Here is a 72,089-nt window from a genome sequence, read left to right on the forward strand (position 1 = left end):
GGCCGAACTTTCCATATACCCATTCATCCCTCTATCCATATTATTTTGAAGCATATTCTAGAAAGAAGATAAATCCATCCATATTATAGTATATCGTTATTACAATTTTAATTTAAAATTACATTATGTGCCTAAGTCAGTCAGAATACTGTATTATCTGTGCATAGAGTTTCTAAAAGTCTTAACTTGGCTTCGACTGCAGCATATGTACATCCTTAAAGCCAGTGTGATACTTTATAAAGTGGACATTACACAAACACAATTACACGTGCTTAGAAATACAGTAAATAACTTAGATAGCTCATTCATGGAAGCTCCTATCCATTCTCTAAAGGCTGTTTCTTTTTATCTTAATGTTTACTTCTGAATTTTTCTCAAAGTTGATGTTTTGTTATTCTTCTACGCTTTTATCCCTGATCCAGGTTAAATTTTTCCCCTAACACCTGGCCAGTTTTTCTTTTTCTTTTTTTTTTTTGTCCCTTTATAGTCTCTTTCTCTCTCTCACTCGCTCTCTGTTTCTCTCTCTCTCTTTCTCCTGTTTCCCTCCCACTTTCCTCACTTTCTGCCTCCCTTTCCCTTCCTCCCTAGCTCTTTCTGATCTTCAGTGCACAGTTTGACTTTTTGAGAAATGTAACCAATACCGATCAGTATGCAGACACTGATATCACCAAGAAAATTCCCTGTGCCCTTTCCTGGTAAATCCTTGCTTACCTCCTCGACCCAGAGGTAATGACTGTTTGATATCTGCCGTTATAGATTTGATTGGACTGTTCTAGAATTTTGTGTAAAAGAAATTATACAATATTGTATGCTTTTGCGTCTCTCTTAGCACAGCATCATATCTGTGAGATTCATCAATGTCATTGTGTGTATCAATAGTTGGTTTCTTTTATTTTTCTTTGCTGAGTTTTAATCCGTTGTGTAAATATATCACAATTGGATCAAACATTCCCATGTTGATAGACATTTGAGTTATTTACAGGATTTGACACTTACGAGTAAAACTGCTACGAATATTTTTGTATGAGTATTTTTGAGACTTTCTATTTTTATCTCGGGTAAATACATGATCAGTTTTATCTTTTTGGATCTATATTTTTACCTTTCTTTGGTAAATACTTGGTAAGTCTTATAGAGGTTATTAATTTCATTTACCTATTCAAAAACTCAGCTTTTGGTTTTTCTTGACTGTCTTTTTTATTTTTTTTTTATTATTTTTTTTTTTTTTGAGACGGAGTCTCGCTCTGTCGCCCAGGCTGGAGTGCAGTGGCGCAGTCTCGGCTCACTGCAAGCTCCGCCTCCCGGGTTCACGCCATTCTCCTGCCTCAGCCTCTCCGAGTAGCTGGGACTACAGGCGCCCGCCACCACGCCCGGCTAATTTTTTTGTATTTTTAGTAGAGACGGGGTTTCACCGTGGTCTCGATCTCCTGACCTTGTGATCCGCCCGCCTCGGCCTCCCAAAGTGCTGGGATTACAAGCGTGAGCCACCGCGCCCGGCCCGTTTTTTTTTTTTTATTGGTTTCACTCTTTATGCCTACCTTATGCTTACTTGAGGTTTAATTTACTCTTCTTTTACTTGTTTCTTATGATGGAAATTTAGATAATTGATTTGAGTGCTTTCCTCTTTTCTAATATTAGAGTTTAATGTGATAATTTTCTCTCTAAGCACTGCTTTAGCTGCGTCCCTCATATTTTGATTTGCTGTTTCTCATTTATATTCATTATATTATTTTTCCTGATTTTTCCAGTGACCTTTTTTTTGATCAATTTTATTTATAAATGTGATTTAAATTTCTGTATATTGGGTGGTTGTTTCCAGACATTATTTGCCTATTGATTTCCCTTTCCATTGTGGACAGAGAACCTACTCTGAATGATTTCAATCCTGTTTAATTTATTGAGGACTATTTTATGGATCAGAATATGATCTATTCTAATGAATAATCTGTATTCACTTGAAAAGAAAATATTTTCTTTTGTTACGGAATGAAGTGTATAAATTACATTTAGGGAAAGTTGGTTGGTAATATTTTTAGAGTCTTCTATAATACATCCTCAGTTTTCTATCTACTTATTCTGTCAATTATTGAAAAAGGGGTGTTGGAAACTTTAACCTGTAATGGCTATGGTAGTTATCTATTGCTACCTAGCAGATTACCACAAAATGTAGTGACATAAAGCACCTATTTATTATTTCGGAATTTCTGTGGGTCAAGATTCTGGATGTGCTTAGCTGGGTTCTCTGGCTCTGGATCTCTCACAAGTCTTCAGTCTTCTCAAGGCTTGATGGGAAGGACTCACTTCCTGGTTCACACATGTGCTTCTTGGCAGGACTCAGTTTCTCTTGGGTTGTTGGGCCGAGGCCTCAGGTTTTAAGAGCTGTTGCCCAGTTGGTTCCTTTTCACATGAGCACCTCACAACCTGGCAGTGGTTTAAAAAAAGTGAGGAACTGAAAGAAGAAGTGAGAGTTCCAGGGAGATAGGGAGTTCTAGCAAGACCTTGTATCCTAATCGCAAATGTCACATCCTATCACTTTTACGATATTCCATTGATTAGAAGCAAGTCATGAAGTTCAGCACAAACACAAGGGCATGAACACTAGGAGATGGAATCATTGGGAGCCATGTCAGAAGCTGCCTATTACAATAGTGGATTTGTGGCAGTCTCTTTTTATTTCTATCAGTTTTTACTTAATGCATTTTGAAGCTTTTTGTTTTGTTTTGTTTTGTTTTGAGACAGAATCTCCCTCTTTTGCCCAGGCCGGAGTGCAGTGGTGCTATCTCGGCTCACTGCAAGCTCCGCCTCCCGGGTTCACGCCATTTTCCTGCCTCAGCCTCTCGAGTAGCTGGGACTGCAGGCGCCTGCCACCGCGCCCGGCTAATTTTTTGTATTTTTTTAGTAGAGACGGGGTTTCACCATGTTATCCAGGATGGTCTCGATCTCCTGACCTCGTGATCTGCCCGCCTCGGCCTCCCAAAGTGCTGGGATTACAGGCGTGAGCCACCGCGCCTGGCCCATTTTGAAGCTTTTTATTAGGTGCATAAACATGTAGGGTTCTTACATTCTCTTATAGAATGGACTCCCTTTTCACTATTAAATGGCCTTAATCTTTTCTATGTTCTCTCCTGATTTTCTCTCTCTCTCTCTCTCTGTGTCTTATTTTTCTTGAACAGTCTTGCTTGAGGTTAATCCATTTTGTTGATACTCTCAAAGAAACAACTTTTGGCATATATTTGGGTCTTGCTTTTTAATGTCTTCTGAAAATCACTATATTTTAAATGGGATGTTAACAGTTAATGTAATTCTTAATATGGTTGGATTTAGGTTTCCTATATTGTTATTTAATTTCAACTTGTCTCCTTTGTCCTCCTTTTGTGTCTTTGGTGTGAGTCATAGGATATTTTTAGAATCTTAAATATATTGGCTTTTAGCATAGCTCTTTGAATTATTGTTTAATGGTTGCTATAGGAATTACAACATACATTCTTACCTTTTTACAATCTATTTAGAGTTTCTATTGTACCATTTTGTGTAAAGTATATAAATCTTTCAAACATATAGGTCAATGTATTTCCCCACCTTAACCTTGATGATAAAACTTTTGTGTATATTTTTTCTATTTGGTATAGGCCCCATGCCTTAGTCCAATTTTTGTTGTTATAACGGAATACCTGAGGCTGGGTAATTTATAAAGAAAAGTGGTTTCTTTAGCTCATGATTCTGCAGGCTGGGAAGTTCAAGGACATGGCATTGGCTTCTACTTAGCTTCTGGTGAGGGCTTTTATACTGGGTCAAAATATGGTGGAAGGTCATAGAAAAACAGACTCCTATAAAGAGGGACCAAACATTAGTAGGAACCTTCCTTTATACAAATCCATTCTCAGGGGAACTAATCCATTCCTATGAGAATTAATCCAGTCTCTCAAGAGTGAGAACACACTTGCTACCTGGAGAACAGTACCAAGCAATTCATGAAGAATCCACCCCATGACACAAACGCCTCCCACTAGGCACCACCTCCCAACACTGCCATATTGGGGATCAAATTTCAACATGAGTTTTGGCATGGACAAAGCACATCCAAACAATAACATCCCAGAATGTTGTAATTTTTTTTTAAACAGTAATATGCATTTTAAAAAAATAAAGAGGGATCAATAGTGTTTTATATTTACCCAGATGTTTGCTATTTCTGAATTCAGAGTCCAGAGTGCTCACCATTACACCATGGAACCTCACAATGATGTTTGCTATTTCTAATGCTCTTATCTCTTTTTAAATATCTGAGTTTCTGTCTAGTATCATTTCCTTTTATCCTGATGAAATTCTATAACCTGCAATTGGTAAATATATGTTTTACCAAATTTTGGATATAGTCAACCACTATGTATTAGAATATTGTTTCTGCCCCATTTTCTTACTCTTGTCATAATAAACTTTAATTACATATATATTAAACCATTTGGTATTGTTCCATAGGAACCTGAGGCCCTGTTAATTTTTTCAATCTATTCTCAGATTATTATTATTATTCTTATTTTTTTCCTGAGACAGGGTTTTGCTCTGTTGTAGAGGCTGAAGTGCAGTGACATGATCACAGCTCACTGCAGCCTTGACCTTCTGGGCTTAAGTGCTTCTCCCACCTCAGCTTCCAGAGTATCTGGGAATACAGGCATGCACCACTATGCCCAGTTAATTTTTGTAGTTTTTTTTTTTTTTTTTTTTTAGAAATGGGATTTCACCATTTTTCACAGGCTGGCCGACTCAAGCCATCCTCCTCTCTTGGCCTCCCAAAGCGCTGGGATTATAGGTTTGAGCCACCATGCCAGATGCAGACTGCATTCTTTATAGTTACATATCTTCAAGTTTACTCTCTCATTTTATTGTCATCTCCATTCTGCTTTTGAGCCTGTGCTGTGACTTTATTTCATATATTTTATTTTTAAATACTAGTATTTAATTTTAGTTATTTTTGATATTTTTTAATTCTTTTTTGAGATTTCCATTTTTTACTTTACTCCGAGAATATTTTCTTTTATGTCATTGAGCATTTTTTTTTTTTTTTGAAATGGAGTCTCACTCTGTCGCCAAGGCTGTAGTGCAGTGGTGCAATCTCGGCTCACTGCAACCTCAACCTCCGCCTCCCAGGCTCAAGTGATTCTCCTGCCTCAGCCTCCTGATGTCATTGAGCATAATTACAATAGCTCTTTCAGAATTTTTGTCTGCTCAATGCCAATGCCTTGATTGTCTTGGAGCTGGTTTCTACGTTTTTTTTCTTGAGAATGGGTCACTTTTTTGTTTTTGTTTTTTTGAGTAATTTGGGATTTTATCTGAACACTGTGTATATAATGTTGGAAATAACCTATTTTAAATTCTTCCAAGGAGTGTTGATTTTTTCATTTTATTGTATTAGCAGGTAATAAACTTGGTTGCAGTCAAACTGCAAACAATCTGTTTTGCAGCAGCTCAAATCTCAGTATAGTTATTTCATTCTTAATTAGCTTCTGTGGTCTGCCTCATGCGTGTGTGGTTTAGGGTTCTGCAGAGCTTGTAAAGAAAACTTGGGGTTTCTTTTCTCTGTCTCTCCTTTCTGGGATTATTCCTTTACTTTTCACAAGTTGTGGTATCTTTGAACTCTATCCTTTGTTTCCTTGAGTCAGAAAATCTGCAGATTTTCTATAGGAATTGTATCCACTCTGCATGGAGCCTTTTGCAGCATTCTTTTAGCCTAAGAGCTGTAAAAAAGGTAAAATATTCTCTGTTATTCCATTTTAAAGTGTTGACCACCCCTGATATCCATTTGCTTTTGTTCACTCTATGGTGCTTTCGGATGATTGTTTTGTTATAAAGGCAGTCCTTGCTACACACAGTCCTTGCTATGCACAGTACTGCGTCAATGGAAACCTGTGAATTTTGTAACTGCATCTTCTCTTTGCACATTAGGTGATACTATAGAACTATATAAAGCAATGACATGGTTCTGATATGCACGACTTTTAACATGGTTTTAGGTAACACGCGGACTGCCTATATTTTTGTCCAGAGTCTATAGTTGTCTTCAGAAGGATTATTCTTGCTGGATCTTTCTTGTCCGCATCAGAAGAGGAACTCTTTCTCCTGATCATTTTCTATAGTGGTCTCATGCTTTTTTACTTCATAGCACTTTTCACAATTTATAACTATTTATAGTTATAACTATGTCTGTGTACTTATTTTCAGACTGTTTTGTTAAAATTTTGTGACAAATAGGAAGCAATCAATAGATATGCATGGGATGAAAGGGTGAAACATTGCATGACTAAATGATGTCTTCCATGATGGTAAAACTTAGGTAGCAAAATGGTTTTAATTATAGTCCCAAAAGATACTTCCAGGGACTGCCATCAGGTAAACAATATCATCACAGGGGTCCACATAAGATCTCTATGGTTGTTTAAGAGCTAAAATAGACATTTTATTTGGAAATTATAATAACAAGACCACTTCAGTCCTACTTTTAGATATTTCTGAATAATGCCTAATTGGGGAGATGGGAAAGGCTTGACATGTTACTATTCAATAATAAAGCAAAGTTTTAAACACAGATTTTTGTGTCATCAGATGATTAAGAATCAGTGTTTGTATAGTTTTAACAGATCACAATAATGCCATATTTATATGATTAGAGAGCAGATCTCAAATTTAACAGTTTAGAGACTCTCTTTATATCAGACAGCTACTGTAGCACTTAGCATAGGGTAGATGCTCAAGAAATGTTAGTTTATTTATTTATTGCCTCATCCTTCTGCTATTCATAACGAATCAAACAAGTACCCTTTTCAAACAGCTCAGTTTGCTAGTTTTCAAGTGTAGATGTAACCCTCTATGTTAATAAAGCTTAATGAAGCTTAGGTGGAAATTGTCATTTGTTTGTTACTTAAAGCAATCTGTAGAGCAGATAAGAGTGGAACATTTATTGTAACATGAATAAGAACATATGGCTCTTCTGTTTAGTTTTCTGGATTCGCTTTGCTTTTGCCCTGGTGAATGAAGGTACAAATAATAAAGGACCTCGATTAAGATTTTAAGCTAAATTTCTCCAGGCGCTAATTTCTTGGCTAGAGTAGAGGAGGTCTTCATAAATGGTCTGCATCATTCTTAAGCGAAGTCTAATTCAAGCTATTTCCTTTATGAAGGACCTCTTCAGGTTTACATATTTTCATTTACTAAGTGTGTGACATTAGAGTGGGTGGTATCATAAAATTTAATTAACTGAAGACAAGGCAGATGGGATTGCTACAGATAGATGTATAAATTTCCCTATTTTGGGGGTGTAGATTTAGTGGGATTATATATCACTGTCTCTCAAACTTTTTTTTTTTTTTTTTGAGACGGAGTCTCGCTCTTTTGCCCAGGCCAGAGTGCAGTGGCACTATCTTGGCTCGCTGCAAGCTCCGCCTCCCGGGTTCACGCCATTCTCCTGCCTCAGCCTCCCGAGTAGCTGGGACTACAGGTGCCTGCAACCATGCCAGGCTAATTTTTTGTATTTTTAGTAGAGACGGGGTTTCACCGTGTTAGCCAGGATGGTCTCGATCTCCTGACCTCGTGATCCGCCCGCCTCGGCCTCCCAAAGTGCTGGGATTACAGGTGTGAGCCACCGCGCCTGGCCCACTGTCTCTCAAACTTGAATGTGCATAAGAATCACCTGGAAATCTGGTTAAAATGCAGATTCTGATTCAGCAAGTTTGGAATAGAATCTGGGTCTGCATTTCTAACAAGATCCCAGGTGATGCCTGTACTGCTGATCTGAAGACCACACTTCAGCTTGCTAGATTATACTACAGACTTGCTTGCTGTGTCAACTGAGATGGAGCTTAGGATATTTGCTGTTATTTCCTCCCTTTTAAAAAGGTAGTTAATGCAACCCTGGAAATCTTTACATTTGCTAGGTAGAAAACTTTGTGTATTAGGTTGGTACAAAAGTTTTTGTGGTTTTTACCATTACTTTCAATGGCAAAAACTGCAATTACTTGGGTACCAACTTAGTAAAATAAATTCCAGGTGATATTAGTGAGGACACTCCATGATTTTAGAATTTCTTGGAATTTTTAATTTTGACACATTTTTAGTACACCTGAAATATTCAATAATAAGATCTTTTTGTTTTTTTTTCAATGATGTAGTGTTTATATATAATAAAATGTACTCACTGAAAGGGAACTTAGCTGTCATTCCAATTTCTCATTTCACAAATAAGGAGACTGGAGCTAGTTTAATTATGGAACTTGACCACTTACATGTTCTGAGGCTCTTTAACATGCAAAAAGAAATTATATTGATTTGGAAGAAGATCATACTGTGATGCTACCCCAAATATATTAAATTAACTGCTTTGATTGGGACTTAAGCAATCAGTTCCATAAAACAGAATTATTTTCCCACTGCTTTGAACCAGTTACTTTGGCATTAGCAGGCATAATATATTCAGAGACCTCTTTTGCTAAGAAAACTAGCACTACTCATTTCTGTTCAAGGTATTAACTGGGAACACTTAATTAAATGGTAAAAATTACTCTTTGATAATAAACATTCAGTTTACAGAGCTAAGCTCTGCCAAATCGGAAGATATTGCTTACAATATTCCAGCAAAGCACATGGATAAAAGAGACATGATTAAATTGAGAAGATAACTAATATGACTGAGTATAAATTAAAAACATGGTAAGTAATATAAATGACTAGATCTCTTCAGTTTTTCAATGCGATGTTCAAACTGAAACCTTACTATTTTATCTGTCTGTTTTTTTAAGTGAAGTTTTATTTAAAATTAAAATGGATACAACTCTGACCTCTCACCTAGGCTTGCATTTTTCACTGCAAACAGCATATTTCCTATGTCTATTTATGCTTCAAATTAAAAGCCTCTAAAACTGAACTCATATTTTCTATTTTCTCTAAGAGCTTTCCATGTTGAACAAAGTAAAAATATAATTCTCCCAACATAAAATTGGAATTGTCTTTGACTTTCTTCTCATTAGCTTGAGAAGAAGTTAGCTTGATATGAAGCTTTCTTCATATCAGCCAGTTTCACTGATTCTTTTTTCCAGATTTTGTTAGTCTATGAATTTTTGCTATTCTATGACATCACCTTGCTGAAGCTATAATTAGCTCACACCTATTTTTACAAACATCCCCTCTATTGATTTTTCTTCTTCCAGCCTCACTTTTAATTCATTTGTAATTGTTAACACTAGATCATTCCTTTTAAACCATTATTGTGCTCACTTTAACTTGAACTCCTGAAATAGTCTTCCATTGTCTGTAGAGTGATACACAAAATTTTTAGCCTACTCTTCAAGGCTATTTATAATTCTGCTCCAAACTACCTTTCAAGCTGTACTTTGTACTAATCTCAACATAAGCCCTCTACTGTAATCCAGTTGCTTGATTCTATCTCCCAAACATGTCATGTACTCTCTGTCCCTTATATCTTTTGCCACTTTCTTAGCCTTATAGGCATTCCCTTCTCCTGTGTTCTGGTAGAAGTAAATTTAAGTGGAAAGTGAAAAGTACAAAATTTTTGACTGAGGAGAATCTTTAGAGTTAATTTAGTTCAATTTCTTTCCTCTTGTACCATTTTAACATTGAAGAAACTAAAAATCAGAAAAATTTAGGTTTATATTTACTAATATCTAATGAGAATTATACTAACAATTATAAAACTCAGTTATTTAAAAAATTATGTGATTCATTTCACATCTACCATATTATATAAGTTTACGTCAAGTTAAAATTTTCTAAAGACCAAAAATCTGCTCAATTTGACTATCATAAACTATCTCAAGAAAATCCAAATGAAGCTCAATTTCCTAGATTTTCTATGGACTGACTAGCAACAAGTTCTGAACTGACTTCAGTGACTCTTAAGATTTTCCTGGTTCCAATAAAGAAATGCTCACTTTGTCTTGCTGATATCATGATCAGTTCCAGTAAAAGTTCAGAAGCTGGGCTTTAAGTATCATGTTAAAATCTCTCAAGCCTTATTTGTGTGTGTGGTGTGTGTGTGTGTGTGGTGTGTGTATGTGTGTGTTGAGAGGGTTGCGGACAAATTAGATGACTGTAAAAAGTAGGTCAACTAAAATTTGGTAAAAATAGCCTTTTATAAGAAATGATAGTAATAGAGGAGAATTATTCTCCTTTATACTAAGGATAAATAGAACTTGCCACATACAAGTTAGCATTCTTTTTCATTCTGGGTACCCATTAAACATTTATTATTGAAAAATGTATGTTTTTATAGATACATAATGATTGTACATCTTTATGGGGTACATGTAATATTTTGATACATGCATACAATGTGTAATGATACATCAGGGTAATTGGGTTATTTATCATCTCAAACATTTACCTTTTCTTCGTGTTGGGGACATTACAATTCTTCCAGCTATTTTAAAAAAATAATTATTGCTATCTACAGTTACCCTACTGTGCTATTGAACACTAGAACTTATTCCTTCTAAGTGTATTTTTGTACCCCTTATAGATTAACATTCTTAAAAGTAAGAATTAAAACATATGCTATGTTGACCTTGAAATAACCTACTACAGATGATTGTATTGGTTATAGAATATTTTCTTAGCCAGGTGGCACTACCATAAAGTGAATCAGCTGCAGATATTCCTGATGATTTGATATAACCTAAGGTTAAAAGGGATATGATTTCCAGACAACATTTGTACTGCAGTTTAAGTTTTACACCCAAAATAATTGCAGATATTTGATAATAACTTGTTATAACTTATGAAAATAATATTTTCAGTTAACAAAGTATCGAGATAATAAAATAGTATATAAATTCTCAAAAAAGAGTGAACACCTATGAGATAAAGAGTCCTCTAGAGAATTTTCTTTTAGCAAGTTCCAGACAGGGAAGATCAAGATGTCACCTCTTCTCCAACATAATGGCACTCTCTATACCCCAGAGCTTAGAATCAGGGAAAGAAATCACACGGAGAGGGAAGAGGAAGGGGAAGAGAACAAGTAAGAATATGAAATTTTTATTGGCTGAGTGAAATCCTCAATCAATTGGGCTTACTTAGAAAAGATTAAGCTTGCATATGCTGTCACCAAGTCAATTGGTGGCTCAACAAAAATATTTTTTAGGAAAATAAAGGGAGTTACTTCTATGTGTACCTTAGTACATAGACTGTGCCATAATAATTGATGATTCTCAGAAAGAAGTCTATCAACAGTAAGTTAGATGTTCTATTCAATCTGTTTTCTGCAGAGAATGTCCAGTCCCCCAGTGCCCAGTGAGTTATAAAGCTGGTTATGTTGTGTGTGATTCTTTTGCTGTAAAGATATTTTACTATATACAGGTGCCTTGTTGTGAACTCTGGTTTAGTCAGAGTCTGGAATTATAAAATTAATGATTGCTTATGTCCACCAAAACCCAGTTAAAAGAAAGTTCACAGCAGCTTTATGCATAATGGCCAAAAACTTGAAACAATCCAAAAATCCATCAGCAGGATAATGAATAAAAAAATTGGTATATTTATATAATGGAATGCTACTCAGCAATAAAAAAGAATAAACTTCTTGCTTATTGTTCCTGTTTTAGCACCAACATGTAAAGAGCTTGGAACTCACTGTTCCTATTTATTCTTGCTGAATACATTGAACATTAATGACTCTCTTTGGACCCATCAAAAAACTGAGGTTGGAGCTAAGTGTCCATAAGCAGATGAATGGATAAAGAAAATGTGGCATATAGGCAATAGAATACTATCACTTTTTAAAAGGAAGGAAACTCTGTCATTTGTGACAACATGGACATTATGCTAGGTGAAATAAGCCAGACATAGAAAGATGAATAACATGTGATCTCACTTATATGTGGAATCTAAAAAGTAGAACTCATAGAAGTAAAGAGTAGAATGGTGCTATGGGAGGCAGATGGATAGGGAAAAGGAAGACAATGGTAAAAGGGTACAAAGTTTTAGCTAGACGGGAGGAATAAGCTTTAGTGATTTATCACACAGAATGGTGACCATAGTTAATAATAATGTACTTTAGATTTCAAAACTGCTTAAAGACTAGATTTTAAATATTCCCACAAAAAATTGATAAGCATGTGAAGTGATGAATATGTTAATTAGCTTTACTTAATCATTCCACAATGTAAACATATACCAAAACATCACACTGTACCCATGAATATATACAATTATTATTTGTTAATTAAAAATAAAACAAAATTTGAAAAAACTGAGGTTATGGGAAGATTTAAATGATAATTTTGATGAATTGTTGGAAGCTGAATGTGGACTAGTATGAGGGTAAGAAATTCTTGGGGATGCATTTTGAGGGGCCCCAAACTTTTGTGGGTATTACTTTCAGGAACTCCTCCAAATTTTCATGATTAAGAGCTAAGAAACATCTCCTTATGGCTCTGGAAGGAGGAGGAGTGGGGTAATCATTGTGCAAAAAGTCCAGAGCATTCTCCATAACAAAGTTCTACTCTCCAAGGAAGGCTATATCTTATAACAGAGCATTATCTCAGCTGAGGTAAGCACACTGCTCTTACTTCAGCTCTCTTGAGCCTTGGCATATTACCTAAGGGTGAAAAAATGTTATGACATTAGAGATGCACTTATGAAGGTCACAGCACAGAGACATATACCTAAAACTTTAATAACTAAAATAAAATGGACCAATTCATTGATGGATACAAACTATAAAAACTCATGCAAAGCAAATTAGATAATCTAAATAGGCCTATATTTCCTAAGAAATTAAATCAATAATTAGTAACTTTTCAGAAAAAGAAAGCACCAGGCTCAGATGGTGTTATGGGTGAGTTGTACTGAACATTTAAAAAATAAATAATACCAATTCTTTATAGTATCTTTCAGAATATAGAACTAGAGGGAACACTTCCTAATTTATTCTGTGAAGCTAGCATTACAACAATAATGAAACTAGTTGAAATTTATGTCCATGTAAAAACCGGCATTTGAATGCTTAAAGAAACATAATTACCCCAAACTGGAAAAAGCCAAGATGTCATTCAATAAGCCAATGGATAAACGATGTACATCCATACAATGTAATATTATTTAGTAATAAAAAGAAATGAGCTATGAAGCCATGAAAAGACATGAATAAATCTTAAATGCATATTACTAAGTGAAAAAAGTCAGCATAAAAAGTCTACATAATGTATGATTTTATTATGTGACATTATGAAATAAAGCAAAACAATGGAAACCATACAAAGATCAATATTTGCTAGGATTTTTTTTTGAGGTGGGGAGGGAATGTTGAAAAGGTAAAGCACAGGGAATTTTTCAGGGTGCTGAATCTATTCTGTATAATATTGTAATAATAAGTATATGACACTGTGCATTTGTCAAAATCTATAGGGCCTTACAGCTATAAAGTAATACTTAATGTATGCACATTAAAAAGTAATTTTAAAAGTTAAGGGATGGAATACAGAATGTGACAAAACAATCTCAATCTAATTATAGGGGTTAAGGGCAAAATGTGCTGAGATAAGTAGTTTTGAAAATGTGTGGAGTCTGTAAGACTACTGGCAAAACTGCACTAAGCATTGTATTCTAGTGGATAAAATTGTTCCCACAGGGGTATGGATTAATAATTCTGATACCACCACACATATATATTGGAATTAAACAGTTATGTAAATGGATGGTGGATGTTGGGAGCCACATGTCCCACTTTTGGAATGTGAGATTGTAGATGAGTAAGCAGAGGAGGCTAGAATGAGACAGGGGTAACAGATTAGAGTGTGAGAAATCAGTATGAACTGATGCTTAGCTTAATATAGATACATATGTTATTGTAGGTGTATTCGTTTGCTAGGGCTGCCATAATAAGATGCCACAGACTGAGTGGCTTAAATATTAGAAATTAATTTTCTAATGGTTCTGGAGGCTAGAGTTCAAGATCACAGTTTCCGCCCGTTTGGTGTCTTCTGAGGCCCCATTCCTTGGCTTGCAGATGGCTGCCTTCTTGCTATGTACTCACATGGTCTTTCTCTCTGTGTGCATGACCCTTTGGTATCTCTTCCTCTTATAAGGACAGTAGTCAGATTGTATTAGGGCCCACCCTAATGACCTCATTTAAGGCCCTATCTCCAAATATGGTCAAATGCTGAGGTATCAGGGGTTAGGGTGTAGGCATGTGAATTTTGCAGGGGCATAATTTAGCCCACTGTAGGCTTAATAATGGTATTTCAAAAAAATCCACATCCTAATCCTCATAGACTGTGAATACATTATTTTATGTGAAAAAGGGATTTTGCAAATGTGATTAAGAATTTTGAGTTGAGAACATTATCCTAGATTTTTCAGGCAAACCCAATGTAATCACATGAGTTCTTATAAGAGGGATACAGGAGAGTCAGAGCCACAGAAAGAGGTGTGACAATGGAATCAGAGGTAAGTGCAATGTGGAGCCATGAGCCAAGAACATGTGCCAAGGAACTTACAGCCTCTATAACATAAAATGTCAAGGAAGCAATTCTGCCCTACAGCATATGGAAGGATGACAGCCAAGCTAACTCATTTTAGAATTCAAGCCTCCAGAACTAGAAAGATAATACATTTTTGGCGTTTGGATTTTTGGCAGTGTGTTACAGAAGCAACAAGAAACTAATACAGATGCTTACATATATAAATATTTATAGATATGTATGTACATATGGGTTAGTATACAACCATATATTTCCCTGCTCTGTCAGCTGACAGGGACTAGAATTAATGGCACCCGAGTTACAATGAACATATCTAGCACTCAGATCTTCATTTTTAGTACCATTCTCCAATAACAGGATCCAGGAATCCTTGGAGAAATGGCTGATTCTAGGACTGGAGGTGGAAATATATGAGATGAGTGTGGAACTTCTTATTCAAACTATGTCTCTTCACTGACGATATGATTCTATGTTTACAAAACTCTAAAGACTCTACCAAAAGGCTACTAGAACTGATTAATGATTTTAGCAAATTTTCAGGATACAAAATCAATGTAAACAAATCAGTAACATTTCTATACACCAATAACATCTAGGCTGAGTCAAATCAAGAACACAACCCCATTTAAAATAGCCACAAAGAAAATGAATATTCAGGAATACAGCTAACCAAGGTGGTAAAAGATCTCTAAAAGGAGAACTACAAAATATTGCTGAAAGAAATCAGAGACAACAGAAATAAATGGAAAAAACATTCCATGCTCATGGTTTGGAAGAATCAATATAATTAAAATGGTCACACTACTTAAAGCACTTTACAGATTTAACGCTATACCTTTTAAACTACCAATGTCATTCTTGACAGAATTAGAAAAAAAACTGTTTAAAAATTCGTATGAAACCAAAAAATAGCCTAAATAGCCAAAGCAATCCCAAGCAAAAAGAATAAAGTCAAAGATATCACACTATCCTACTTCAAACTATACTACAGGCTACAGTAACCGAAACAGCATGGTACTGGTACAAAAACAGACACATAGACCAATGGAACAGAATAGAAAATTTAGAAATGAAGCCACACACCTACAACCATTTGATCTTCAACAAGGCCGACAAATACAAGCAACGGGGAAAGGACTGCTTATAAAATAAATGGTTCTGGCATAATGGCTAGCCATATGGAGAATGAAACTGGACCCTTACCTTTCAGCATGTACAAAAATTAACTCAAGATGGATTAAAGATTTAAATGTAAGACCTGAAAGAATAAAAATCCCAGAAAAAAACCTAAGAAATATTCTTCTCAAAATCAGCCTTGCCAAATAATTTTTGGCTAAGTCCCCAAAAGTAATTGCAATGAAAACAAAAATTGACAAGTGTGACCTAATTAAACTAAAGAGGTTCTGCACAGCAAAGACACTATCAATAGAGTAAACAGACAACCTACAGAATGGGATATAATATTTGCAAACTAGGTATCTGAAAATGTTTAATATCCAGAATCTGTAAGGACTTTAAACAAATCAATGAGCAAAAACCAAATAACCAATTAAAAACTGGGCAAAGGACATGAACAGGCACTTCTCAAAATAAAATATAAAAGTGGCCAACAAACATGAAAAGATGCTCATCATCACTAATCATTACAGAAATGCAAATCAAAACCACAATGAGATACCATCTCATACCAGTCAGAATGGCTATTATTAAAAAGTCAAAAAACAACAGATGCTGATTAGGCTGCAGAGAAAAGGTGGGAATGTAAATTAGTTCGGCTACTGTGGAAAGCCGGTTGGAGATTTCTCAAAGAACTTAAAACAGAGCTACAACTTGACCCAGCAATCTCGTTACTGGGTATATACCCAAAGGAAAATAGATAATTATACCAAAAAGACACATGCACTTGTGTGTTCATTGCCATACTATTCAAATAATGAACACATGTGTGTTAGTCAAGGTTCTCTAAAGGGATAGAACTAATAGGATGTATGTATATATGAAGGGGAGTTTATTAGGAAAGAAATCAGAGACAACACAAATTAGGAGAATTAGGAGAATTGACTCACAGTATCGCAAGGTGAAGTCCCACAATAGGCCATCTGCAAGCTGAGGAGCAAGGTAGCCAGTCCAAGTCCCCAAATCTCAAAAGTAGGGAAGCTGACAGTGTAGCCTTCAGTCTGTGGTCGAAGGCCTGAGGGCTCCTGGCAACTCACTGGTGCAAGTTCAAGAGTTCAAAAGCTGAAGAACTTGGAGTCTGATGTTTGAGGGCAGGAAGCATCCAGCAAGGGAGAAAGATGAAGGCTGGAAGACTCAGCAAGTCTTCTCATTCCACTTTCTTCTGCCTGCTTTATTCTAGCCACACTGGCAGCTCATTAGATGATGCCTACTCAGATTGAGGGTGGATCTGCCTCTCCCAGTCCACTAACTCAAATGTTAATCTCCTTTGGCAGCACCCTCAGGGACACATACAGGAATAATACTCTGCATCCTTCAGTCCAATCAAGTTGACACTCAATATTAACCATCACAACATAGAATCAACCTAGGTACCCATCAATGATGGATTGGATAAAGAAAATGTGGTATATGTATACCATGAAATACTACACAGTCACAAACAAATGAAATCGTGTCCTTTGCAGCATAATGGATGGAGCTGGAGGCCAATAATCCTAGGCAAATTAACTCAGGAACAGAAAACCAAATAATAAATGTTCTCACTTATAAGTGGGAGCTAAACATTGAGCATACATGGACAGTAAAATGAGAACAATAGACACTGGGGACACTACTATGGGGGGATGGAGAAAAGGGGACATGGATTGAAAGACTACCTATTGGGCACAATGCTCATTACCTGGGTGCAACGTAACAAACCTGCACATTTACCCCCGTACCTAAAATAAAAGTTGAATTTTTTTTTAAAAAAAGAAATGCTCAAAAAGAAAGAAAAAGCAAAATAAAAATTCATGGGAGAATGTCAAAGTGACATAGGAGTTGAAACAGTTTGAGCAAAAAAAATACTGGATTGAAGTCCAGAGTATAAAGTAAATATACAGACTCTGTGCTGATATAAATGATTAAATAAGTAAATAGATAAATTAGGGGAAACAGCTCCTGCAGAGGAGAATTCCAAGTAATTTATATAGCTAGCCCATCCTCAAGGAGGCAGATCATAACTTCCCATTCTTTTAGTATGGGCATATAGAGTCATTCCCTGACAAAAAGTATAGTATGGAAATGGGGGTAAAGTAACTTTACAATGGAGAAATTTGACAAAGACTATTTCAGCTAGGTGCTCAAGGTTAGTATCAACAGTGACAAATTACGTGATTATATTTACTCTTGATAAGATCAGATGAAAATTGCACCTGACCATTGTGGCTTTCCTTCTGAAACCTCATAATTACTATCTAATTATGAGACAAACATCAGATAAATTTCAGTAGAGAGGCATCCTACAAAATGCCTGACCAGTACTCGTTAAAACTGTTAAGGTCGTTAAAAACAAGGTAAGTTTAGAAAGCTGATACAGCCACAAACAAGCCTAAAGAGGTATAATGAGCATAGTGTGGTGTCCTTGATGGGATCCTAGAACTGAAAAAGGACATTAGGTAAAAATTAAGAAAATCTGAGTAAAGTATGGGCTTTAGGTAATAAAAACAAAGAAGAATAAATGACTGTTACACATGAACAAGTCTTAGGGAACTAATGTTGAGCAAAGGAAGCCATATAAAAGAGGGAAAATATATGTGAAACTTAAAAGGTGGCAAAACTGATCTTGAATTACAGTCAAAATAGGGGTTACCTTTTGAAGGGAGTATATCTGGAAAGGAGGAAAAATGTGTATGCTAGGGTAATGGAACTGATGTTTCTTATCTGGGTGGCAGACACATGAATATTACATTAATAAGGATGTATCAAACTATACACTAATGCAGTTAATTTTTTCCTCAGTAAAAATGTTAAAAATAGAAATAAAAAAATCACAGAATTTAAAAACTTTGCTTGTTCTGAAAAGAAGGGCTATTTTCCATAATTCAGATGATTATATATATATTTTAAAATGGCTCCATTGAAATCTAACTTAAATGCCTTATAATTCACTCATTAAGTATTCAATGATGTGTGATCATTCCCACAGTCAATTTTAGAACATTTTCATAACTTCAAAAAGAAACCTTCTGGCCTTTAACTATTATCCCTCTAATTACCTAATTATCCTGCACTCTCCAGCCCTAAGTAACCACTAAATTAATTTCGGTCTTTGTAGATTTCTCTGTTCTGGACACTTTATATGAATGGAATCATATAATATATCGTCTTTTGCAACTGGCTTCTTTAACATAGCATGATGTTTTCAAGGTCCATCCATGTTGTAGCATGCATAATACTTCTTTCATTTTTATGGCCAAACAATATTATATTTAAAGTCTATGTCACATTTTGTTGGTTGATGGACATTTGGATTGTTTTAACCTTTTGGTTATTAAGAATAATGCTACTATAAACATTGGTGTACAAGTTTTTTGCATGGACATATGTTTTCATTTTTCTAGGGTATAGATCTGGGAGTGGAATTGCTGGATTATATGTTAACTCTATGTTAAATCATCTGAGGAACTACCAGACTGTTTTCCAAAGTGGCTGTACCATTTATATTACCACCAGCAGCGAAAAACGTATTGATTTCTCTACATCCCCGCCACCATTTGTTGTTATGCGACTTTTGGAGTCTAGCCATCCTAGTAGGTATGAGTCATATCTCACTGTGGTTTTGATTTGCATTTTGCTAATGACTAATGATATGAACCATCTTTTCATGTGCTTATGGGCCACTTGTATATCTTTTTTGGAGGAAATGTCTAGTATGTCTTTTGACCATTTTGAAATTGAGTTGTCTTTTTATTACTGAGATATAAGATTTCTTGATAAATTTTGGATATTAGTCCCTTTTCAGATACATGATTTGCAAATATTTTCTCCCATTTTGTGGGCTGTATTCGTACTTTTTAAATTGTGTCCTTTGAAGCACAAAAATTTTTAATTTTGATAAAGTCCAAGTTATTTTTTTCTTTTGTTGCTTTTGGTTTTTGTATTATATACAGAAATCCTTTGCTGAATACATAGTCATCAAGATTTACTACTATGGTTTCTTCTAAGAATTTTACAGTTTAGTTCTTACATCGTTCTTTGATCCATTTTGAGTTAATTTTTTATATAGTTTGAGGTAAGGGTGCCAATTAATTCATTTGTATGTGGCGATCCAGTTGTCCCAGCACCAATTGTTGAAAAGATACCATTGGATGGTCTTAGCATCTTGCCAAAATTCAGTTGACCACAGATGTTTGGGTTTATTTCTGGACTTTCAATTTTATTCCATTGAACTATATGTCTATCCTCATGAAGCTACCACAGTCTTGATTACTGTGGCTTTCTAGTAAGTTTTGAAATTTAAAAAATTGTGAATCTTTCTACTTTTTTTTTTTTCAAAATTCTGTTAGCTATTCTCAGTCCTTTGTAATTCCATATGAGTTTTAGAATTAGTTTGTCAATTTCTACAAAGAAGTCATCTGGTATTATGATGGTGATTACACTGAATCTGTAGATCAGTTTAGGGAGTCTTACCATCTTAAAATAGTCTTCTGATCCATGAATACAGGACATTTTTCCAATTATTCAGATGTTTCTTAATTTCTTTCAAAAATGTTCTGTAGTTTTTTTGAGTATTCATTTTACATTTCCTTTGTTAAATTTATTCCTAAATATTTTATGCTTTTTGATGCTGTTGGAAGTGGTATTATCTTTCAAATTTCATTTTCAGATTGTTCTTTGCAAGGGTATAGAAATACAATTAATATTCATACACTGATCTTACACCCTGCTAACTTGGTGGACTTGCTAATTTGTTCTAATACTTTTTCAGTGGATTTTTTAGGATTTTCTTTATGTGACAGATGTCATATGCAAATAGAATGGTTTTACTTTTTTCTTTCCAATCTGGATGACTTTTTATTTTTTGAGATCTTCTTTCTTAACACAACATAGGCATTTGCAGCTGTAAATTTTCCTCTAAACACTGTGTTAGTGCATTCCATAAATTTTTGTATATTGTATGTCGGTTTTCATTCATTTCAAAGGATTTTCTGATTTTGCTTTTTCATTTCTCCTTTGATGCATTGATTATGGAGGTGTGTGTTGTTTAATTTATACATATTTGTGCGTTCTCAATTTTTTATGCTATTTATTTATAAATTTATTCCATTGTATTTAGAGAAAATACTTTGTATTGTGTTTGTCCTTTGAAATGTATTGAGGTTTCTTTTATGACCTAGCATGTGGTCTATCCTGGAGAATATTTTATGTGCTCTTGAGAGGAATATATATTCTGTTGCTATGAGTGGAGTGTTCTATATTGCCTGTTAGGTCTTGTTGGTTCAACTTCATTAATTCTTCTGCCCAGTTAAATCTACTGTTGGGCCCCACTAGTGAATTTATTATTTCAGTTATTGGACTTTTCAACTCTATAATTTACACTTGACTCTTTTTGATAATTTAAATCTCTTTTTTGATGTTTCTCTTTTTGATGCATCACACAGTGCAGTACATATCAGATAGTCAAAGAAGATTGTTGGGTGAAAAAATGACTATTCATTTAAATGGGTATTGCTTTACCTCCTTTTAATTAGTTTATCTTTTCCAGTTACTTAATTTTTATTTTCACCCTGTTTAGCCTATTTGTCATTATCACTGTTCCTTTTTAGCCCTCTCTCTAAACCATCATCATTTATATGCTTCTCTGCTTACTAGGGTATTCCTAGGATAACTGGAGAAAGTAGGTAAAATATAATGCCAACAGGAAGGGGGAAACAGAAGATTCTCCAGTGTAATTTGCAAATTTAAAAGCCTCATCAATTTTCAAAAAGAAATGTAATGGCAATGTTATAGGACTTTAGAGGATCAATAAATATTTGCTAAATGAAGAAACAAGGGGAAAACACTAAATATTCTTAATAATGAGGATAAATGGGCAGGTACAGAATCCAAAGCGAGTAATGTTCCCCAACAACAGATGAAGCAGGAAGAGAAGGTAACTATTCCCAGAGATTACATAATTATCTGAAGACTTGATTTGCAGATCTGGGTAACTGAGAAAATAAGTAAAATTTAAACAGTCCTCTAGTAGTTAATATTGAAGTTGGGAAACATTTATTTAAATTAAAGTTTTACTTATAAGTTTTAAAATTTATTTACTTTTATCAAAGTTTTATATTTATAGATTACAAACTGCATATTATGTATTATATAACTTGTTACATATTATACAATTGACATGGTTTGGCTTTGTGTCCCCACCCAAATCTCATCTTAAATTGTAATCCTGTGATCTCCATGTGTCCTGGGAGGGACCTGGTAGGAAGTCATTGGGTCATGGGAGCAGTTTCCCCCATGCTGTTCTCGGGATAGTGAGTTCTTATGAGATCTGATGGTTTTATAAGCTTCTTGCATTTCCTCTGCTGGCACTCATTCTCTCTCCTGCCACCCTGTGAAGAGGTGCCTTCTGCCATGATGGTAAGTTTCCTGAGGCCTCCCTGGCCATGCAGAATGGAGTCAATTAAACCTTTTTTTATATAAATTTCCCAGTCTTAGGTATTTCTTCATAGCAGTGTGACAACAAACTAATATAGTAAATTGGTAACAGGAGTGGGGTGCTGCTATAAGGATACCCCAAAATGTGGAAGCAACTTTGGACCTGGGTAACAGGCAGAAATTGGAACATTTTGGAGGTCTCAGAAGACAAGGAAATGTGTGAAAGTTTTGAACTTCCTAGAGACTTGGAGGGCTCAGAAGAAGACAGAAAGATATGGGAAAGTTTGGAACTTCCTAGAGAATTGTTGAGTGGTTTTGACCAAAATTCTGATAGTGATATGGACAATGAAGTCCAGACTGAGATGGTCTTTGATGGATATGAGGAACTTATTGGGAACAAGAATAAAGGTGACTCTTGCTATGCTTTCACGAAGAGACTGGTAGCACTTTGCCCCTGCCCGAGAAATCTGTGGAACTTTGAACTTGAGAGAGATAATTTAAGGTATCTGGTAGAAAAAATTTCTAAGCAGCAAAGTGTTCGAGAGGTGACAGAACACCGAAGTTTGGAAAATTTGTAGCCTGATGATGCAGTAGAAAAGAAAAACTAATTTTGGGGGGGATAAATTCAAGCCCACTGCATAAATTTCCATAAGTAATGAGGAGCCAAATGTTCATTGTCAACACAATGGGGAAAGGGTCTCCAGGGCATGTCAGAGGCCTTCATGGTAGCTCCTCTCACCACAAGCCTGGAGGCCTAGGAGAGAAAAATGCTTTTGTGGGCCAGGTCCAGGGCCCCCCTTCTGTGTGCAGCCTTAGGACTTGGTGCCTTGCATCCCAGCCACTCCAGCCATGGCTAAAAGGAGTGAAGGTACAGCTTAGGCCACTGCTTCAGAGGGTACAAGCCCCGAGCATTGGCAGCTTCCATGTGGTGTTTGTCCTGCAGATATGCAAAAAGCAAGAACTGAGGTTTGGGAATCCCTGCCTAGATTTCAGAGGCTGTACGGAAATGTCTGGATGTCCAGGCAGAGGTTAACTGCAGGGGCAGAGCCCTCATGGAGAACTTCTACTAGGGCAGTGCAGAAGGAAAATGTGGGATCAGAGGCCCACACAATGTCCTCACTAGGGAACTGCCTAATGGAGTTGTGAGAAGAGGGCCACTGTCCTCTGGACCCCAAATGGTAGTTCCATCAACAGCTTGCACCATGCACCTGGAAAAGCCACAGGCACTCAATGCTAGCCCATGAAACCAGCCAGGAGTGGGGCTGTTCCCTGCAAAGCCACAGGAGCAGAGCTGCCCAAGGCTGTGAGAGTCCACCCCTTGCATCAGCATGACCTGGATATGAGACATGGAGTCAAAGGAGATCATTTTGGAACTTTAAGGTATAATGACTACCCTGTTGGATTTTGAACTTGCATGGGGCCTGTAGCCCTTTTGTTTTGGCCAATTTTTCCCATTTGGAAAGGATTTATCTACACAATGCCTGTACCCCCACTGTATCTAGAAGTAGCTAACTTACTTTTGATTTTACAGACTCATGGGCAGAAGGGACTTGCTTTTGTCTCACGTGAGACTTTGGACTGTGGACTTTTGAGTTAATGCTGAAATGAGTTAAGACTTTGGGGGACTGTTGGGAATGCATGATTGTGTTTTGAAATATGAGAACATGAGATTTGAGAAGGGCTGGGGCAGAATGATATGGCTAGGCTTTATGTCCCCACCCAAATCTCATCTTGAATTGTAGCTCCCATAACCCCCACATGTTGAAGGCAGAACAGGTGGAGATAATGGAATCACAGGGGTGGTTTCTCACATGCTATTCTCCTTAAAGTGAGTGAATCTCATGACATCTGATGGGTTTATAAGCATCTGGCATTTCTTTTGTTTGCATTACTCTGTCTTGCCACCCTGTGAAGAGGATGCCTGCTTCTCCTTTACCTTCTGCCATGACTGTAAATTTCCTGAGGCCTCCCCAGCCAGGTGGAACTGTGAGTCAATTAAATCTCTGTTCTTTATTTATTACCCGGTCTCAGGCATTTCTTCACAGCAGTGTAAGAATGGACTAATACAATAATCTAATGGTATAATGCTATTAAAATAATTTTTGTAAATCAATATTTATATGCAAAGAAAATTGCAATATATTGTTAAGTAGTTTATACAAAAAAAGTCTTCTATGTATACTAGAAAAAGTAAATATGTAGATAGCCATATATATAGGAAACTCTCTGGAAAGATTTAGACAAAATGTTAATTGTAAATGCCTGTAGCCAGTGTGGCAAAGTGGATTTTTAACTTCTTTTGGTATCTTTTTAAAGTTGCATATTTGAAAATGAAATAAATCTAAATCAAATTTTAAAAAACAAAATAAAACAGTCTGGCTATTCTCAATAATTTGTTGTGTGCTTTTAATACCGTCTGCTGCTAATATTCAATGATATTAAAAGGTATCTGGGGCTTACACAGGGAGGAAGAATGGCTGGCAAGAGACACAGAAAATGAGAGTGAATTCAGAAAAAAGAACCCTCTCAGAAATATTTAAAAGTTATAATTAGGTTCCAAGGGAAGGCTGCCTTTCCCTCCTTAAAAATTTCTCTTTATTAACATTGCCTGACATATGAGGAATTTGAGAATGTGGGGCCCCTGAGGTTGCAGCAGCAATGAAAAAATGTTATATCCTAGTGGTGAAAGTAGAAGAAAGAAAGATGAGAAGATGATCAATTAGTCTAAAATGGTACTCATTGTCATCTATCCAGTAAAGTACCACATAATCTACTTACCGGGTTTTTAAGTTTTAAAGCAAAGTGAAAATTATTTTGAAATTTGCTTGAATCAGCTCCTTGGAATTTGTTCCATGTCTTTCAACAGATTAAACACATGTAAAAATAGATAAAATATCTATTTTTAATATATTTCACCCCAAATATAACCAGTTGTTGCACAATATGGTGATTATGAACTGCTAAAATTCATTAATTACATTTTGAAAATATTAAATAATGCCACCATATTTTAAAAGTAAAGTCAATTTGAATTTTTTAGTCCTCAATTTAGTACTTTTTAAAACAGGGAAAGATTATCTGGGGGTGGAGTACAACCCAAAGGAGAACTATAATTTTTATGGTATTGATGTTGACAAATGTAAAATGACTATAATGAATTAAAAAAATAAAACATTTAAAATATAGAGTTTAAATTTTTCCTCTACATCATTAATTCTGTAATACAAAGGTGTTACTGTATTATTAAGAATATAGTAAAATTGATGTCAAAGTTAACGAATAATAAATAATATAGTATATAGTTTTCAAATGGTTATATTAATAATAGTCAAGGAGAATGTCAACATCCAAGAGAGTAATTGAACTGACTGAAATTTTGGTGGCAGCTGATTTATGGGTTTATCATTTGGCCTCCTTGATTGTGTATGAGGCAATTTCCTTGCAAACCTTAAGACCCTATTTTGGGTATGTATTAGTCCATTCTCACACTGCTATAAGAAATACTCGAGACTGGGTAATTTGTAAAAGAAAAGAGGTTTAATGGACTCACAGTTCCACATGGCTGGGGAGGTCTCACAATCATGGCAGAAGGCAAAGGAGGAGCAAAGTCATGTCTTACATGGCGGCAGGCAAGAGAGCATGTACAGGGGAAGCGCTCTTTATAAAACCATCAGATCCCATGAGACATTCACCATCATGAGAATAGCATGGGAAAAACCTGCCCTCATGACTCAATTACCTCCCACTGGGTCCCTCCCATGAAATGTGGTGATTATGGGAGCTACAATTCAAGATGAGATTTGGGTGCGGACACAGTCAAACTGTATCAGGGTAGTTGCTCTCAGATGAACCTTAGAAAGTAGCTTGTAGTTGTTAACAAAAAGTGTGCTTTCCTTGAATTAAAAATCCCAAAGGGAAAAAGATGATAAACACACAATTGAGTCATTTCCTGCTTTTAGTGACATAAAATATTTTTATTAAAATAAAGAATAACTGTCCCTGTTTACTTTCTAATGCTTGCATACATATCTTAATCATCATATTATTCAGCAACTTGTAAAGCAAATTCAAACTTCTGACTATAATTGGGTATTTCCCTCACCAAACTTTATCTGCTTCCCATCTTTTTTTTTTTTTTTTTCAGATTTCATCTCACTCACTCTGAACTTTGAATTAGTCAAAATTATTCAGTCTCCATCTCTGATTTTTAATTCCATAGCTCACATTTTAAATCTTATGTATAACTCTTTAGAGAAAAATTATTGTCACTTTTCTAATATTTCGATTATTTATATGAAAATGTGGGGTAACTATAAACTATAAGTGTATACTAGTATTATTGTCTTTTTTTATTTTTTCAAGAAAAAATAATGTTTTAAACTAAAGATGGAAGTAATATGGACTAATGGAAGTGATACAAATCATTGCTACTATTCATACATCTTGATATGACTCACATTTAGTGGGAAATAAATGATTAACATCAAAACTTCAGCAATCCAGCATGTGAAAACAATGTTAAATATGGCTTCAATTTTTATGGCTTGAATGAAGAAACAACCATAGAGAAAAAGCTTTCCTGGTTAGTAAAAATGTTTTTCTGATGTGTAATGATGGCATGCATTGGTTTTGGAGTGAGACGTACCTGAACTATTTTTCAAAACTGTATTAATTTTTAATCACACAAGTGCCTTTTGAATACATTTTCGTGATAAGAATTCAAATACAATAGATGAATTGAAATCTAAATCTTTCCCCACCTCCAATCCAAGTCACTTTACAGAAATAACCATTGTCAAGTTATATATATTACCCCAGAGTTTTTCTAAACTTTTATAGAGATACACCCTATAAATATATTATAGCTGTTAGTATATACAAATAGAGTTCCATGGAAAACATTTTTTTAATTGATATTTTGTTCACTCAACACTGTGTCAGGAATTTTCCCATAGCTAGCAATGAACATGAAAGTTTGTTTTCATTCATATGCTATAAGAATCAGCACAATAATAGCAAAATAAATATCCTTGTGTTAGCTTCCTTGTACAAACATAGTAGTAAAATTGTAATTGTAAACTCTCCGTGTGTTTGCATTTTTTGTGTTTATGGAGCACTTACGTATGTACTTAGCTGTCTTATGAATGTGAGGTAGACTGTTATTTCTCCATTTTACAGACAGGGAAACTGTCTGACATAGGGAGGTTAAGTATTTTTAATAAAAATATGGAAACCGAAGCATGACAGATTAAGGAACCTGCTGAAGATTACACGGAGATTAAGTAGTAGAACAAGGATTTGAACCCAAAGTATGTCTGCATACTTCACCATGTTGCTATGCTGTCTCTATAATAGATACTACCAAACTGAAAAATTACCTGAGCAGATTTGCACCCTTCCAGGTGAGGGAGGCAATCAGCAGGACTTGTTTTCTGAGTATTGGTCACAACTCCACTGATCAAAATAGGATGCATTAAAGAAACCAACCAAAGCCAGCTAAAACCAAGATGGTGATGAAAGCAAGCTCTGGTTGCCCTCACTGCTCATTATATGCCAATTATTATACATTAGCATGCTAAAAGACACTCCCACCAGTGACATGACAGTTTATAAATCCCATGACAATACCCAGAAGTTACCTTACATGGTTTAAAAGGGGAGGAACCCTCAGTTCCAGGAACTCCTCATCCCTTTTCTAGAAAATGTGTGAATAACCCACTCCTTATTTAGCATATTGTTAAGGAGTTGTTATAAATATAGCTAGCCAGCAGCAATCCATGAGTGCTACTCTGCCTATGAGATAGCCCTGCTCTTGGGGCAGCCATTTTCCTGTACTCTGTTGCTCTAATAAACTTGCTTTGCTTTTGCTTCACTCTGTTGGCTCACTCTTGAATTTCTTCATGCCTGAAGCCAAGAACCCTGACTGGCTGAGCCCCAATTTTGAGACTTTCCTGCATTATTAGCACTGTATGTGAGTTCCCACTACCCCACACCTTTACCAATACCAATTGATATTATAAAATGTTTAAATACTTGCCAATTCGATGAACAAAAAGTGTCTTTTTATTTTAATTTGCAATTTCACAGATTTCTGGCAATGTCGAACATTGTTTTATAGTTTATCAGACATTTGCATTTCCTTTTGCTGTGAATTATTTTTGATATCTTAAAATGGAAGAGTAGAGGTAAAGGTGAACTGAATCCATACTCTGGATCTATCTTACACTACACACACACACACACACACACACACACACTAAGGAGTTGACATGTGTTTATGCATAAAGTTAATATATACAAAATACATGAAACATACAGTTAATGTGTGCACACATGTAATACAAACAAATGATTTGAAATGTACAATACAGACTTGGTGCTGATGAACAATGCATTTTATTCTGGTTATTGTCAGCTTGTCCCCTCTGGATCCATTGTCTATCTTTCTGTGTCCTGCCTTGAGAGAACGACCTCTATGGACTGTATCACATTGGCTGCTTTGCCCTTTGGCTTCTAGTTGTCTTTGTCAATGGAAAAAACTGCAGGAGATCAGAGGGCGGTGGGAGAGACAAGCTTGGTATTTATGTCTTTTTTCCACTGTTGTCTCACTGTGGTTCTGGCAGTGGTTACCTACTTCATAGCCACAACTCTTGTAGGAAAGATCTCTCGCAGGGCGACAGCTCTTACTGGATTCAGCTTCCCACTGTCCTACCTCCTGAATGTTTCCTAACCCTGATTGGTCCCATCACTCTGCCCACTCTTCTGCAAGTAGTCTTTTCGTTGAAATCTCCTTAGTTAAATGATTTGGGGTATCTTATCCATTTCCTGCCTCGACACTGCCTGGTCTACCTTCTAATTAGAGTACTAATGACATCTTAATGTAAGAGTAGCTAGGAAAATGCCTTTCCTGATTTTGATCCAAATCCTCTTCTTTAGAAAATCAGATTGTACATAATCTACTTATTTATTCTGCATCAAGCAGATTCATGTCAGTCAGCACTGTACTGAGCACTTGCACATCTCATAGCTGTGATTCTTTCTAGTGAGAGTAAAATTTGAAGTTCAAGCTGATGTTTAGATGATTTCACCAATTGTTTTGTGTAGTTTAAGCTGATGTCCCAAATATTATATTTATTTTTTATTTTGGAAAATTTTGAACATATACAAAAGTACATAGAAAAATATAATGAACCCACATATACCTATAAGTCAGTTTTAATAATTATCAACACATGGCCAATCTCATTTTATATACACCTCCATCCACTTGTGCCTTCCATATTGTTTTGAAGAAATCTTATATATTTTGTCAGGATTTCTAAAAAGGTCAGGAATCTTTTAAAATATCTAGCATTCACCATTGTTACAAATCAAAATAGTAATGATTCCTTAATGTCATCAAAATGTATAGCGCTCAAAATTTCAATTGTCTTATATTTTTAATAGTTTGAACCAAGATTTTAATAAGGTTGTCATATTTCAATTGATTATCATGTCTTAATTCTGTTTTCACTCATAGTTTTCTCATTCATTTCTCTTTTTTCTCTTGCAACTTATTTGTTTGAAAAATTTCTCACCATTTGAAATTTGCTGTTTGCATCTCCATAGTGTTAGGCAATATGTCTCTCTAAACTGTATTTCTTGTTAAACTGGTAGTTAGAAGGTGGTAGGACTTTGTCAGATTCAGGCTAGTTTTTGCTTGTTTTTTTAACGACCATTTCACAGGTGGTGGTGATTTATTTATATATATATGTATTTATTTATTATACTTTAAGTTTCAGGGTGCATGTGCACAATGTGCAGGTTTGTTACATATGTATACATGTGCCATGTTGGTGTGCTGCACCCATTAACTCATCATTTACATTAGGTATATCTCCTAATGCTATCCCTCCCCCCTCCCCTCACCCCACAACAAGCCCTGGTGTGCGATGTTCCCCTTCTCATGTCCAAGTGTTGTCATTGTTCAATTCCCACCTATGAGTGAGAACATGCAGTGTTTTTTGTTTTTTTTTTGTCCTTGCGATAGTTTGCTGAGAATGATGGTTTCCAGCTTCATCCATGTCCCTACAAAGGACATGAACTCATCCTTTTTTATGGCTGCATAGTATTCCATGATGTATATGTGCCACATTTTCTTAATCCAGTCTATCATTGATGGACATTTGGGTTGGGTCCAAGTCTTTGCTATTATGAGTAGTGACACAATAAACATACATGTGCATGTGTCTTTATAGCAGCATGATTTATAGTCCTTTGGGTATATACCCAGTAATGGGATGGCTGGGTCAAATGGTATTTCTAGTTCTAGATCCCTGAGGAATCACCATACTGTCTTCCACAATGGTTGAACTAGTTTACAGTTCCACCAACAGTGTAAAAGTGTTCCTGTTTCCCCACATCCTCTCCAGCACTTGTTGTTTCCTGACTTTTTAATGATCCTCATTCTAACTGGTGTGAGATGATATCTCATTGTGGTTTTGATTTGCATTTCTCTGATGGCCAGTGATGATGAGCATTTTTTCATGCATCTGTTGGCTGCATAAATGTCTTCTTTTGAGAAGTGTCTGTTCTAATGTTAGACCTAAAACCATAAAAACTCTAGAAGAAAACCTAGGCAATACCATTCAGGACATAGGCATGGGCAAGGACTTCATGTCTGAAACACCAAAAGCAATGGCAACAAAAGCCAATATTGACAAATGGGATCTAATTAAACTAAAGAGCTTCTGCACAGCAAAAGAAACTACCATCAGAGTGAACAGGCAACCTACAGAATGGGAGAAAATTTTTGCAATCTACTCATCTGACAAAAGGCTAATACCCAGAATCTACAAAGAACTAAAACAAATTTACAAGGTAGTGGTGGTTTATTCTTTCTTCAGGAAACACCTAATCTCTAGTTCCCTCTCTTTAAGTGGTGTTAGTAGCCTTTGATTCTCAAAGTGTGGTTTCATATGTTGTTGCAAAATGGTAAGAGCTATGTTCTATTATTTCTACTTCATTTATTGGCTGGAATACTTCTGTTAAAAAATGAAAACAAACCCAGAAGCAAAACTTTTCATCTACTATTTGGTTGTCCAGGGATACAGTACATGTTGGAAAGGCAAGAAAAAAGCTCAAGTTTTTAATTACTTTTTTTTTTTTTTTTTGAGACGGAGTCTCATTCTGTCACCAGGCTGGAGTGCAGTGGCATTATCTCGGCTCACTGCAACCTCCACCTCCTGGGTTCAAGTGATCCTCCTGCCTCGGCCTCCCATGTAGCTGGGACTACAGGCACATGCCACCATGCCCAGCTAGTTTTTGTATTTTTAGTAGCGATGGAGTTTCACCATGTTGGCCAGGATGGTCTCGATCTCTTGACCTTGTGATCCACCTGCCTCGAACTCCCAAAGTGCTGGGATTACAAGCGCGAGCCACCATGCCTGGCCCCAATTACTATTTTCAAAATATTAAGTTGGCTTACTATATCCTCCAGTAGTGACTAATGAATGTATTTTAATATCATTATGAATTCATGTATTTAAACATATTGATGTTCTTCAGTTATTCTTATTGACAGTTAAATTGCTTTAACTTTGGCTAGTGGGAGTTTCTTCAAGTTGGTTACATGTCTGATTGACATAATTCTAATAGCCTTTGACAACTTTCTCACTGTCGGATGTTCTAAACTCATCTTATACATTCCTGGCCCGGATTGGAAATCACTTCCTTCTCCAAGGATCCCTATTTTTTTTATTTATTTATTTATTTATTTATTTATTTATTTATTTATTTATCTAACTGAAAAATGGTTTTTCAGGATCAGAATCTGGACATTAGGGGTATTAACATTGTTTTGCTCAGTGTTTCTAGGCCTTTCAATTAGTAGAATTCAGGAGAAAAATAAGATATAAAATACATCATAAGTTTTTGTTTATACCTTCAATGCAAATGCAAACTCAAAGTCAACCTTTGATTTACTTTTCTCCTGAACTGAATGCAAGTCTCAAGTTAACTGGGAATAGGAATTAGAGCATCATGTAATTTTATGTTTTATAGTCCAAAAATATGTATAGACATACAACATTATATTATACTTTGCTTTATTGTGCTTCACTGATACTGTTTTTTACAAATTGAAGGTTCATGGCAACCCTGTGTCTAGCAAGTTTTTCAGGGCCATTTTCCCAACATCATGTGCACATTTTGTGTCTCTGTGCCCATTTTGATAATTCTCACTATAATTCAAACTTTTCATTATTATTTTATAGATCATGGTGATCTGTGATCAGTGATCTTTGATGTTACTACTGTGATTGTTTTGAGATGCAAAGAACTGCACTCATATAATATGGAAAAATTCTTTTTAACTTTATTTTAGTTTCAGTGAAACAAGTGGAGGTTTGTTCTATAAATAAATTGCATGTTGCAGGGGTTTGGTGTACACATTGTTTCATCACCCAGGTAAAAACTGTAGTACCCTATAGGTAGTTTTTCAATCCTCAACCTCCTCCCACTCTCCACTCTCAAGTAGGCCCCAGTGTCTATTGTGCCTTCCTTGTGTCCATGTGTACTCAATGTTTATCTCCCACTTATAAATGAGGACATGCAATAGTTGGTTTTCTGTTCCTGCCTTACTTCGCTTAGGATAATCCCCTGTAGCTCAATCCATGAGGTCAGAAAACCAAAAGCAAGCACATGATCTCATTCGATTTTATAGCTGCACAGTATTCCATGATGTATATGTATCACATTTACTTTATCCAGTTTACCATTATGGAGCATCTAAGTTGATTCCATGTCTTTGCTGTTATGAATAGTGCTGCAATGAACATATGCATTCATATGTCTTTATGGTAGAACAATTTATATTTCTTTGGGTATATTCCCAATAATGGGATTGCTGGGCCAAATGGTAGTTCTGTTTTAAGTTCTTGGAGAAATTTCCAAACTGTTCTCCAAAGTAGCTGAACTAATTTACATTCCCACCAGCAGTGTGTAAGTTTTCCTTTTTCTCTACAGCCTCGCCATCATCTGTTATTTTTTGTCTTTTTAATTACAGACATTCTGCCATTTCCCCATCTCTCTCCCTCTCTTCAGGCCTCTCTATTCACTAGGACACAATAATATTGAAATTAGGCCAAGTAATAACCCTACAATGAGTTCTAAGTCTTCAAGTGAAAGAAAGAGTTGCACATCTCTCACTTCAAATCAAAAGCTGGAAACGGTTAAGCTTAGGGGGAAGGTATGTCAAAAGCCAAGATAATCCAAAAGGTAGGTCTCTTGCACCAGTTAGCCAAGTTGTTAATGCAAGAAAAATTTGTCAAAGGAGATTAAAAGTGCTACTCCAGTGAACACACATATGATAAGAAAGTAAAACAGCCTCATTGCTGATGTGAAGAAAGTTTTAGTGTTCTGGATAGATCAAACCAGCCACAACATTCTCTTAATCCAAAGCTTAATCCAGACCAAGACCCTAACTTTCTCCAATCTATGAAGGCCAAGGGAGTTGAGGAAGTTGCAGAAGCAAAGTCTGAAGCTACTGGAGGTTAGTTCATGAGGTTTAAAGAAAGAAGCTGTCTCCCTAATATGAACATGAAAGGTGAAGTAGCAAGTGCTGATGTACAAGCTGCAGCAAGTTATCCAGATGATCTAGCTAAGATAATGAGAAAGATGGCTTCACTAAATAACAGATTTTCGATATAGACAAAACAGTCTGCTATTAAACAAGATGCCATGTAGGACCATCTTAGAGAGGAGAAGTCAGCTCCTGGCTTGAAAGTTTCAAAAGACTGGTTGACTCTCTTGTTAGGAGATAATGCATCAGGTGACACTAAGTTGAAGCCAATATTCATTTACCATTCTGAAAGTCCTAGGGCTCTTAAGAATTATGCCAAATTGACTCTGTCTGTGCTCTGTAAATGAAACAACAAAGCCTGGATGACAGCACATTTATTTATAGAATGGCTTATTGAATATTTTAAGCCCACTGTTGAGATCTCCTGCTCAGAATACAAAAGATTTCTTTCAAAATATTACTGTTCATTGACAACGCAGTTAGTCACCAAAGAGCTCTGATGGAGATGTACAAAGAGATTAATGTTGTTTTCATGTCTGACAACATGATATCTATACTGTAGTCCTTGGATCAAATAGTAATTTTGACTTTAAAATATTATTATTTAAGAAATACATCTTGTAAGTATCTAGCTGTCATATATAAGGATTTATTTGAGAAATCTGGGCTAATTAAATTGATGTACTTCCTCAGAGGAGGAAGTAACTGCAGATGTAGTACACATAGCAAAAGAAGTAGAATTGGATGTGGAGCCTGATGATATGACTGAATTACTGAAATTTCATGATAAAACTTTAATTGATGAGAAGTTAATTCATGCTATTGCTTCTTGTGGATGAACGAAGAAAGTGGTTGCTTGAGATGGTATCTACTCCTGGTGAAACTGCTGTGAATATTATTGAAATGACAGCAAAGGATTAAGATTATTAAATAAATTTAGTTGATGAAGCAGTGACAAGGTTTTAGAGGACTGAATTTTGAAAGAAGTTCTACTGTAAGTAAAATGCTATCAAACAGCATCACATGCTACAGAGAAATCTTTTGTGAGAAGGAAACTCAATTGATGTGGCTGACTTCATTGTTGTCTTATTTTAAGAAATTGCCACACAGCCAGGTGTGGTGGCTCATGCCTGTACTTAAAAGTGCTGCTCCAGTGAACACACATATGCCAAGGCATGAGGATTGCTTGAGGCCAGGAGTTTGAGACTGGCCTGGGCAACACAATGAGACTTGGTCTCTACAAAAAAATAATATAAAAAATTAGCTAGTCATCATGGCACATGCCTGTAGTCCTAGCTACCTGGGAGGCTGAGGCAGGAGGATCACCTGAGCCCAGGAGTTCAAGGCTGCAGTGAGCTATGATCCTGTCACTGTGCTCCAGCCTGAGAGACAGAGCAAGACCATGTCTAAAAAAACAAAGAAATTGCCACAGCCACCTAACCTTCAGCAACCACCACTTTGATCAGTAAGCAACTATCAACATGGAGGCAAGACTCCAAAGCAGCAAAAAGATTATCACTTGCTGAATGCTGAAATAATTGTCAGTATCTTTTTAGCAATGAAGTCTTTTAAAATTAAGGTATGTACATTTTTAAGACATAATGTTATAACACACAATATAATATTATATAATTCTAACTTTTGTATGCTCTGGGAAATCAAAACATTTGCATGACTTGCTTTATTGCAATATCTGCTTTATTGCAGTGCTGGAGTAAACCACACAATATTGCTGAGGTATACCTGTATATAACAATTTAAGAATACCAGTAGTAGGCTGGGTGCGGTGGCTCATGCCTATAATCCCAGTACTTTGGGAGGTCGAGACAAGCGAATCACTTGAGATCAGGAGTTTGAGACGAGTTTGGTCAACATGGTGAAACACTGTCTCTACTAAAAATGAAAAAAATGAGCCTGGCGTGGCAACTCATGCCTGTAATCCCAGCTGCCTGGGAGGCTGAGACAGGAGAATCGCTTGAACCTAGGAGGTGGAGGTTGTGGTGAGCCAAGATTGTGCCACTGCACTCCAGTCTGGGTGATGGAGAGAGACTCCATCAAAAAAAAAAAAAAAAAAAAAAATACCTGTAGTAGCACTACCACCAGCAATGTTTACTCAAAATAGCTGAATTATGAGTATTATTATTGCACTTCTTTTTGTATTAGGCTATATCTGAGTCAAATTATTATGCTTTGAAGCCACTGGGAATTGTGCCTGTCTGTGTGATTGTGCCATAAATCGTATTTTCATTTGTGTTCAGTTGTTTTCATATTCTTCAGAAGCCTTCTCTAACATTGCCCATGTCCAAAATCCTCTTTTTTTCCCCTCAACTCTCACAGTTTTTACACAATGCCACTTACCTTGATAATGTACTTGATTATGTAGCAAATTAATATATATTGAACACAATTCAGTTATTGACATTCACAGAGTGAGCTAAATCAGAAACCTGGAAGTAATTCTGGAATCTTCAATCCCTCCACATAATTTTTTCCAATTTTTCCCCACCTCTCTACTGAATCCATCAGTTTCTCCCTATTTGCACTATTTCTACCAAAGCAGTCTACATTTCTCTTGTTGTTAGCTGGACTTCCCTTCTAACTAGACCTCCTTTCCCAAGTCTTGACTCATATACATCTATACCCCATATAACAACCTAAGCAATCTTTCTGAAAGTCAAATTCCCCCATTTAAATCCATCAATGGCTTTCTATTGCTCTTAGGGCAAAATCCAAACTCATTAATGTGGCTTACAAGACCTGTACATTCTGTTCCCAGGCTTATTTTAAGATTTCCCCACTCTCTTCATCCCATGTCCCTTGTACTTCATGCTTCAGTCACCCTGATCTCCTTGAAGCTCTTCTTGTGAGCGTGCTCTATCCCTCCTCAGGATCTTTGAGTCTGTTAGTCTTCTCTCTGCCAGGAAATGTGTTCTCCCTTCTGGCTCCCTTGTCTTGGATAACACTCTTTTCTCAGGTCTCAGCCTAGACATCACTCACTCACAGACACCTTCCCAAAGTCACCAACTCTGAGCTAGCCATTCTTCCTTTGCTTTTCTATATCATAGTGTATTTTCTTTGTCATGCAACATATGATTATATGACATACAACCATACTGCTCTTGATTGCCTGTTTACTGTCTCCAGAGAGTTAACTCGAGAGCAATGGCTATGTCCATCTCATTATATTTCTATTGTCTAGCACAATTCCAGGCACAAAATGACATATAATAAGCACTTATTGAAAAAAGGATGGAAGAAAGGAAAGAAGGGAGGAAAGAAAACAGGGTGGAAGAAGGGAAAGGTAGGTAGGAAAGAAGAGATTACCCGTTTCATTTAAACTGTGAACCCTTTACAACAGACAGGATCGATGCCTCATATGAACTTCATCGAAGTAACTCATAGACTCTGTTAATTGATTTATAACACCCCTGGCATACTCCAGCCTTAAGGCCTTTGTAGATGTTCTCAATGCTGGAAAGTTCTCCTTTCAGATATCCACAAGGCTATATATCCAAGGATATCCTTCACCTTTTTCTAGATTTCACTCAAATTTTGCCTACTTTTAGACTTGAATTGCTACCCATTCCACTCCCATTCCTAGCATGCCCTGTCATCTTTCTTCTCTTTCTTACATAGCACTGATTAGCCCCTAAAATACTGTATTCATTTTCTATTGCTGCATAGCAATTTGTCACACATTTAGCAAGTTAAAATAATACCCATTTATTAGCATACGTTCTGAAGCTCTGAAGTTCAGCATAGTGTGGCTGAATGTTTTGCTTAGTGTCTCATAGAGCTAAAATCAGGGGATTGGCAGGGCTAAATTTTCGACTAGAGGCTCTAGGGAAAACCTGTTTTGGGGCTTATTTGAGTTGTTGGCAAATTCAGTTTCTTGCAGTTGCGCAAGTGATATCCCCATTTTCATTCTGGCTGCCAACCTGGGGCTGTTTTTTGCTCCTAGAGGATCCTTCAGGTTCTTGCCATGTGGTCCTTCTCTACCTTCAGAGTCAGAGAATATCCCTCACTTGAATTTTTGTCACGCTTTGAATCCCTGATTCTCTGTTTCTGACTATAAGATCCAGATTCAAAGGGTTCATGTGATTAGGTCAGGTCCACCCAGATAATCTCCCTGTCTTAAGTTCAACTCATTTAGCACCTTAATTACATTAAAAAATATTTTCCCGGATATGGTAAAATAATCACAGGAGTGATATATTTCATCACATTCACAGGTTCTATCCCAACTCAAGGGCAGAGGATCACACAAGGGCAAGGGTCCAGGTGACATCTTAAAATTCTTTCTAACACAAATACCATACAATTCCCTTGTTTATTTTTGTTTGGTGTCAGTCTCCCTTCATTAGAATAAAAGCTTAATGAGACCTGAGATTTTTATATGTTTTGTTCACTGATGTGTTTCAGCGGTGCTTAGAATAGTGTCTGAACTATCATAGATGCTTAATAAATATTCCTTGAATGAGTGAATGTCTCAGATGGCTAAATACAAATTTTTGCCATAAAATTTGAAGGTATTTTGGAAAATCTTTGAAATGAAGAAATGAAGTTCTAATATCTAAGGGGATATGAGTTAAATTCATCTATTTTTGTAATTTACTATATCTTAATCAATTCTTTGTGTGGTAGTGGTTTCTATTTATGCTCCCCCTTTGTCACCTTGAGCATGAAGCAGAGATAACCCTAGCTGACAAGGAAACAATTCACAGTAGCTTTCATAAAATATCGGTGTCATGTTTTATCTTCTTTGATCATTCTTCTAGACCTTGAAAATCCAAGAGAAGTTGGCATGCTTTCTGTCTCTCTCTTTCTCTTTCTCTCTCTCTCTCTCTGCCTACCACCAGGACACTAGTAAGAAGTGATTTACCATGGCAGTTATTCAGCTCAGTCAGTTAGACTTGAACTCTAGTTGGCCTAATGAAGGAATTAGTTATGCATGGAGGGTGAAAGATCAAATTTATATATACTGTTCTAGGATAAAATAAAAACTGAACTTATAGTACAAGGTACTATTAGAATGAAAGGAATATATTAAGACATGCTGTTCTGGTAAAATAATACATTCTGCAAAAGGAATGGAATATAATAAGAAGCACATACCTAAATATAAAGCAGTTACATACAATTATAGAAACAAGACTTTCAAGAATGTGAATCAATTTCTCTATCACATGCTTGAGTCTTTTTTTACTCACAATTATTTTGAATTGTGATTTTGAATAGCACAAATGGAGTGACTTTCTAGTCATCTTGAAAATCAGTGATCCTAGGTGCATTTAAACCTATGCATGTATATTTTTGAAACATGGGTTATGACTATATGATGATAAACAATTAGTGGCTATATCACCATATTTAAATTGATTTGGTTTTAATTAAACTAACCACAAAAAGAGCAACAAAAGTGCTTTAAAAATTCTAGAAACCCATTGTTCCATTCAGATGAAGTATTATGACAATATATTTGGAAGAGGTGTGAGGGTAGCAATATTCATTAAAAATATAAATTTACATAGTCTTTGATACAGCACAACTAAAACATTCTCTTATACAAATTCAGGTGTATGTGACTAAAGGTAAATAGTAAGCCAAGAATGTACACTGTACCATAATATGTAATAGAGAAAAAAATGAAAAATATCAAAATGCAATTCATTAAAGAATTAGATACGTAAATTGAGGGAAAGATAAAACAAAATATGACTCAACCATCTAAAATTTGACAGTAGAGCTATATATACTGAAATAGAATTTTATCCATATTTCTTATTAAGAAAAATAAACAAATTTCAAAAGAAAACCAGGTATAGTCCCATTTTTATAAAAACAAAAGGTAACTGTACACATAAAGTTGTTTTTGCGTAGGAACAAATTTTCAACTAATATATTCTAAATATGCACCTAAGCACAAATAAGGAGGATGAATATTTCTACTTTTTATTTTGTGCATTTCTGTGTTACTGAATACATTTGAGTAGGCATAATCTATGCTTCCAGCCACAAAGAGTTAATGGGTATAGGATTTGCTCTCCCAGAAACAAGAGAAATAGGTGGAATCCTGACACAATGTTTTTTAAACATTGGAAAATAAAAAGCAAATGACTGATTATTTAACAAAGGGAAACAAATGAGGTTATGCCTGTCACTTGGCCCTGGCTTACTGGTAGAGTTTTGACATCACAGTTTAAAAATGGGGAACCTGAATTGAGTTCAGCAGACTTACTGAACTGAGGAAACAAAGATAGGTGTTTAGGGAGGCAAACGTTGCTGTGCCAGAACACCCCAAGATGAAGCTGCACAGAGAGACAGACCAGGATAATTGTAAGTAATAAACTGGAGAGAACCACACTACAATCATGATATATAGTAATCAAATTGCTGGGAACCAGTGATAGAGAACAATTGTAAACATTTTAAAAAGTAGCCAAAGGTAAATCATATTACCTTTCAAGCATAGTTTAAAGACTAGATCAATAACTACACAAGCACAACAAAAAGTCATAACTCATAAGACATTAACGGAGATAAATGGAATTTAAAAATTCTCAATGCAAAAAACATAGGAAAAAGGAAAAAAACCAAATAGAAAACACATAAGATATTAGACTTTAATTGCATAAGTATATTACATTACATGTAAAGGTATAAAAATTCTAATTAAAAGGCAGAGAGGATGGGGTTGAAAAAAAAGCAAGTCCCAACTCTAAACTGTATATAAGAGCACCATTTTAAATATAAAGATTCATAGGTTAATAGTAAAAAGATAGAAAATATTTACCACAACAATATTGATCAAAGGAAAGCTGAAATATTTATATTGATATTAGACAAACTAGACTTTGGAGAAAGGAATCAAAATGAGGGATAAAAAGAGACATTATATAAAGACCTCAATTTACCAATAAGACACAAAAAGCTTAACTGTGTATGCTCCCACTAACAGATCTTCAAAATTCATACAGAAAAATCTTGTACGTTGAATTGAGCAAGCAATAGAAAATTCCACAGTAATAAGTAAAGACTTCAGCATTCCTTTGTAAGTTATAGCTTAAATAAACAGGAAATCCCTACAATTATTAAACGACTCAAACAGCTGGACCAAATTGATATTTACGGAACACTTTACTCAATAGCAGCAGAATACACATTCATTTCAAATGCATATGGAATACCATATGGTCTACATGATAGACCATAGTTTGGGTCATAAAAGAAATCTGAACAAATTTAAAAGGATTTAAAACAAAATATGTTCTTTGATGACAATGAGATTAGACAAAAAAACGAACAACATAAAGGCTGTCCATCAAATCCTCCAATATTGGGAAATTAAACAACATACTTCGGAATCAATAAATCAAAGAAGAAATCACAGGGGAAAGGATATTTTGAAGTGATTGAAATTGAAAGTGTTACTGTGGTAGCCATGGGAATGTGCCTCTTGGAACAGCTTTTAAGAGAACACTATTGAGAACTGCGAAGAATCTGACTGTTTACCTCGCTTTCAACTTAGCAAGTTAGTTAAATAAGTTGTTAATTAACAAGTTGCGTTAAATTTAAGAAACCTAACACAGTTTCTTAAATGCTAGATTAGAGACAGAGTACTTTATTACCCATGGCTTAGCAAACAGCGTGAGAATCAGCGTATTTACATCAGTTCCCCTTGTTCCCAAATCCCATGAGTGTATCAATAATTGCTGAACATAGACTGGATCATTCTTACCCAATATGAAACTCTTCTAATTACTTTGATGAGTAATATTTACTCTGGGACTCCCTATCAGCTTTGCTATGATAGTCTCAGAATTTTCATTCAGTCTGAGGCTTTTTCCATCCAATCCTTTTTTCCCTCACTCTTTTCACTTTTCTCCATCATATTCTGAAGGTTCTCCACACCTGTTCCTGTTCCCTCTCCTTTTTATCGCTTACAGGTGTTTTTCCCAAGAAAGTTCTTGGGTACCGAATTCTGTATTGACATCTGCTTCTTAGGGAATCTAAACTGACAGCAAATACTGGTAAAGGTCTGAGAAAATATGCAATAAGATTGAGTTTTGCGATTGGATCACCTACTCTCTAGCTGCAATGTGGTGCACAAATAATCTCCAACAAGAGGTGATACCTTCGTTCTTAAGAATTTAGTGGTGGTGACCATGGAAAATGTCCTCAGCCAGCATCACTAACTGGGAGCTTGTAGGAATGCCTGATCCATAGGTAAGGAATCCTACATATCGTAACATGTAAATAGATGACTCATTTCATAGTGAAGGAGGTGTAAGATTCAGATTAATTTTAAAAATGTAACATGCAACACCATCCAGAATAAGTTTGTCCAATGGAGCATTAAAATGGTCTGTGGAGTCATGAATGAGGCACAAGCTCCAAGGCAATACTCTGCAATGATGCGATGCCATCCTTTACTTCACAATACATGCACTACATCAGAGACTCCTATGGCTCTGTGTTTCCAATAGGAAGAATTTATGGGTCTAGAAACCAAGGGATTGAAGCAAGATTAGCTTTACTTATCACTTCCAATGACCCATTTGGAAAGCTTTGTGTCTTACTTAGACACAACTCTAGGATCTGCTTGGTCCTGGTCTGCAAAGAGGATGTCCTCTTTATAGGGGACATAGCATGGATATGTCTGAACTATAAGCCACAGATACTGCCTTGCCACTTTTGTCTCCTTGTTTCCAGAAACCAAATGTCAAGAAGTCAGCATACTGACAGGGGTAATTGACCCTGATTGGCAGGAGGAGTAAAGCTGCTTTTACAGTGGGGAAAAAGGGCAAACACATGTGGAACCAAGGTGATCCATTTAGGTCCCTTTTGGTAATCTTTGCCCAGTTGTAAATGTGAGTAAACACATACAGTGACTCCATCCTAAGAAGCTGATTATTATCTTGTAAATTAGACCCCTCAGGAGTGAGGGTTAGGGTAAGCTACTGTTAGGTAGATGGAGTGCCCTGGTAAGTAAGCTATAAAGATCTGTAGAAGTTGGGGTGGATAAACTAAGATCTTCAGAAGTGATAGCTAAGGGTGAGGGAATTTTGAATGAATAGATAGTGGAGAAAGACAGCAAACCTCTTGTGATCTGGAGACCCGATGGAGTGATGGGGACTGCAATTTGTCTCACTTTCCCTTTCTTAAGTTTCCTCTCAGAGGGAAAGAGCCATAGAAATTGTGGAGAAGTTGTTTGCTGAAAATAAATGAAGAAATGGATCATTGTGGCAGAAAAGATGGACTGTGGAGGCCATGGGAGTTTGCTGGTTAGATTCTCCCACAAGAGAAAACTTGCTGAGGAATGTGATTAGGTAACATCTTTGGAATCTCTGGCAGCACTAATTTTGAAGGCTTTGCTTTTGTGCTGTTTCTTGGCTATTACTGAACATGGTGTGGATATAAAGTTAGGTCATCTTGCTGAATGAAAGCTCCTCTAATAGGCAATATTTTCACCGAGGCTCTTCAGTGGCCTTGCTGAGATTGCTACAGAGCTCTACTGCAGTTTTATGTTCTTTCTAACCAATTTATCTTCCTTCCTTCTCTCCTTTCACAGATGCCCCACATGCATTTTAGTCTGAAGTTTTGCTAGGTCTTATGTTTCCTCCGAAACATATCTGCCCCTCAATAAATTTCTTGAACATGTAACCTTATTTTTAAAACTGCTTTTGGAGAACCTGAGATAACACAACTTATCAAAATTTGTGGTATGCAGATAAAGCCATTCTTAGAGGAAAACTCACAGCATTATACACCTATGTCATAAAAAATGGTCTAAAATCAATTATTTAAACTTCTACCTTAAGAAACTAGAAAAAAGCAGACTTACCAAAGTAAGAAGAAGGAAAGAAATAATAAAAACTCCAAAAATTAATAAAATGGGAAATATACAAAGCAATATAAGAAAATCAGTGAAAACAAAAGCTTTGAAAAAAAATCAATAGAATTGACAAGCTGCTAGTCAGGAAAAAAAAAGGACACAATTACCAACATATGGAATGAAAGAAGAAATATCAGTGCAGATCCTACAAAACACTTAAATATAACAAGGAAATAATCTTAGCAACACATGGTAATAAAATCAACAAATTAGATGTGATGGAACAATTACTGAAATACGCAAACTACTAAAGCTCACTCATAAAAAAAATTTAATCTGAATAACTGCATATTTAGTAAAGAAACTTACTTATTCAAAATTTTCCTACAAAAACCCTTATGGCCCAGATGCCTTTGCTTGTGAATTTTACCAAACATTTAGGAAAAAATAATACAAATTGATACAGATTTCCTCAGGAAATAAAATACTTGGGAACTGTTTTTACTTAATTTTATGAGGACAGCATTGCCCTGATACAAAATTAGTAAAAAGACATTGTAGAAGGAGAAAACTGCATACCATTATCCTTCATGAGAATAGAGGCAAAATTCCTTAACACAAGTGTATCTAGCTAATTGAATCCAGCAATATAGAACAAGGATAATACATTATGACAAAGTGAGATTTTCCCTAGGAATGTAAGATTGGTTTAATATTCAAAAATCAACCATAATTCACGATATCAACAGACCACATGATCATCTCAATAGGTAAATAAAACATATTTGACAAAATTCAACATCTGTTCCTGATGAACACTCTTGGAAAACTAGGAATATAAGGGAACTTACTCAACCTGATAAAGGGTATCTATGGAAAATCTATACCTAATAACATTCTTAATGGTGAAAGACTGAATGGTCTCTTTTAAAGATTAAGAACAAAGTATGGCTGTCTATTCTCATCACTTATTTTCACCATTGTACTGAGGTTCTAGCCAGTGTAATAAAGCAAGAAAAATACATGAGGGAAATAATTGCAAAGGAAGAAGTAAAAACTGCCTTTGTTTTCAGTGATGTTCTAATTTTTATCACCTAAAATGCCAATAAAATTTGGGGGTGGTGGGCGAAATTGAGCTATGCCAAATTTTTGCTGCCTCTGTCTTGTTTTCTGTCAACGGGTAGTTTGAAATGGCTATTTTTAAAGACAAACTGCAGTGCAGATACAACTAATTTCACTGAAGGTAATAATACAAATGTGAATTCTTTTCAAACCAGACAACATCAAGCTATCTGCACATATAAAACATATTACCCTTTGTGCAGGAGGTGAGTTTTATGGAAAATAAAAACACATATTATCCAGCAAAGTCAAACAGTCATGAAAATACTACAATTAATTTGAAAAATAGCCTGATCACTAAGCATGGAGGAAATTACATATAAAAATATGAAATAAACCAGTGTAGTACTATTTTCTTCCCTCAGAGTTATCTACATAATTTAATCATTAGTTTTGGTAGATAAGTTTTTTTTTCTTTTTAATCTCGGAAATAGAATGTAACTGCCATATTTCTTAAATTTTATTTTTGTAAATAAAAAAAGAGAGGCAATATAAACCTAGCCATGACTGTTTGGTTCATAATTCAGCTTTTAAATGTAGATTGTGTAAAACTACAATGAAATACTGGGCAAATATAGATAATGACTTTTAAATCACAGAGGTAATTTCTGGTTTTTGAAGCTTCAATTCTCAGATTGGCTTTATAATAACTGGTTTATAAGTTCTGTTCTACAAAATCATAATAGAAATAAGGCAGCTGTTATAATCCTGAATGCAAAATTATGTATTTTGACACCAAGTATTTTCTGTCTGGGAACTTTATTATGAAAGGTCCAGAAAAATGTTGTCTTAACAAAGTGGTAAGTAAAATTTCTGTGAAAATATTTTATATCCTAAGCATTGTAAAGAAATTTTGTCCTAATCCTTACCTTACAACTAGCAAATAGCCTGCAGTTTTTTACTATAATTTTCCTCTCTCTCTCTTTTTTTTTTTTTTCTTTGATGGAGTCCAGCTCTCTGTCACCCCAGGCTGGAGTGCAGTGGCATGATCTCGGCTCACTGCAACCCCCGCCTCCTGGGTTCAAGCGATTCTCACGCCTCAGCCTCCCTAGTAGCTGAGATTACAGGCACATGCCACCATGCCCAGCTAATTCTTGTATTTTTAGTAGAGACAGGGTTTTACCATGTTGGCCAGGCTGGTCTCAAACTCCTGACCTCAAGTGATCCACCCACCTCGGCCTCCCAAAGTGCTGGGATTACAGGTGTGAACCACTGCACCCGGCCTACTATAATTTTTCATATTCAGACTTTCACTGCCCATGTTCGAGAGAGTGAGTTAACTACAACTACACAGTTCTTTCCTACTATTTTGAAGAAGGACATTTAACTAAAGTTCTCTTTTTCTCACCATTTTAGTTGGGACAACCACTGCCTGGGTACCTATCCATGTTTATCCAATAATCTCCATTATTATGCATAATATTGTGAAATAAACAAGACAGGAAAATTAGGATATTTTCTAGTTTGATCTCTGTCATTAACTCACTTTGTGTCTATGAATATTTCAGTCTGCAGGGGGCCTCAGTTATCAGTAGACTGTAAATAATGATAGTTACCCCATATAGCTCAGGTGTTAAAGATGTGAAAATTATGTAATTTATTTAAACATATCATTAAATGGGCAATTTGTCATTTAAACTTGATTGACAACACCTGTAGTTTGACAACATCTGTAGCTTCTATATCCTATGTCAAGAAATTTATCTTAACAATACAGATAGAGTAGTAGAAACAGCACAGTTCTAAGAACTGTGAAATCTTACTAGCTGTGAAATCTCAAGCAGGTTACTCAAACTTGTCAAGTAAATCTACAAAATAAAATCAATGTCCTTTTGTGGAGTTTTGGGTATTAGACTTAATATATAACGTACTTAGTGCATATGCTTAATGTAGGTGCCATTATTATTAGATCATATGTACTGTAGGAGGGCATTTCAGAGCTGGAAATGGAATAATAAATATCTACATCATCACTTCATACCACTCTGAACTCTGCCTCATAGAGGCAGCATGTGTGGGAATTTTACCTCTGCATGGTAATATCTGAATAACTTGTACAAGTCAACTCCTCTATTTCTGTGTCTGTAAAAGCATATAATAATATCATCTTCCAAGGGGTTTGAAGGGAAGATAGTCAGATATACCTATTGATATCCATAGAACTATGTTATCTAGCACTATTTGGTACATACTAAATGATTGATAAATATGTAATTGTTTTTCTTAGTAATTATTGGCAGTATAATTTTTCTTTTATTTTGCCACTTGCCTATTACACTAACCCACATACATTCATTTTTTATCTTTCCTACACAAGATCTCTGACATGCCCCATAGTTTTTCTTATCATTTTTACTCACAAGAACAAATCTCATCTCAGCAATTTAAATGTGTGTTCCAGTATAATAAGCAAAATATTAAAGTCACTCAACTTGAAGTTTCACCTCTTTCCCTGCTCAGGCCTTGGGGCCTGTAGTGATGGCAGGGAACAGGAGTTTCTTCTTGTTTCCTTTTTTTCCCTCTTTGATCGTAGTTTCACAGATGTCCTCTGTCTACTAGGCAGCATTTTTGATCCCACTAGGATTGAGCTCAAGGAAAGAAGCATTAGGGGAGAAAGCACCATACTGCATGGCCCTTGGCTGTTTCTTTGGGGTCTGATGCACAGTTGCTGACTCTTTTTTCTTATGAGGGCATTTTTTAAAACTTTTTATTTTTTAGAGATCTTTCAATGTGTCCCTGGTCCAGGGGAATGTTTCTCTTATAATGGCCATTTTTTGCTCTCCCTACACCTGCCGTTGTTGTGGCTTTCCAGTCCACACAGATGATCCTTATTGGGATTCTTTTGTTCTCCAGAAAAGTAACACTATTGAGCAGAATTCCTTTTACTTTACAGCGGACTCAGGTTTGTGTTTTCCCAAAGATTATCTTGGCCCAAGAGAAAATTCATGCTTTCTTGCCCCATTTTTTGTTAAGGTACTGTTTCCTTCTACTTTTTTGTTTTCCTTGTGGACTTCAGGTCAAAATTCCATGGGACACTCAACAGGCTCTCAGAGTGATCTCCGAGAAGCCCCTCTGGCAGTTTATGTTTATGATACCCCTGTAGGGAATGACTGATGGTGGAAGATACATGCAGCCCACCAACAACTATCCCCAAACTCACTTTCTCTTGGACTCCTTATTTTCCAGGCTCTTCTTACTTTAGCTTGTAGTGAGAGGAAAGATTTTAGCATTTCAGGGACTTTCTCCAAAGGTGGTCTCTTCTTTCCTCTTAAACAAAGAGTGAGTGATCTAAAGTTGGCAGAGCCAGTTTCACAATTGAGTAGCATGTTTTGCATGTAATCTCTCACTCTAAGATCTAAAACATATTTGGTGTCAATTGTATTGTTCTTAGACTTTGAGATCTCAGCATAAGGCAGAGTAATCTCATTTACACATTTGTTTGAGATACTGAATATTGCAATTGAAAGTTGGTCGCCTCATGCCCCGGCATATAATAGTTCTTTATTTAAAAGAAACACAATGCTAACATCTAGAAAATATAAAAAGCATTAAAGAGTAATTTAAAACTTTATAATTTGATTTCACCAAAAAATTCTGAAGCTGGAATTCTACTGTATTGTGCTATCACATCAATATTAACTAGTATACTTACAGTTATGAGAGAGTATAATTCACAGATCAATTAAACACCTTAGTGTTTATAAATGAATGTTACATGGGATGAAGAATTAGAAGAAACAGATAAATATGACTTTAATTAATTCAGAGTCTGAAGTTGTATAATCAGTCCATAAAACTGTTTTAATGACAGAAAGTAACTCTTTTATTACATAGAATTAGTTTAAAAAATTATCTATAACGATGTTAAAAAGTCTTCTTTGACACAAAAAGACATTACAAATTTTTTCCCTAATGTAGACATGATTATAGAAACACTATACTTACTTATATAAAATATATTTCTTAACAGATGAATTTATTTGGAAAACTGACTGGCCAACCAAGCAACCAACCAGATCTTTGAGATCTTTTTTGGTCTATAAACAGTTGAACATATTCTATGTTCCAAGTACTACCGAAGTGGACAAAGAGGACATGATACCTACACACATGTAGCGCACAATTTAGTCAAGGATGGTAGGAGCAAACCTTATCAAATGGTTGCTAGAGGTCTCAAAGACATTGCTGAGGGTAGCAATAGAGGTGCAGGAGCGTGAATTTCATTATGGCTATATATTAGAATTTGGGGTAAGGAAAAGGGGTCACCGATGGAAAAGAGTAAAGCTGAATGGCTGAAGTGAGACTAGATCATGCAGTCTTTTAGGGAGTTTAGACCTGATCCTAGGGACAATAGTAAGTAAATTAAGAATTTTAAGTTAGACAATAACCTTATGTGTCTTGACTTCCTTTATAGATTATAAATCCCTTGATGGCAGAATTCAGTTTTCTGTGCTTTCAATGATATCAACATTTAGTCCAGTGTTTTATACATAGTAGGGGCTAAATATGCTCATTACCAATGAGAAGGAAGACATGTTCCTGGAACATTAGTTTTATGGGAGCACATAACTTAAAGTAATCCCCTAAGAGCTACTGAATATCAGGTTAAAGAGGAGATAACATATACTTTTAAAAACATTTAAGTAGGCTGGGTGTGGTAGTTTACACTTTGAATCCCAACACTTGGGGAGGCTGAGGCAGGAGGATTGTTTGAGGCCTGAGGGTTTAAATCAGCCTGGGCAATATAGTGAGATTCTGTCTCTAGAAAAAATATATATATATTAGCTGGGTATGGTGGTGCATGCCTGTAATCCTAGCTACTCAAGAGGCTAAGGTGGGAGGATTGCTTGAGCCCAGGAGTTTGAGGCTGCAGTGCACTTCAGCCTGCACAACAGAGGAGGAGATTGACTAAAAAAAAAAAAAAAAAAAGAAAGAAAAAAGTTTAAGTATTTAAGTGTTAGTTTCTCTGTATATAACACTGGGAAAAATTTAAATGGCATTAATGAAAAATTAAGTTTTCATTAAGGATGGTTGTTACCAAAATACCAGGAGTTCAGTGTAGGTCCTGCTATTCAGTGCACAGAAAGCTAATCACTGAAACAACCAGTATTGCCAGGGAAGAAGACCCATTTGGGTGCCGCAGCCAAGGATATGAGAGATCAGTCTCAACTCCATCTCCCTGTCTGACTAAAATTAGGGAGTTTTGTAGCAAAAATGTAACTAGATGCAGAAAAAGAGGAATTAAGGAGTGGTAAGGAAGAGGAATTGGTCAACAGGAAGCAAGTGATTGAATTAGCAATCACGATGGGTAAGAGGTTTGGCTCTTTATTTTTTAGATGCAGCGGTCTTGTAAGTTTCAGCTCCTTGATACTATCTGGGTAGCCTGATGATTAGTTTCCAGAGAAAGGAACTCAGATAAAACAACTGTAAATTTCTCAAGTTTGAAGACTGGGAGGGTCACTTTTCATTTTTATTCAAAAGGAACCATAAACATCAGTTCTATGGGAAAATTGAGCAGGTTTCCTAGTCAAACCTAAATTTTTATTCTCTACTTCAGCATATCTACTTGCTATGCAACCTTGGTCCTCAGCTTTCCACCAATGAAGCAAAGTTGTAAAAATTAGACAGCAAAATAAGTGTGATAAAATACTTGATTTAATAAATAATAGTGAGATTCCATACACATGCAATCTTTTAAATATTTCTGTTTCATGGCCTAAAAAAAGTTTTTGTATTCATAGTGAAATTTATTCAAATAATTGAAAAAAATTCCATCTATTATCTTTATTACAAATGAAAAATAATAACTCACAATTTATTTTCTAGAAGTTGATGTTAGTTTATTTTTTTCATGGTGAGTAAGTAGTAAAGTGTTGAATAAACCCAACGTACAAGTAATCTGTGGAAGAAAAAAAATGAATTCAGCTCCTAGGGTGTGAGGGAGAAGGATGCAAAGTTATGTGGAAAGATTGTGTTCTGAATAAAAGCTCCTAGTCAGTAAAAGAACTCACTGATTTAAGTGGCTAAACTCAGGGTTCCTTTGGAAATGTTAATAGCAGTGCATTGAAATTTTTGTTTTGAGAACATTTAGTAGAGAAAATTTTACATTATTTCCTTCAATTAATAAATTTTATGTGCTAATACTTTAACACTATCAGTGAAAATCAAGGCAGAAAATAGATTATATGTGTATTTCTTCCAAAATTAAAATAACAATTAAATACAGTTTTATGCTTGAGGAAAAAAGAGATATTCCAAATTCCGCTGTCACTTACAATGAGTAGTTACATAAAAAAAGTAATCTAATCCTATCTCATTCTAAACAAAAGCTTTAGAAAAATATTCTTAGTGAATACAAACACATACAGGCTTCATTTATCATTTGGCTCTGTAACTGCCCAAGAGATGCCATCATGACCATTAGGAGATGCCCTTCCACAATTTCTTCTCATTAAAATATTGGGCTTCCAGATGGAAGACTAAAAGATAATACAGGAGTAATGATGGATGAAGGCAGAATAATGGAAGAGCAACAAAAGCAATATATAGCTGGAATACACATTCTCATTGTTCCCGCCTTAGAAATTCAGGTTCATCCTTAGATGTCAGCTCAAGATGATCTCCTCAGAGAAGAATTCCCTAACCTCCTGTTGTGGATTAAATTGTGTTCCCCCAAAAAGATATGTTGAAGTCCTAACCCCATCATGAAAGAGATTTGGAGACACAATGACACACAAGGAGGAAGGCCATATGATAATGCAGGAAGAGATCAGAGTGATGGAGCTACAAGCCAAGGAATGTCAAGGTTTGCTGGCAACCACCAGAATCTAGAAAGAGGCAGAGAAGGACTTTTCCTTAGAGCCTTCACAGGGAGTATGGTCCTGCCAACACCTGGATTTCAGACTTTTAGTTTCCAGAACTGTGAAAGAATAAATTTCTGCTGTTTTCAGTATGTGGATGTTTGTTATGGCAGCCCTAGGAAGCTAATTTACCCCAGGCTAGATCTATTTCACTTTTATAAACCTCCATGAGATTTTGTTCCTCTTCCTTACAGCCCTTTCAAAATTAAGATGAATGAATTAATGTGTAATTAGTTTTAAATATCTTCTTGATTGCTAGAATGTAAGAAGAATATTCTGTGACAGACAGGTTTTGTTTACTCCCTGTTTCCTCAGTACTACTAAATAAATAGGTACTCAATAAACATTTGTTAAATGCAGAAACGAATTTCTACTCTGTTTCTTCTTAAATACATATAGATAATAACTCCATGTAATACTGAAATCAAGTCTGTCAGTTCCTATGTCAGTAAGAAATCTTTTGGTTGCATGGAATAGAAAACAAAATCGAAAAGCTAAAATAAACAAATGAACTAAATATACATTGGTTTTACATCTTAAAAATCCAGTGGCACAACTAGCTCTGGATGAAGTTTTACTCAGCTGTTTAAACAGTATCACTAACATCTGGATTATCTCTCTTTGCTCTGCCTTCGCTTATGCCAGCTTTATCCTTAGGAACTACATGGTGATTCCCCTGCTGGTCAAAAAACAACTAAGTCTTTACCAAAAAACTGTTAGAACTGATAAATAAATTCAGTAAAGTTGCAGAATACAATATCAACAAACAAAAATCAGTAGCATTTCTATATTTAAATAATTAACTACCTGAAAAATATATTAAGAAAACATACTCACTTACAATAGTAACAAAAATTTAAATATTTAGATATTAATTTGACCAAGAATGTAAAAGACCTGTACACTGAAAACTATAAAACAATGGCAAAAGAAACTGAAGAAAACACAAATAAACCGAAAGATAACCATCGCTCATGAATTGGAAGAATTCACAATGTGAAAATGTCCATACTATTCAAAGCGATCCACAGATTAAATGTAATCCCTATACAAATTTCAATACTATTTTTCAAAGAAATAGAAAAAAAATTCTTAAGTTCACATGGAACCACAAAAGACCTTAAATAGGCAAAAAGTCTTGAGCAGAAAACCCCAAAACCGGAGGTATCACATTTTCTGATATCAAAACATCTTATAACGCAATTGTTATTTAAAAACCATGGTATTTGTATAAAAACAGACACATCAACTGAAGCAACAGGAAGAAAACACAAAAACAAACCCCTGCATTCTTAGTCTATTGATTTTTCACAATAGCACAATAAAACACAATGGAAAAAGAGAGTTTCTTCAATAAATGGTGTTGGGAAAACTGAATACTGACATGCAAAAAAAAAATTAGACCCTTATATATGAAAGTCAACTCAATATGGGTTAAAGACTCAAGTATAAGACCTCAGACTGTAAAACTACCAGAAGAAAACGTAGGGAAAAAGCTCCGCAACATTGACTTGTACATTAATTTTTGAGACATGATCCCAAAAGGACAGGTAACAAAAACAAAAATAGATGAGTTGGATGATATCAAACTAAAACTCTTCTGCACAGCGAAGGAAACAATTAACAAAATGAAGAAACAGCCCACGGCATGGGAGAAAATATTTGCAAACCATACATATGATAAGGGGTTAATATCCAAAATATAAAAGGAACAACTTGAAAAACTCAATAGCAAGAAAACCACTCAATTAAAAATGAGCAAAGCTCGAACAGGTATTCCTCAAAAGAAGGCATACAAATGGTGAAGAAGTACATGAAAAAATGCTCAGCATTACTAATCATTAGGGAAATGCAAAATAAAACCACAATGAGATATCACTGAGATAAGTGTTAGAGAGGATATGGAGAAAAAGGGACTCTTGCACAGTGTTGGTGGGAATGTGAATTAGTATAGCCATGATGGAAAATGGTATGGAGGTTCTTGAAAAAACTAAAAACAATACTACTATATGATCCAGAAATTCCACTTTTGGGTATGTCTCCAAAGGAACTGAAATAAATTATGTCAGGGGATATCTGCACTCCCATGTTCATTGCAGCATTATTCACAATAGCCAAGATATGAAATCAATGCAAGTGCCCATTAACAGATGAATGGATAAAGACAATGCGATATATATATATATCTATCTATCTCACACAACAGAATATTATATACATATACTGTATATATATACACACATATGCTATATATATATATATACACACACACACGCAAAAAAAAATTTCAAATGTATCGCCATAAAAAAAGATAGGTGAGCTGGTGGCTATTTTAGTTACCTTGATTTAACCATTACACATTGTATCCTGAGACTTTGCTGAAGTTGCTTATCAGCTTAAGGAGATTTTGGGCTGAGACAATGGGGTTTTCTAGATATACAATCATGTCATCTGCAAACAGGGACAATTTGACTTCCTCTTTTCCTAATTGAATACCCTTTATTTCCTTCTCCTGACTAATTGCCCTGGCCAGAACTTCCAACACTATGTTGAATAGGAGTGGTGAGAGAGGGCATCCCTGTCTTGTGCCAGTTTTCAAAGGGAATGCTTCCAGTTTTTGCCCATTCAGTATGATATTGGCTGTGGGTTTGTCATAGATAGCTCTTATTATTTTGAGATATGTCCCATCAATACCTAATTTATTGAGAGTTTTTAGCATGAAGCGTTGTTGAATTTTATCAAAGGCCTTTTCTGCATCTATTGAGATAATCATGTGGTTTTTGTCTTTGGTTCTGTTTATATGCTGGATTACATTTATTGATTTGCATATGTTGAACCAGCCTTGCATCCCAGGGATGAAGCCCACTTGATCATGGTGGATAAGCTTTTTGATGTGCTGCTGGATTCAGTTTGCCAGTATTTTATTGAGGATTTTTGCATCAATGTTCATCAAGGATATTGGTCTTAGTTTTAAAATGTATGAACATATTTGAATGAATGAATGCCAAGTCAGTTTTCTAGACGTGGTTTTAGGATTCCAACTGAATTCATTTAAACTGTCATTCTTATTACATTTTACATATGTATAAAGAGTAGAAATATGTAATTTTTGTTCCTAATATTTATTCACCTCTCTTAGCCTGCTTAGAATAAAATCATGAACCTAGCAGATGATGAATCACGATTATAGTCATAAGAGAATTCAGACTCAAATTTAGTACACATTCTTCAGATGACTCATAAACATAATTCCATCATTTAAATTAAATTTACAAATATTATGGATATTAAAGAGATGTAGAAACTGTTAATAAACCTGAGAAATAAAGCATAATCTACATTTTCTTTATGTATATGACAATGCATTGCTTAATAATGATACTTTAGTAGGAAAGTTAGTCTACAAAATAGATTATTTGACCCAGATGTGAACCTGGGAAAATTTTGATTTATACAAAGATTATAGTAGACAGTTATCTTAGGCCCATGATAAGCACTGATATACAAAACTATAATAATAGTAGATAACATTTGGTGACTACTTATAAATATATACAAAATACAAATTCAGCTTGAGTGACAGTGATACACAGAGTGTTGCAATCTACTCAGAAATGTGCATCAACTTATGCTTTATTATGTGGAATCACTTTCTTCCTGCCTTTTAAAAAGAAGTGGACAGGCAGAATGTATATGCATATGCAACATTCTTCTAGGGGGAGAAAGAAAAGAATATTAATTTAGCAGGCTTAAGTACTCTGTCTCTGAAGAGAGTTTCTCTGTAGTGGGGAATTGATAGACTTTCCTACAATCTGAGTGAAATATTTTTCAAGAACATCCAATGATCTATTATTTTATGCTCACTAAATAGATTTTTCTGATTCACTTTCTGAATGTCTGATTTATAGGAAAAGGTTTGCCCTGGCTAATGGGCTGAGGTATTGATGTACACTCTAATTTAAATTAATAAACTGGCATTCTGGTTTTTAAACAGTGTCTTGTGGGCTTGACAAATTTGTCTTATCAGTTCAGGGAGAACTGATGAAACTGAACTCTTGGAGCAGTCCACTTGGAACCACACATGGTACCATGGTGGCCACTTCACTGTGTGGTCCCTAATCATCCCCTGCTTCCTTCTTCAGTTGCATGTATTGGGATAATTAATGCAAGGAAGTGTAACAGAAGAAGTATAATTGTCATTTTATAAAGGAAATGAAAGTGGACATAACATTTTATAAATAAGCTTAAACAAAAAGTGTTCAGGATTCCCAGTCAAGAAACTCCACTAGAGCTAGATAAATAAAGCAGAGTAACTATAGCATATCTATGAGGGAATTAACTTTAATGGGTCTTATCTGAAAACATGTACAGTAAATCCTCACTTACTATTGTCCATAGGTGCTTGGAAACTGCAACCTGAAGCAAAATGATGTTTAATGAAACCAATTTTACCATAGGCTAATTGACATAAACAATAAATAGACTTCAAACTATACTGCAAGGCTACAGTAACCAAAACATTATGTTACTGGTACCAAAACAGATATATAGACCAATGGAACAGAACAGAGGCCTCAGAAATAACACCACACATCTACAACCATCTGATCTTTGACAAACCTGACAGAAACAAGCAATGGGGAAAAGATTCCTTATTTAATAAATGGTGTTGGGAAAACTGGCTAGCCATATGCAGAAAACTGAAACTGGACCCCTTTCTTATACCTTATACAAAAATCAACTCAAGATGGATTAAAGACTTAAATGTAAGACCTAAAACCATAAAAATCCTAGAAGAAAACCTGGGCAATACCATTCAGGACATAGGCATGGGCAAAGGCTTCATGTCTAAAAACCAAAACCAAGGCAACAAAAGCCAAGATTGACAACTAGGATCTAATTAAACTCAAGAGCTTCTGCACAGCAAGAGAAACTATCAGCAGAGTGAACAGGCACCCTACGTAATGGGAGATAATTTTAACAATCTATCCATCTAGCAAAGGGCTAATATCCATAAGCTACAAAGAACTTAAACAAATTTACAAGAAAACAAACAACCCCATCAAAAAGTGGGCAAAGGATATGAACAGATGCTTCTCAAAAGAAGACCTTTAGGAAGTCAAAAAACATATGAAAAAATGCTCATCATCACTGGTCATTAGAGAAATGCAAATCAAAACCACAATGAGATACCATCTCACGCCAGTAAGAATGGCAATCATTAAAAAGTCAGGAAACCACAGATGCTAGAAAGGATGTAGAGAAATAGGAATGCATTTACACTGCTAGTGGGAGGGTAAGTTAGTTCAACCGTTGTGGAAGACAGTGTGGCGATTCCTCAAGGATCTAGAACTAGAAATACCATTTGACCCAGCAATCCCATTACTGGATATACACCCAAAGGGATTATAAACCATTCTACTATAAAGACACATGCACACACGTATGTTTATTGTGACACTATTCACAATAGCAAAGACTTGGAACCAACCCAAATATCCATCAATGATAGACTGGATAAAGAAAATGTGGCACATATACACCATGGAATACTATGCAGCCATAAAAGAGGATGAATTAATGTCCTTTGCAGGCACATGGATGAAGCTGGAAACCATCATTCTCAGCAAACTATCACAAGAATAGAAAACCAAATACTACATGTTCTCACTCATAAGTGAGAGTTGAACAAGGAGAACAAATGGACACAGGAAGGGGAACACCACACTCTTGGGGCCTGTTGGGGGTTGGGGGGCTAGGGTAGGGATACCCTTAGGAGAAACATCTAATGTAGGTGGTGGTTTGATGGGTGCACCAAACCACCACAGAACGTGTATACCTTTGTAACAAAACTGCAGATTCTGCACATGTACCCCAGAACTTAAAGTATAATAAAAAAAAGTGGTGGGCTCTCTGAGCTCTTTTCTCCTGCATCATTTACGCAATGCGTTTGTATGATTATCTTATACTTCATGAATTATTATTTTACAATCATCTGTATTCATTCATTGATTTTCCAACCCACTTTCTCCAGTTCAGGGTCAATTCAGGATGCAATGCAGGATCCAGCCCTGGACAGGATGATGCTGTTCCATTGCAGGGCACACTCACATACACACACACCCTCATGCCAACTGACACAATATACACACGCCAATTCACCAAATGTGCACGGCTTCGGGATATGGGAGCAAACCAGAGGATCTGAAGAAAACGCATGCAGACATGAGGAAAATGTGCAAACTCCAAACAGACAGTCGCCCCAGAAGAAATTGATTATTTTTCTCATCAACGTTACAACAAAATGTTATTCGAGGACCTGTTGTATATTGCAATTCATTTTTAGTCTAAACTCAAGGTTTTGTGTTAATTTCTCAGAAATTAACATTTATTTACATTTCAAGGAGGAAAACAGCTCACCATTTTTAGTAAGGTTTCTCAGATGTTTTTACTTTCTTCTTAATATGTATTCCAACTTAGATGGAAAAAAAAGCAAAAATAAATAAATAGATAACAAATAAGTACATTATTTTTAAGGGTTTGGAAGATTTTTTCTGTAACATTTAATTCACTCAAACAGCCAAGGCTACATAGCCAAATCACTTACAGGAAAACTGAAATGCCAGTTCTACTGCTCTGATTTTAACTATTAAAATGGCACATTTTGAAATATACTACACCACTGTTTTATTTTCGCTTTACATTCATCCATGTATTCAACAATTATGTACCAGGATATCATGATGAACAAGACATCCAAGTTTGTCCTCATAGAGTTTACAATCTACTAGGGAAGAAAGATACTTATAAAACCAGTTACCATAAACAATAATAAGGGCTCATGATGTGTCACATAGAACTTCTATCCATTATTTCCATTAGTTCAAGCAGTAACTCTCTATTACTTTTCTGCCACAGACCCCCAAATAGATGGTATTTCCAGTGAGATACTGCTTGTTTGGCAATAGTCAAGGTTATGTTCAATTATCATCAAGGCTACTAACTCAGTTCTTTTTCTTTCCATCAGAAAAGTTTATTGGAACCTAAACGAGAGAGAATAATATAATGTAGATGAACTTTAATTAGCTTGGAAGTGAGTGAAAGTAGCTTTAAAGTAAATCATTCTTAAATTGACCTGCTTGCTGCAAACCTCAAAGCTTTGGGATGACATACCAAAGTCTCAGGACCGTTTATATACTCAACACTCAACAATCATATACATGATATATATATTTTTTGAGACGGAAACTTATCTGTCACTCAGGCTGCAGCACAATGGTGCGATCTCGACTCACTCCAACCTCCGCTTCCCGGTTCAAGCGATTCTCCTGCCTCAGCCTCCTGACTAGCTGGGATTACAAGCACCCACCACCACGCCCAGTTAATTTTTTGTATTTTTAGTAGAGACTGGGTTTCACCATGTTGGTCAGGTTGGTCTCGAACTCCTGACCTCAGGTGGTCTGCCCACCTTGGCCTCCCAAAGTGCTGGGATTACAGGCGTGAGCCACTGCACCTGGCCCATATACATGATATTTAGTCAGTCTTTCAAAATGGTTTTTGAGACACAACTGATTTGAGATAAAATATTTATGATAAATATGACAACAAGTTGATAATACTTTTTATACATGAAGAATTCATGAACTTCCCAAAGAAAATGGACAAATACCATGAAAAGATCATGTGTAGATAAAGAAATCCAATGACTAATAAATATATGAACAAATAGTAAGCCCCAATCGCAAGTAGAATATGAAAATGAAAATAACTAGATAACCAGATAGTATTTGTATGTATCAAATAAGGAAAGATTAAAAAGAAAATTACTACCTATTACTAAGGAGGCTATCGTTGAATTTGTACCCTCATGGACTTTTGGTAAGAAGACATGGTTTATTGCTTTTAAGAATATTTAATTGCAAGACAAAGAATACACAGCATAATACCATAGGAGAAAGAGTAAAAATAAATGATTTACTTCATTAAATTGTTACGTCAAGAATCTTTATATTAACCTTTAAACAGTGTCAACAAATAGCCTTCCAAATGGATCTACAAAGAGGCTCCCATTATGCTAGAAACACAGGGTGAGAAAGAAAACGACAGTGAAGAGGAGGGGTGCCATGAGCCTCCTGAGGCTGCCCACCCATCAACCCATGAAAATGGTGGGGAACTTGGCATGCTTTCCTTGGCAGACTTCAATGCAAGGGCAGTAATGAAGAAATCAAGGCACTATAGAGGTAAAAAAAACAAAACAAAACAAAACAAAAAACGGATAGAGTGGAGGAAAAGGAAAAGCTTGCTGTATGATGCATTAGACCATGGAGAAGGAAAGAACTAGTTCAGAAGTAGAATAGCTGTGGTCAACCCCCTGCAGAAATCTCCCCTTCACTAGGATCTAGATAATAATGATAGATTGGAAATGTTTGAGAAAGGTACCTTCCTGCTAAGTTCACATTGCTTGGTGCACAGGATGCAATATCAAATTGGAGTTTCTAGTTCCTCTTAACCAAAGAGATAATAGGGAAAAAACTTCTACTCTCCTCTGCTAGGTGGCAAAGTGTCCCACTCAACAAAGTGTGTGAAAGGATTGAACATCCATTCTTAGTCCTCCCCATTCAGGAATCAATAATGGAATTTTTGTCCTTTTTAAATTGTGATTTTTAAAATTCTTTGCCTTCTTCTTTCTCTCTTTCCTTTCCTCTTTTCCTCCCTTCCCTTCTCCCTCTCTCCCTCCCTCCCTCGTGGATTCCTTTTCTACCTACCTTCCCCTTTTGGGTATGAAACAAAGGAAAACACCACTCGTCTTCCCCCACCAGTAATCAGCCTCTGGAAGCCTAGAAGGAATGGAAGAAAAGGAGTCTATGAAGATTTCCCTGACTACAAAGAATGTGTGTATGGAGAGTGTAAGTGAGGAATATGTGAGGCAGGGCGGGGGAGGAGATAGTAAGAAGAGTCAATGTGCTATAGAGATGGAAAAATGCATGAAAAGACAGAAGGGAGTCGTGTGGGATACTCTCTGGACACTTTGTGCAAGTTGAGAGTATATATAGCAAGAGAGTAGTAGCAAAAATATGTAGCAAGTTTACAGAGTAAAGCTTTAAATTCATTTAATGTGCTAGAGCACAAATTAGTTAAATTGAGTTTGCCATACTCAACATTCATGCTTCTCAGGTCTATGCATAGTTATCTATCACTCTAACCTGAGGTTATAACATGTGTGGGTATGCTTGCTTGAAAAACGGGATCATTCCCTGCCTATTCCCCTAATCAATTGATAGCAGCTACTGGAGACAACTTCAGGAGGAAGGAGAACAAACATTTTTTAAGTCCAAGCTAAGAAACGTAGTGTCTGAAATGAGATATATCAAGATGTTGCCTGTGGTTATAAATGGGAAGGGATCCTGGACAGTCTTTCTTTTCTTTTCCTATCTTTTCTCTTTTTTCATATTAAAAAATTTTTAATAGTCTTTATTTTCTGTAGTTTATCCAAACAAAAAAAAATGCTTTAGAAGTGCACCATTGGTTTGCAAATCTCTTTAACATTTAGCTTAATAGATTCTCATATCTGTGTTCGATTTATTGCAATTTATTGTTTTGATTGGGGTATGTTTGACAAGCACTTGGAAAAGGGAGCAGCAGTATTTTAATAGCTTTTTTTTAGATAGTTGTGAATATTCTTTGATAATACACCAAAACTTGACAATTAATAATTTCTTAAAGGTTAGTTGTGATGTGTTATCTGAAATAATATCAAATAACTTTGCTTAATTTGTTATGTGCTTGATTACATTAAAGTCCATTGATCAGTTTTGCCTTTTGAATGGATGTTTTTCTCCACCAGGATTTTATAACATCTATATATCATAGAGATCTAAATGTTGACACATTTCATTATAATATATTTTTAAAATCCTGTTTCTATCATCACTTATTCATCACAAAATGTGCTAAGTATTGAAAAACTGAAAATGTCATTGTGGCAGATATAAGGTTTCCAAAATTTAAATTTTCTCTTGAAAGCAAAATTTTGTCCTTGACAACAATTTTAAGAAAAGCAACATCTTGATATATGTTTTCTTTTCTAAATAATGAGAAGCTCACCTTTATGTTAAAAAAGATGTCTGATAATACTCTAGTCTGAATAATCATAATGTGTCTGCAAATTGTTCTTACAAGTAAAAAAAGTGTTCAATAAAATGTAAAGTTCGTTCAACTTGCAACTCAGGCATAAAAGTGCTTCTTCTCAAGACAGCTGTCCTATTCCACAGTACAGCAGAATACTTTATGCAAACTTCCCATTTTGTTGCACATAATATTAAAAGCATATGCACTCGAGATTTGCAATGTAATATAATGAACTTTTTAATTCTGCTTAAATGGCATTTTGAAGTGAATCTGGCACTTTTTACTGTGGATGCATATCTGGGATTACTGGTACAGCTGGGTATCACTGCCTTGAATCATGCTAAGGTGCCAGCAGTCTTACCTTGTTTTTGTACCATCTGTGCAAATGTCAACCCAATAAAAAAGACTAACATTTTTGAATTTTTACCTCATAAACTACCTCAAAGGGTGAGATTTTTAAAAAGTGAAGAATGCAGATATATTTAAAACCCTATCTCCTCCAATCTAAAACTTATCTGTCCCTCTTCCTTTTGTCCCTCTTCCTTTCTAGAGAGGAACACTATCCTAAGTGAGTGTGCATGTAAACTTTTTCAGCATATATACATATTGATCCACAATATGTACCACTTTAGGTGGTCTCAAACATTATCTAAATTATATTTATATATTACATTTTATTATGTTACACATATTTTTATGCAAACTGTTTTATTCCTCTCTCCAATATGCCCTAATATACATGTTGGCATAATATGTAGATACACTTCATTTATTTTAAAGGCTGTACAATACTCCATTATATAAATATTCAAATTTGTATGTATAAATAAATATATATGTAACATTGATCTAGTTCCTTTCACCTATTAATAGATCCTTGGGTAGTTTCCAAGATTTTGGCACCACAAACACTGCTGGATTTAACACCCATAGACATATCTCAGCATGTATAGACATGAGAGTTTCTTTATAGGTATTTATTTAAAAGAGGTACTGGGCTATGCCGGTTGGTTAAAAAAAAGAAAGAGGCCGGGAGCGGTGGCTCACACCTGTAATCCCAGCACTTTGGGAGGCCGAGGCGGACGGATCACGAGGTCAGGAGATCGAGACCATCCTGGATAACAGGGTGAAACCCTGTCTCTACTAAAAATACAAAAAATTAGCCGGGCCTTGTGGTGGGCACCCGTAGTTCCAGCTACTCAGGAGGCTGAGGCAGGAGAATAGTGTGCAGCCAGGAGGCGGAGCTGGCATTGAGCTGAGATTGCGCCACTGCACTCCAGAGCCTGGGCAACAGAGCGAGACTCCATCTCAGAAAAAAAAAAAAAAAAAAAAAAGTAATATAAGAGGATGAATTTACTCTGTTATTGATAATATAAATCTATATATTTATAGGTTGGCTACATTATGGAGTGAGCTTTTCTGGTTTTAACTTGGAAGCAAGTTACTATAATAAACTATTGGTAATATCCCTTCTACAAGGAAATATATTTCAAATTTTAAAGAAAATGAAATCAAAAGACAATGTAATGAAATGTAATGTGCTTTTAAATTGAGAATTGTTAACCTTTTTTACTTCTTCCTCCAGAATTTAGTAATAATATAATAACAGAATAACTTTTAGAAATAATGTTAACATATGGCACATTCATCTCTAAAATCCTCTACTCAGCAAAGATAAGCTCAAAGAGAATCCCATTTCCTAATATGTAAGAGAATCAAAGAGAGAAAATGGGAAACATTTTTCACTAAAGCCTATAATCATTGTTCCAATTTCTGAGGTCTGAGGGTAAAGTAAAAATGGTGGATAATGGAGATTCATTATCATGACTTAAAGGAAATAAATTACTCTCCCATAAATTCTGGGTAATTTGTCTTTTTCAAGCTATCTAGTAACTAATTTCTATTTGTTTACAGATCAGGTAAGAACACCTTTTTCACAAATGGCTAGGGCAACTTGCCATATTTTATCTGTCTTCATTTATCCAAAGTTTGTATGGATCTAGAATTTTTATTTCTTTTTTGACTTTAAAGCAGATAGATAAGTATGAAATTCCATATTTGCTGACTGAAAAGGTATAATCATTTCTAAGGGCTGATTTCATTTAGTTACAAGTGTGCTATCACTGCATTGGTTAAGAAAGATCTAAGTGGAATGATCAATATGTGGGGAAAATCTGAAAAACTGAATTGGATATGAGCCAATAAAAAAACTTAACTGCTTCCTATTAACATAATATTCTTGTTAAAACTTCTCATGCATTAGAGAGAAAAGATTTTTCATGCTCTTATTTTTCTAAACAGAGAGGTGATAAATTATTAGTTCTGTGTGTTTTATTTCTTCTTCATAAAAGTCATGTACTGCGTGTGGGAGCTTTTTAGAGCCAATTAAGTTCATCAATTCCTATAATACACCATTCAGAAACTTTTAAGACTCAATTTAGAGTAATTAGCTATAGCAACTTTCAAAACATCTAATAAATATGTTTATTATTAGTTTCTAATAGGTGTTCTAAAATTATATGAACTTTACAAAGCTATTTATGGTTGCATTTTTCAAGATTCATTTAAAACGAAGAGATAAAAGCCTACCTAACCTCTTTAACAATATTAAAGTTGGAAAAGTAAATGTAATGAAGATTACTGATGATTTAAATAAGAATCTCACAGGATAAAGTTGAAGGACTTAAGGACAAATGTGACTTTTTTTTTTTAAACATTTGTTACACTGAGTAGTCAAAGAATTTATTCCTGACTTCAAATAGACATTTTTTTCTGCTGAATTGCATTATAATTTTAGATTTAAAAAATGAAGCAAAGACTACTGTGTAAATACTATTAAGCTCTTGTCTAACTATGTTATTAAAATTTATATGTAAGTTCCAAGACATTAGGTTTACAAGCAAAGTCATAGAATGAGAACATATATAAACAGAAGAGTCACTTAGCACCCACAAGAATTCCTCCAGGCCTTCCAAACTCTTCCTTCCCATAGGCTAACAACAACAACAACAACAAAAAGAAAACTATCAAAACTACATAAAGCAGCTATGTAAATTATAAAACATAAATCCTGGTTTCATTTTGTAGTAATGTACAAATCAGAAATAGTCTACAAGGTCAGAAAATAAAATCACAGAAAAGATGAGTGCCTTTTCCCGGAAAATTTCACTCTTAAAATAATCAAGTAATGTGTCCTCTTCCCTACCATTTTAATCATCTATGTCTCTGTATTTCACAATTTATTTTGGAATTTTTACCAATGCAATGATATATTCATAATGATTAAAATGACAAAAACATATGTATTGTGATTTGTTGCTGTGGAGAAATTGGTATTTTTACATCTGGCATCCATTAGCTATTTATTTCTGCCTATCAGTTTTTCCCTTGAGAGGTGATAGTGGATGATGGTTCAGAATATAAACTCTGGAGCATGTGATTTGAATCCAAGACCCACACTTACAACCTGTATAACCTGGTAGAAGTTATTTATTCATGTAAGCCTTTTTCCTCATCTGTAGAATGGAAATAATATTAGTACCTATGGCCAATATTTCTTTTTCTGGGGATAAAATATATTAATATATGTAACATGCTTGGAAAAGTGTCTGGCACATAGTAAACAATATAAAAGTGTTTGCTATCATTATCTATTTGTTCAAATATGGTCTATAATATTCATTAAAATAAAAACTAATGTCTTCAAGAAGGATACAGTCTGGGCGCAGTGACTCACACCTGTAATCCCAGAATGTTGGGAAGCCAAGGTGGGCGGATCACTTGAGGTCAGGAGTTTGAGAGCAGCCTGTCCAAAACGGCGAAACCCCATCTATACTAAAAATACAAAAATTAGCCAGGTAGCCAGGTGCGGTGGCACTGCATGTAGTCCCAGCTACTTGGGAGGCTGAGGCAGTAGAATTACTTGAATCTGGGAGGCGGAGGGTGCAGTGAGCCAAGGTCACACCACTGCACTCCAGCCTGGGTGACACAGTGAGACTCCATCCCCCCCAAAAAAAAAAAGATACAGAGAGTGACAACAAAAAAAATGTTATCACTTTTTTGATCTTTACTTCAAAGATTAATGAAGTAAAGGATCTTTGATTGTAAGGGAAATAGGTGGCTGTGACCCACTGGGGTACTAATGTCAATCACTCTGCATTGGTCACCAGGGTAACTTCAGCTAATGTGGATATAGAAGTCTCACTCATAGGAATCTGAGTTTGTTTTAGGAACTCAGAGACAATCAGGCATAACACCGTTTTCTACAGCAGGACTTGTTTGTGATCAGCTCCTCCATCAGTTTTACTGAGTAGGTTCCTCTGTGAGGAAGCTTTCTGTTTTCAAGGCTACACTGACTTTGTCAGTCCAATACTCAGATTTGATATTTGAAGGCCCACATGTGTCATATCTGCCTTGTTCACAAGTTTTTCACATTCTCCATACAACTCTACCAAAACTAAAAATCATAGTTTCATTTTCCCACCTGCTTTTTAACTTTTCTTCTTGCATAATTGGTTCAGAATTTGGGAGGAAAAGTGGAAGGATAAAATTTTTTGGATCTTAAGTCATATTCTTGTCTATTCTTTCACAAAAACATCAAAAAAAGAAGTGTAATTTCTAGACAGAGGTTTTTCATAATAATATTTCAAATATATATGTTTGCCAACTAATTGCTGGAGACGGGCTTCAAGATTTTACTATACGTAAGAATAACGACAAAAGTTAGAATTTACAAATTTTAATGGATACCTAAGGGAGAGGCAGATGTCATTAATTATAAGAACTGGAACTTAAGCATATAGATGGAAATGGGAAACTGACATTTATTTGAAATCATTATCTACCCAGATTGACTGAAAACATTCCATAGACAAATGTACGAGTACTTCATGTGCATTGTAGAGTCAATGATTATATTGTAGAATGACATTGGAAAGATGGCAGTAAAGTTTATATATATATATATAACTACTTCTGATTTCTTCAAGCACATATGAAGGAGGAAGGAGGAAATGGTGTTAATTGGGGATAAAGAGTTGATGTATCTGTGACTCCTTCCTGGATAGTGGGGCTCCTGGACAGCAGCTTTTCTGTGCCCATGACCACTCCTGGAGTGTGCTTTTCTGTTTAGGATCCTGCCCAGTTTAATCTGAGGGAGTGTATTAAAATTGACTGCCACAGAACAGCACATGATCTCAGAAGTTTTCTGAACAAAGACCACACAACACCAGCAACGCTGGAGAATCAGGCTCTCTGCCCAAACCCTCAAGTTCTCAGTGTGTTTGTGCTTCTGCAGCCTTGATTACAGGGGCAGTGACCACGAATCAGTGGCTAGAGGCCTGTGTGTGTAGCAGGGATATTCTCACTCAGTTATTGTGGAAGAAATGAAAGTATTTTCTAGGCGGTCAAAACTGTTATCATTTATCAGGGAAGAGGAGGAATGATGCTTGCTTGGGTTCTGTGTACCTTCTTACAGTTATCAGTATTCTATTAGGGAAATTTAGGGGAATGGAGTAAAGAGTCAGAAGTCTGTTTAGGAAACCTAATTTGGGGCTAACCTTCTTATGCATGGGAGGACAATGGTCTGTGTTTATTTGGTGGGCTCTGAGTATCATTCATTGTTTTGTTCTTCCTCCTTCATATATATATATGCTTGAAGAAATCAGAAGTAGTTTCTTCTTTTGATATATGCTGAGAAGAACAGACAAGTTTGCTTAATTAATACCAGCTGAGAATATGCTGATAACAGATGGGGAACAAACTAACGTATAATCCCAAGATACTTCAAGGTGAGAGAATTTGAAAAAATAGCAACATTTTATGTGTATAAGTCTAAAAACCACTCACAAATTTTACCATTATGACTATTTAAATCAGTTTTTTTAGTTTTATGTCTTTTTCATCATATATAATTGTGGGTAGAAATTGGTATAATTTAAGCATATGTGCTTTTGCAATTCAATCCTTCATTTTTACAGAAAATGAAACCTCAAAGAATGAATGGTGTATCGTATTCTTGCCCACTAGGTTATTTAAACCTGACCTACTGAGGGCTACACTTATTGGTAGCTACTGTGTGCAAGATATTGATTGGTCTAAACATTTTACCTCATTTAATCCTGACAATAATTCTTATAGATAGTTACTAATATCATCCACATTTTTCAAATAAAGTGATTTTTTAAAATTTTATTTTAGAGAAGCCAAATGACTTGCAAAGGCCACACCGTTTTTATGCAATGAAGTTGAGTTTTGGAGACCAGAAGTGTAACTAAGCCCTGCTCTAAAACTCTTTGAGGAAAGCTTCACTAATGAATCTATTAGAAACAGGTTATCAGTAGGCACCTCAGGAGGCATAGAGATTATAATCCTGATGAAAGAAAAAGAAAAGTGATACCAATGGAATTATAGATTTTGGATATACCTTGAAGGAAAAAGTCCAAGAATGGGAGTTATTAACATGGCCTAAAATCAAGCAAAGCCTAATGAGATTATACATCATAATACGAAAAAAAACTTCATGCAAAATTAACCACATGATGTGTTATAGTTTATGGGTTGTTTGTGTGTTTGTTTTTGCTTTGCAAGTAAAAGATCCTATCATGGAAGGCAGGATTTTCAGAAAGAGTGATGAGCTTGGCAGACTCCCCACCAACCCAGAAAGTAATTATTTAACTGGATAAAATGATTAAAAAGAAATCAATTATTTAAAGTTGCTGGAAATGGTCATCATTATAAGAGCATCAAGAAAATAGTGAAACAATCATCTAGGAAAATCAATTAAGGCACTGCAAGAACAGCAAGAGTCTGTAGCACTTGAGCCACAACTTACTCTTCTGCCTCATCCCCATCTGTGGAATCTTTCCTCTGGGCCGCTACTACCGGAGAGTGAAGACAAGAAGATAGCGCTCTCGGCCGGGCGCGGTGGCTCTCGCGTGTAATCCCAGCACTTTGGAAGGCCGAGGCAGGCGGATCACGAGGTCAGGAGATTGAGACCACGGTGAAACCCCGGCTCTACTAAAAATACAAAAAAATTAGCCGGGCGTGGTGGCGGGCGCCTGTAGTCCCAGCTACTCGGAGAGGCTGAGGCAGGAGAATGGCGGGAACCCGGGAGGCGGAGCTTGGCTGCAGTCCGGCGTGGGTGAAAGAGCGAAACTCCGTCTCAAAAAAAAAGAAGATAGTGCTCTCTCTCCTACCAGCTCTAAATCTAGGGCTATGGGAGGGGCAGGCCACAGATATTTCTTATCACCACAGCCCAGCCCCATGTAGTAGAAACACGATTCTAGACATTAAAAAAGCAGCACATTATGTAATTTCATGTATATGAAATGTCCAAAATAGGCAAAGCCATAGAGAGAGAGAGAGAAAAAAAAAAATATTAGTGGTTCCCAGGAGCTGGCGGGGAAGACAGAGTAGAATGTTACTGCTCACGACTATGGGGTGATAAGAAATGTTCTGGAATTAAATTGTGGGGTTGGTTGTACAATCATGAGAAGGTACCACAAACTACTGAAATATACAGTTTGAATGAGTGGATTATGGCATGCGTATTATAACTCATAAAAAAGGAAAACAAAACAACAAAAAGTGACAGCACCATAGTATTTTACTCGTTGATGTTGCTAATTAACATTATCTGTAGTATCTCAGAAAATAAAAACAAACATAAACTCCTTAAACTGTGATTGCAGCCTCCAAATCACATACAAATCCAATGATAAAACATAAAAGTCTAACTAGCCAAGAGGGCTTAGATATAACCTTTAACCAGTAAGTGACCTATGCTGACCCAGGGTGATGTAAAAGTAGACAGACTAAAAGATAAAAGCAAAGAAAAATAAAATGTAAGGAGAAACCTCAGAGGCTGCACACCATGTGATAACATCAAGAGCTGATTTCTCATCAGTAACAATAAAAGCCAGAAGAAAATTGGATCCTATAGTCAAAGTACTGAAAGTCAAACTACATATGTGAACCAAGAATCTAATATGCATAATAATGAAGGCAAAAATGAGGACAAAATAAAGATCTTTCCCGATAAACAAAAGGGGATAAAATTAATTATTAGTAAACTTTCCTTACAAGGAAAAATAAAGAGAAATTTTTAGGTTGAAAGCAAGTGACACCAGACAGTAATTTGAATCTACACAAAAACCCAAAAAGCATTGATAGAGGTAATTTGTAGATTACTGTTAACAATAATGTAATTTTGTACTTACTCTCATTTGTTTTCCTGACTTCTTTAAAAATCAATTATCTATATACAATCAAAAGGCAGAGACAATGAAACTGAATTTTAAAAAGATTCATCTGTATGTTGTCTATAAGACTCTTTATACGTATGCACACACACACATATGTTGTATATGTTATCAGCCCAACTATGTGTGTGTGTGTGTACATGTATGTGTGTATATAGGTATATAACTATGTGTAGATGTAATTGTATAGTTGGGTTAATAACATATACAAGTGAAATTCATTAAACAGTACCAGCACAGAGGAGGCAGGTAGAAACAAAGCTGTATTCAAGTAAGAAAATAACACCATATAGCAACTCAATTCCAGAGAAAGAAATGAAGACAATCAGAAATGGTAAACATAAAGATTAATATGACAAACCTAGGCTCTCATCTTTCAACTTCTTTTAAAAAACATAAAATTGTATAAAGTTATAATTATAACAATGTATTATTGATTTTGTTACACATACATGCAATATGTATAATAACAGCTACAGAAGGACAAAAAAGGAATGGAACTATACAGGAATTATGTTTCTATATTTTCCTGGAATTAAATTAGTTAACATTTGAACTAGATACTTGATAAGTTAAAAGGTATAAGACAAAACCAACCACTAATAAAATGATTTTTAAATACAATTTAAAATGTTAAAGAAATTAAAATGTTACACTAGAAAACATCTACTCCATTTAAAAATGTAGTAAAATGAGGAATAGAGAAAGGAAAAGAGATTGAGATACGTTCAAAACAAAAAGCAAAATGGCAGACTTATTCTAACCATATCAATAATAACATTAATTAAATGTGAATAGATTAAATAATACAATCAAAAGGCAGAGATTATAAAACTGAATTTTGAAAAGATTCATCTGTATGTTGTCTGTAGGACTCTCTACATTCAAAAATACAAGTATTTTGAAAGTACTGGGAAAAGACCTATCATGTAAATAGCAAACATCAGAGAAATGGGATGTCTATATTATTATTCAAAATATAATTTAAAATAAACAAATAAAAAGGTTACTGGAGAAAAATAGCAACATTTCATAGTGATTAAAGAAAGATATAACAATTACAAATGTATATGTACTCAATTACAGAATCCCAAGATACATGAAGCAAAAACTGACAAAATTGAAGGAAGAAATAGAAAATTCAATAATAGTTGAAGACTTCAATAATCCACTTTCAATAATGAATAATAACATAACTAGAATGAAGATTGATGAGGAAATGGAAGACATTAGCAACACTATACAAGTGTATGTATAACTATGTTTAGAGTTAAACCTAAGAAACATCTACAGAACAGGCTGCTCAACAGAAGCAGAACATATATTCTTCCCAAGCACAAATGGGACATTCTTCAAAATAGACTATATGCTGGGCCATAATAAGCCTTAATAAAATTTTAATAATTGAATATTATAAAATATATGAAGTATGTTATCTAATCACAATAAAATGAAATTACTAGCAAATGACAGATGGAAATTTGAGAAATTCAAAAAGAAGTGAAAATTAAACAATAAACTCATAAGATAACCAAAATATTGAAGAAATCACAAGAGAAAAAGCATCTTGAAGTGAATAAAAAAGATAACATCATATATGAAAACTTGGAGATTCTGTTAAAGTTATATTTAGAGGGAAATTCATAGTTGCGGAAAACAATATTAAAAAAGATTTCAAGTCAGCAACTTAAGTTTTCACCTCAAGAAACTCGAGAAATAAGAGAAAACTAAATCTAAAGTTAGATTAGTTTTCTAAAAGCTAATCTAAAGCAAGGAGAAAGAAAGAAAGAAAAAATATTAGAGCAGATAAAAATGAAATAGAGACTAGAAAATCAATTGAGAAAATTAATAAAATCAGAAATAGGCTCTGTGAGAATACCAACAAAACTGACAAGTCTTTGGCTTGAATTATTAGGAAAAAAAAAAGAAAGAAGACTCGAATTACTAACATAAGGAATGAGAGATGGGACATTGCTACCAAATTTATAGAAATAAAAAGGATTGCAACAAATATAATTATGATCAACTGTATGCCAAAGTATTAGATAACTTGTATGAAATGGGAAAATTTCTAGAAAGACAGAAATATCACACCAACCAGAAGAAAGCCCAGTAAATACAAAAAGAAATACATGAAAAGAAATCTATACCTCAGCATGTAATAGTAAAAACTAGAGGAGATAACCAATAAAGGGAAAATTTTAAAATAGGGATAAAAAACAACATTACCTATAAAGTGGCAACATTTGA

This window comes from Hylobates moloch, unplaced genomic scaffold, assembly GCF_009828535.3.
Source record: "Hylobates moloch isolate HMO894 unplaced genomic scaffold, HMol_V3 SCAFFOLD_5, whole genome shotgun sequence".
Lineage (NCBI taxonomy): Eukaryota > Metazoa > Chordata > Mammalia > Primates > Hylobatidae > Hylobates > Hylobates moloch.